Genomic DNA, 60948 nt, shown 5'->3' with positions numbered 1-60948 from the left:
TTCCGTGTTATGAATTTTTATGCTTAAAAAAGGGGGGATTTTCCAATTTTTGGACAATAACTAACACTTTCACAAAATTTTATGCAACTTTGATAAATTGTTTATATCTATTGACCTTAATAGTGCCAATTTTTTTGTGCATATTTATTTATTATTTGGGGGGGGGGGTATTTGACAGGGCTCACCCTATTTCTAGTTGATCATATAGATTCATTTAAAGCATAAAAGACAAGTTAAAAGAGCAACGGGCGTATCATGCACTAAAGCGCAGCCCTTTGTTCAGTTTTGTCCCTCTATAACTATATGATATGCAGGAGGGGGCATCATATGTGTCCAATGGACACATTCACTGTTAAACAACCACCATCAAAGGTGATTCCTTTGAGGAATTATAGTTTATAAACAACCATCACCAAAGGTGATTCCCATTAGGAATTATAGTTCATAAACAATCACTATCAAAGGTGATTCCCATTAGAAATTATGGTACATAAACAACCACCATCAAAGGTGATTCCCTTGATGAACTATAGTTCATAAACAACCACCATCAACGGTGATTCCCTTTAGTGATTATAGTTCATAAACAACCACCATCAAAGGTTATTCCCTTTAGTGATTATAGTTCATAAACAACCATCATCAAAGGCGATTCCCTTGATAAACTATAGTTCATAAACAACCACCATCAAAGGTTATTCCCTTTAGTGATTATAGTTCATAAACAACCATCATCAAAGGCGATTCCCTTGATAAACTATAGTTCATAAACAACCACCATCAAAGGTGATTCCCTTTAGTGATTATAGTTCATAAACAACCACCATCAAAGGGTATTCCCTTTAGTGATTATAGTTCATAAACAACCATCATCAAAGGCGATTCCCTTGATAAACTATAGTTCATAAACAACCACCATCAAAGGTGATTCCCTTTAGTGATTATAGTTCATAAACAACCACCATCAAAGGTTATTCCCTTTAGTGATTATAGTTCATAAACAACCATCATCAAAGGCGATTCCCTTGATAAACTATAGTTCATAAACAACCACCATCAAAGGTGATTCCCTTTAGTGATTATAGTTCATAAACAACCACCATCAAAGGTTATTCCCTTTAGTGATTATAGTTCATAAACAACCATCATCAAAGGCGATTCCCTTGATAAACTATAGTTCATAAACAACCACCATCAAAGGTTATTCCCTTTAGTGATTATAGTTCATAAACAATCACCATCAAAAGTCATTCCATTTACGAATTATAGTTCATAAACAACCACCATCAAAGGTGATTTCCTTTAGGAATTATAGTTTATGAACAACCAGCATCAAAGTTGATTCCCTTCAGGAATTATAGTTTATCAACGATCACCATCAAAGGTGATTTCCTTTAGGAATTATGGTTTATCAACAACCATCATCAATAGTATTTCCCTTTAGGAATTATAGCTTTAAACAACCACCATTAAAGGTGATTTTCCTTAGGAATTAAAGTTTATAAACAACCACTATCAAAGGACCTTCAGGAATTATAGTTTATTAACAACCACCATCTAAGGTGATTTCCTTTAGTGATTATGGTTTGCCAACAACCAACATCAAATGTGATTTCCATTTTAGGAATATGGTTGATCAAAACCACAAACGAAATGTATTCCCTGTGGAAAGTATGGTTTATCACAACAACAAACAAAGGTGATTCCCTTTAGGAATTATAGTTCATCACAACAATAACCATCAAATGTGAATTCCTTTAGGAATTATGGTTCATCAACAACCACCATCAAAGTTGTTTTTATCAAAACCACCATCATCAGTTATTCTCTTTGGGAACTATTGTTTACTACAACAATCAAAATCAAATATGATTTCTTTCAGGAATTATAGTTTATTACAACCACCATTATGTGTGATTCCAATTAATTTAATAACCAATTTAATGACAAATATTGGTAATATTAAACATTCTGTCAAAATGTTGCAGTCTGATCAGTATCCGAGGAAAATCCAGACTTGCAAGTACACCGTTTTTCAAAACTACTAAAAGCAGACCGCTCTTCGAAATTTCAAAAAAATAAAAATGTTAACAAACATGATGTTTTTTGAAATTTTAAAAGCATAAAAAAGTAAATTAAAAAAAGTATTGAAATCCCAGGAAAATTCAAAAAGGAAAATCCCTATTCAAATGACAAAATCAAAAGCCCAAACACATTAAACGAATGGATCACAACCGTCATACTCCTGACTTGGTACAGGCATTTTCTTACGTAGAAAATGGTGGATTGAACCTGGTTTTATAGCTAGCTAAACCTCTCACATGTATGACAGTCACATCAAATTCCATTACATTGACAATGGTGCGTGAACAAAACAAACATAAACTACTTTTCTCTTAGAAATATCGTTCGGTTTTACTGTATAAAATAGTTCTAAAACGTTATTTTGGTTTAGTTTAATCAGAACCTTTGAAAAAAGCGATAACATTTCTGAAAGATCGCATTGTGGTGAGGAACATTGCCTGTTCCAAGTCAGAAGCCTGGAATTCAGAGGTTGTCATTTGTTGTTGTATATTGTATTTGTTTTTCGTTCATCAAGTTATTTTTACACATGAGTGCACACGCTGGAATGTCTCGCCTGCTTTACTGGCAATTGAGGTTAATGTTGAAAGTATTAAATATGATTCTTGCCAGACAGACACATCCACCTTAAAACCATTCCATTCACCAAATAAAGTTAACCTGTTGCTTAAAGTACTTAAAGAACAGAACAAAACACAAAAAATAACATTGACCTATGAACCATTGAAATTATGTCAAGGTCAGATGATACCTACCGCACTGACATGTACCCATAACATTCATTCAATACACCAATTGCAGATGAATTGATGCTTACAGTACTTCAAAACAAATCAAACCAAACATACTAGTAACTTGATATTGACTAATGAATTATGAAAATGAGATCAAGGTCAGATGTTAACTGCCTGTTCACCTTATAATCATTACAAACACCAAATATAGTTGACCTGTATTTAAACTTCCTGAAAAAAACATACAAAAACAAAAAATACTTAGCATTAAAACTAATGAACAATGAACTTGAATGAGGTCAAGGTCTGACGAAATCTGCCAAACTGACATGTACCCATTACAGTCAGTATTCTACTTACAGTTGACCTACTGCTCTTATAGTGTTTGAGAAACGAACCTAATCAAGTAAGTTTAACCTTGGTCTTTGCTCAATGAAATGAGGTTGAGGTCAGGTGAACTCTGTCTGACGGACTGTAAACGTTGCAAGGAAACCCACATACTAAATATGATTATCCTATTACTCATAATAAGTGAGACTTTCTCGTTTTTTTTTCAAGCAGCCGCTGAACAATGAAAATGAGGTCAAGAACATTTGACATATGATAGACGGAAACTTCGTAACACCAGAGACATATATATAATACAAAATGGTATTTTATGGCTCTGGTAACAAAAGGTATCTGCATACAAGATATACAAAAAATGTAGCTTTAAACATATAGTTTACGCCCCCGCCGCCCCAGGATATTAATACCTATGTCTCCTATATTGGATTAAAAGGGGGTCCAACCAATTGGATGAAGGTGAAATCAAACGGTCTGAATAGCCATATTTGTATGTTCTTCTATACCCGAAAACCATTTTGTTATATCGCTCTTGTTAAAATATGTGTTGTTTTTTTTACATGAAATGTACTTTTTTTACGATGCTTTAATGTAATAACAGTTAGTCATTTATTGTGTATACAGTAGTTCAGGTTTACTCCTCGATTTACTGCTATCAAACGTCAACAGTAGTATTTTTATATGACTAATTTTTAATTTTAACAATATAAATAGTTTGAGTTTTTATAGTTATAAAAGTTTTTGTAATAAAAAAAACTTTATTTCATTCAAAAGATTCCAGTACCAATTTAGGTTGCTGACACCAACCATCCAGCAAATGATGATCGTGAGAGGTCAGTACTATAGATAGTTCCAGCTGTTGTGTAGGATGCACTAGTTCTAATAAAACAGGAATCTCCTTTGCTTAATGAGACAATTATTGTAGAGGAAACAGTTGGGTTTGTATCGACTGAACCAGAGGCTGCAAACAAATCTATGGCTCCTAGGATTTCATTGTTTCGAGTAAACTGAAGTGGAATTTGTGATGATGGTGATCCAGAAAGGGTAATCGTTAAAACATAAAGTCCTGTGACCGGAACAGTGAATATCCCGGTGTATTTGTTGTAGGCACTTGCAATATTAGTAACCACGTGGTCGAAGGCCATAGTCTGGTGTTGCCCTGGATTTTGCTCACCAGATGACATATACGCATAAAAAGCAACGGGTTCAGATGGTGCTCTTTTTTGGACTGAAATGACAAAAATGAACATTATAATAGTTAAACTTAGAAATCGAAAATGTTGATAGCACGTTGAAAAGATGACATCATGACGTGCCTCAAACAATGTGCTGTATTATCTACATCCCAAGAGGGAACATAGTTGAAATCTTTGTATCTCTATCCCGAATTCTGTCAAATTTGAAACTTTCGAAATTACTGTATTTCAAGTCTAATTCAGTGCCAAATATTTTTTCCAACTGTTCACATTGTGAGATCTATAACTAAGCATCCAGTTTCATGTTAGAGTCTTTATCTACGGGGCGCCGAATTGGACTCTTGTGGTTTTGTACAAAATTCAATTCTGTCATAACAAAATCATTTTTGTCTTACAAAACTATGTGCTACAGACTTGTTTTGTGAGAACTTCAATTTTGTGATGACAAAATTCATTTGTGTAGACAAAATTCATTTTTGTCATGACAAAATTCATTTTTGTAGACAAAATTCATATTTGTCATGACAAAAGTCAATTTTGTCTTAAAGGTATGCAAATATAAACATATTTGCATACAAAATTGACTTTTGTTACCTGATATGGAAATTAAATCACAAAAGTCAATTGTGTACGGTAAGATTCAATTTTGTGAGACAAAATTGACTTTTGTGAAACAAAATTAACTTTTGTGAGACTAAATTGACTTTTGTGAGACAAAATTGACTTTTGTGAGACAAAATTGACTTTTGTGAGACAAAATTGACTTTTGTGAGACAAAATTCAATTTTGTCATTTTTGTTGAGACAAAATTCAATTTTGTCATTTTTGTTGAGACAAAAGTCAATTTTGTTAATCTGTTGAGACAAAAATCAATTTTGTAAATTTTGTTGAGACAAAAGTCAATTTTGTTAATTTTGTTGAGACAAAAGTCAATTTTGTCAATTTTGTTGAGACAAAAGTAAATTTTGTCAATTTTGTTGAGACAAAAGTCAATTTTGTGACGACAAAATTCATTTTTGTGATGACAAAATTCAATTTTGTAACAACAAAATTGACTTTTATGAGACAAAATTGACTTTCGTGAGACAAAATTGACTTTCGTGAGACAAAAATCAATTTTGTTGAGACAAAACTCAATTTTGTTAATTTTGTTGAGACAAAATTCAATTTTGTTGAGACAAAATTCAATTTTGTTGAGACAAAATTCAATTTTGTTAATTTTGTTGAGACAAAATTCAATTTTGTCAATTTTGTTGAGACAAAATTCAATTTTGTCAATTTTGTTGAGACAAAAGTCAATTTTGTCTCACAACAGTCAATTTTGTGTAACAAAAGTCAATTTTGTGTAACAAAAGTCAATTTTGTGTAACAAAAGTCAATTTTGTGTAACAAAAGTCAATTTTGTGTAACAAAAGTCGATTTTGTATGCAAATTAGTTCACAGAAACCAAACTAAACTAATTTAAATACAAAATTGACTTTTGTCGCTCAATTTTCAAATTAGGTAACAAAAGTCAAGTTTGTGTAACAAAAATGAATTTTGTCATGACAAAAGTGACTTTTGTCCGCTGATAGATAATTTTGTATGACAAAATTTCAAATTTGTAGTATGATACAAATTTTGTTAAACTGAACTAATTTTTGTTGAACAAAAGTCACTTTTGTCCGTACAAAATTGAATTTTGAGTACAAAACCACAAGAGTCCCATTCGGCGCCCCGTATTATCAGGGTGTTTGCTATGTGTTTGTTTGTAATTTTATTTATTTCTTTTGTTTTGGAAGGAGACAGTCTTATGTTAGAGTCTTTATCAGGGTGTTTGCTCTGTGTTTGTTTGTAATTTTATTTATTTCTTTTGTTTTGGAAGGAGATGTCTAGCCTAGTAGTCAACATTTCGGTGTTGACATGAATATCAATAATATTTTGATCATGTTAACAAAACTTTGAATTTTTCAAAAAACTAAGGATTTCTTATCCCAGGCATAGATTACCTTAGCCGTATTTGGCCCAACTTTTTGGAATTTTGAATCATCAATGCTCTTCACCTTCGTCCTTGTTTGGCTTTATAAAAAAATTGATTTGAGCGTCACTGATGAGTCTTTTAATTGTAGACTAAACGCGCGTCTTGCGTACTAAATTATAATCCTGGTACTTTTGATAAATATCTGGTCTAATTATTTATAGCATTTCAATTTTGAAATTTGCCCTCTAAGATGGCTCATTTTATGTTTATGTTGGGGAGTTGCTGTCTCATCGACGTCTTCTTTATTCATATTAATGTAAGGTGGGAGTGTCTGCATGGTCAGAACCAATTAAATTAAACCATCAACTATAGATAACTGATATTCTTTTGTGACCGTGTAAGATGACGGTCTCATATCATTTACGATATATCTTTCAGATGAATTTACAAAGAGAACTTGGATTTTCCTATTGTGAATCTGCCTTTACTTATAAAAATAGTCAGAAGATACCATGGGGGCATTAAAAATCCGATAAACGGACAACGCCATGGCAAAAATCGAAAGACGAAAAATAACTGGAAATTGAAATAGGGAATGTGTCAAGGAGACAACAACCCGACCTTAGAGCAGACAACAACCGAAGGCCACCAATGGATGTTTAACTCTCTCAAGCAGTTCTTAGAAAGGGTGGTCATCTTGAACCATTCCAAACTCAGAGGATTAACTTCACATAGAGGTCCTCATTATAGAAAAGTTTCCAGCATCAGCATTGTCAATATAAAGCCGACAACTAGCGCGAACAGAAAAAGTGGAAGAAAAATAATTATAAGAAGGAAAAAGTGACGTAGAATAACAATATGCCATAATATTTGATATTTGATGTTTAGTTTCTTTTTAAAATCTTAAACGCAAAACATGAATTTTATAAATGATCGAGAAGCAATGTAAAAATTTCGAGTATATTAATCTCCTATACTGCTCGAATCAGTCTTATATAATTTATTACCTGTAACAGACACACTTTGGTTTTCTAAGTCCTTTTCTTTCAAGGCATGTTTATGCTCCAAATTCTGTATCCTTTGTAAGAGATTTCTTTCATTTTCTTTAAGTTGTCGTAACTCCTGCTTCTGAGAGGTAATTATATTTTCGAGTTCACTCAACTTTTCCAAGACCGTTCCTATTGAAACCGTGTCATCTTTTGCATAGGCCTGGTAACAAGATAAAGCAAACAACTCTAAAATAAATAACAACATTACTGTTACCGAATTTTAGAATAACATGATCTAGAATACACAATTGGCGACCTGACACAATAGATAAGACGAAAATCGTTAGAATAAGGTTAAGTAGTTACTATGTTAGACTAGTGTGGAACTCTCTCAAGTTGATATTCTGTATGTGCTCGTCCCACGGGAACTTGTATCAGAAAAAAAATCATAATTTTAATAAGGTATATAGGGGGGGAAATCTGAGACAAGTGCCTGTGGCTCGTCCCCAGTGTGGAACACGTTATTCAGTGGTTGTCGTTGGTTTATGGTTTATGTCTGCATGTTTTATACTTTTTTTCTAACATTGTTTTGATATAGATTGTGCCGTAAAGTTTCTAAATGTTTTTTCTTCATATTTTTCGTATCAGGGCTCTTTAAAACTGACTATAAGGTAGGATTGCCACATGCATTTTTCTAAGAATTATGTCCCCTTATATACCTTATTGTGTTACCTTAAAGTATATTTGGGGGGGGGGGGGGGGGGGGGGGTCGGAGACACTGAAGTACCTGTGCAGATTCCCTATTTTCTCGACGTCGTTTGTCATCACTATGTAACAGTCAGCAGAGTCAAAGCGTAACTTCAAATTGCCCGTAACCATTTCATGCTTACTACAATGATTTCAAAATGCCCATGGGGTTTTTGCATGCAAGATGGCTATCATAGTCCTAAAACACTTCAAGGGGGCCTTCAAATATATTGTTATGTTGTTTTTTACTTCTTCATACTTTTATAAGCCTGAAGTCATTGTACAGTAATTGTTTTGTCTAAAATTGTGGACAACATTGCTTTTTCAAAATTTCAATTTGGGAGCCCCATGGGTAATTCCCCCCGCAAATAGTGACAGTTGGCAGGTATGCATTAGTTGAGCATTTATTGAATTTTTCAACATGTCAAGGTGAAGAATCTCAAATTTAATAAAAATATTTAAGCATATATTCTTCTTTTTGTGGTTTAAAGTTTCTTTAAACTAGTAAGATGCTGAAAAAAATATAATATACAGATATAAACAATACCAAACTTTCAAATCATTTTTCAAAATAGTCACAAAGCCACAAATTTACAATTTCTTTAATGAAAATGCACCCAAAAAAATAAAAATACCTTCAGTTTTGTACATTTTATGAGTAGATAATTATATAATATAGTCAAATACGAACTTATAACCATATAAAAGTATCATACATAAATTTAAAGAAAATCTACAAAAAACTGACCTAAAAAGACTCATTTTTGCAGAGTTATCTCCCCTTTCAATGTTAATTTTCATAGGAAATTAAAAATGCTGAGTTTGAGTTTTCCTCAAGTTAGATTTTATGGGACTTTTTTTCTGTGTATATTAGGGCTTAATGCTAAAGATTAGAACTAAAACATTTTCTGTTGCAATTAGTTTGAGGTTAAAACTTAGTTTGACTGGACTAAAAATAAAGAATTGAATTGAATCTAGAGACCCATACACAAAACACTCTGGACAATAACTTTAGTTTACATGAATGGATCTCTTTAATCAGAAGGTTCAATACCACAAACGGAAGGTTGTTTAGGAAATAGGGGCCCTAATCAAGCATTTTTTTACTATCAGAATAATAAATTGTATATAAGTATTTCAATTGCTCTGAAATTGTTCCAGTCAATGTTAATACCATAAGTAGAAGGTTGATTATGGTGCCAACAGTTTTAAGATGCCAAAAACAAGCATTTTTGTAGTTTCTGGACAATAACTTGTATGCAAGAGTATGAATATATCTGATATTATACCCCCAAGGTTCCATATCACAAAAGGAAGGCTGGGAGTGAGTTTGGGGCTATTGCCCCATTCATGCAGGAATTAGGGGCCAAAAAGGGCTAAAACAAACATATATTTAGTTTCCAGATAATAACTTGTGTTTTTAGTGTATGGATCTCTCTGAAATTGTACTACAAGGTTCGTACTTCAAAGGAAAGGCAGGGATTGAGTGTGGGGTAATTGCTATAATGGGGGATTCAAAAATTCTTGAGGATTCCAATTTTTTAAGGGGTTCAATTTTTTTTCAATAATGTTTCAAGAAGAAATCTTTAATTGCACAGTATTGCGCAATATATTTGTAAGATCTTGTTTTTTAATGTGTGTCAGAAACCTATATAATGTTTACCAAAAATGTGAACGAAATCCAAATTCAGACAGTATCAAACTTGAATATTGTGTCCAAATTTGGACCAACTGTTCAGGGTTCAACATCTGTGGTCGTATCAGGCTGTGCTCAGCAAAGCATTTATTATAGTTCTTTCTTATGTTGTACTGTTACACCATTGTCCAAGGTTAGGGAGGGATTTGATCCCCGGAACATGTTTTATTTACCCTGCCACATTCTGTATTGTTTTATGTGCCTGTCCCAAGTCAGCAGCCTGTAATTCAGTGGTTGTAGTTGATGTGTTACATATTTGTTTTCCCTTCATTTTTTTGTAAATAGATTAGGCTGTTAACTTAATTTTCTCGTTTGAATTGTTTTAAATTTGTCATTCTGGGGCCTTTTATAGCTGTCTATGCGGTATGGGCTTTGCTCGTTATTGAAGGCCGTATGGTGACCTATAGCCCAACTTGGCAAGTCAAAGTGGACAGCAGTTCATAAGCAGTTTATTAGCATTCACAGTTCTTACTTGATAGCTGTTCATTAGCATTCACAGTTTATAAATTCAAGGCAATGATTAATTTTCATATAGGCATTCAAATAGCATTCCATAGCTGTTTTTCTGGCAGTTTATTTAGCCTTCACAGTTGCTATACTTTTCAGAAGCACATAGGGATGGATGGACACGTGCATATTCCCTCTCTAAATACCGCTCTTTATAGCATGGGTATTAAGTATATTTTAACAAAATGCATTTGACTAGCAGGTTGAACAAGCCATGTTCTTAATTCCTGACTGCCATTTACAATTGCCAAATAAACAGCTCACTAGATGTAAAAAAAATGGATCTTAATTATCAATTTAATCAAACAGAAAACAATAAACTAGTGGAAAAGATGGTATACATATCATCAGCACATCTGACGTATTAAATTATAAGTCTGGTACCTTTGATAACTATATATATAACCTTAACTTCTTACCCTCAAATTTATAGGCTGACTATGCGGTATGGGCTTTGCTCTTTGTTGAAGGCCGTACTGTGACCTATAGTTCTTAATTTCTGTGTCATTTTGGTCTCTTGTGGAGAGTTGTCTCATTGGCAATCATACATCTTTTTTATATTAACAAAACTAATGTTTGAATTGGTTTACATTTGTCATTTCATGGCCTTTTATAGCTGACCATTGCTCATTGTTGAAGGCTGTACTGTGACCCATGGTTGTTTATTTTAGTGTCATTTGGTCTCTTGTGGAGATTTAGTCTAAATGGCAATCATACCACCTTATTTTTATCAATAACTCAGACAGCTTGAAGGACATAGGATCTTAAATTAGTTTTCTATACACAAGTACATTTTAACTTTAACTCCTTAAAGAAAAACGCAACACAGACTTATGTTTGTTGACTAGCTCGAGTACAGCATATTGTGAGCTGCCATTTAATAAGACAAATTATCTATATAAACATACATTATACAATATGAATTCAATAACTTGTACCAGTACTAGAGAAATAATCTCATGTCAACCTTTTGCATTTGAATAACTATACGTATACCCTATATGCTCATATCTATTATAAGGCATAAATGAATACAATATATATAGTGTTGCCGATAGCCAAGCAAGCATAGTCATTAGTGGACAACGGAATTTATTAAATAATTAAATACATGTGCCTTAATACATATATATCTATATAAGCATATTAAAAAAGCAATAACCACAATTACTCCTAATAACAAAAACTTTGAAAAATAATATTAGGTACAACTTAGCTAGGAAAAGGAGACCTTGTAGGAACAAGAGATATAACATGGTTGACATGAATGTAAACTGAATAACTGAACAAATGAATAACTCGATCATGAACGACCTCGCCGGCCAGGAACAACCAAACAAACCCAATTATGGGAAACTGGAAACCTGGGTCCAACCCAAGGGTCCGGAAACAGTCATAAATGCTCCGACCCTTTTAATGCGACAAGTCGTCTCACGAGACATACTCGGACGTGTATCGTTTTGAAAAATATATAAATGCATATATCAAAGTATATTCATAATATGAATGGAACTTGAATGTTGCTCTGTCTGCAGTGGGCTAGAAAGTGATAATGGTAGGGAAAAAATTCCGCTATAATGTTAGTCACATGTCTTATACCTACTGACATGAACTTATAAAAATACTACGCTAGTATATATACAATAATTTCTCTCTTCACTACGAAATGTGGGAAATTATACATATTCCAGTATGTTCTGTGGCTGACCAGGAAAACCTATTTTAGAAAACCTGTGTCCTTTTGTCAATGCTTAGTGAAACTCTAGTGTTTGACCTCACTAGGTAAATGAGAAAAAGAAATATAGTTGTGTTTGTAAATATGTAAGTAAAAAAGAAATTTTGTCATTAGGACTACAGCTATAATATATTTGGTACAAAAAGTCGAAATGCCATTAAGTTTGTATATATAAAAATAGCAAACCACTTACATAAGATTGATTTAATATCAAAATACAAAATTATGCTTATCTTTGTTCTTTAAACACCCCAAAAAATACAATGTTCAAAGTTCAAACTAGAACTAAACTACATAAAGATGTCACTTTACAACCCAAATATTTTGGTGCTAAAATTCCTAAGACTACGTGTACATGTACCACATGTATTACACATGCTCAATTCCTGTTGTACTTTTATGCCTAGGGAATTATTATACATTTTGTACATACAATATACATAAATACAACTCATAAGCATAAAAATATACACCTAAAGAAAATCGTTTTAATGATAATTGATGAAATAATTGTTAACTATGTTTAAGGAAATAAAATCAATGTAGTGGAAAAATGTTGGAAAATGGAAAAATGTTGGAAACCTGTTCTGAAACTATTTGCTTGAAAGAACTGTATCAGGAGCTATGCTTTGGACAGTATAAAAAGGAGAACTATTATTAAAAATAAATGGGGTCAATGCCTCCACAGATGATGCCCCCGCCAGCATACAACGTTATAAAGGGACATAACTCAAGAACTGTAAAAGTGAAGCTGCCAAAATTTGAACTTAAACTGAGTTTAGTGGTAATAAGCACTATGTATAAACATTTCATTAGATTGAGTTGAGACAAACTTAAATTAAGAGAACAGAAACGAAAACATTCAGGAACTGTTCCATATGCAAAGGTGCATAACCCTAGAATGGTTATCAAAGTGCTTGTCTTAATAAATGGCAGCACAGTGAATGGTAAAGATTGCTTTAATTTACCTATGTTTTTGGGGGAGGTTTTGCATTTACAAAAATTGTAGACAGACGAACAAAGTGAAAACTGTTCTAGGGCTCCCACATTCTCACCAGGGAGTCCTTATGATGTCTGTTTTGAGATATTGAAATTGTGATGATTTGTTTCTATCAAAGTAAAAGAGTATTTTATATCCAAACAATAACTGAAATAGCAAACTTTTTGAATTGTTTGTAAACACACCACTTTTGGAGAAAAACTAGTGTATCTTTTTGGTTGGGGTTCAATAGTGTGAAGAAAAGAAGTTCTAAGCCTCAAAAGCCAACTTTCTGGAAATCCTTATTTTTAGATGACCTGAAGATTGAAAATAAAAATCCTCTTTTTGTCAAGTAAACAAATACCAATTCCTAGTGTGAAGCTATATACATTGGAAAACTTTGAATTCATTCTAAAATTATTAAACCTTTCACTGCTGGTACACTTTTTTTCTTTTTCTTTTTCAAGATTTTCTAATCTAAAGCTTACTAGGGAACATATAAAAATAATTAATTTATCATGTCAAATCTGCAAGAAATTTTAAGGGTTTCCATTTTCACTTAAACTACTTCATAACAAAATAACATCTAGTAAAACCTATTTGGTGCCACTGCCTACATAATTATTCTATTTCAAGGATTTCATGACTTTTAAAGACCACAAATATTAATTAACAAACTGATATGAATCTGTTCTTATAAATAATCGATGATTCTACCCCATCCTCTGACAATTTAATTTGAAAAAAATAAATAATAGTTGCTACTTTTATAGATGAGTGGTCAAATTTCAGACATTTTATACTTAACATTTTGGTTTCTTGGATGTTTCCATCTACTGAAATGACGCACTTTTTTTTTTGTTATAAAAGACAAACACAAGCAGAATTTTGAAATAAAAAATAATTACTGGAATATCATCTCTACATATTAAAAAGTAAAAACACAAAAATACCGAACTCCGAGGAAAATTCAAAAAGGAAAATCAAAAATCAAAAGGCAAAATCAAAAGTCCAAACACATCAAACGAATGGGTAACAACTGTCATATTCCTGACTTGGTACAGGCATTTTCTAATGTAGAAAATGGTGGATTGAACCTGGTTTTATAGCTAGCTAAACCTCTCACTTATATGACAGTCGCATCAAATTCCATTAAATTGTCAACGATGCATGAACAAAACAAACATACTCAAAGAGTAAAAATGTCAAAATCAGGGGTACAACAGTCAATATGTTAAGTGTGTTTTAAGTCAAATTTGTGTTACAATATTCTTTTGAAATAATTCATTTTCATTATATTTTCACAAATTCATTTTTGGATGCATATTTATCTAATTTAAAATACATCACTGGTGATTTCTTCAAATTAGCACAAATAATCTTTATACATGATTTTATTTAAAAAAACATTATTATTGGCTGTATATTTATCTTATTTAGAACAATTCCATTGGTGATTTCTTCAAATTGGCACAAATAATCTAACATATTCAACTTCAAGCCTTATGTAATTTTTAAAAAGAGGGGTCCATGAATTCATTTTCATGTTAAATCAGTAAAAAATGTTTTTTTTCTTGATATGTAACTATTTTACATGGCTAAAAGTAACACTTGACATTAGCGGTGTTATCACCTCCCCTGTTAATGTATCATAAGCCCTTGATAGCAAACTTATATCAGCCTCTCTATAGATCTTGAGGAACCTTAGCTGTAAAAAAGTTAAAGTAAGTTAAGTTATCGTTTAAAGGTGCATAAACTAAAATTTATAAAATATTTTACCCTTATAACAATACTTGAGCGTCACAATGTTAACAAGGGGAGTAATTATAAATAGAAAATGAGAGTTGGTATGAAAGTAAACTTTAAAAAGAATGTTAAATAAAATAGGTTGAATAATTTTGAATCAAATTTTGCAGAGGTACTGCTTCCAATTGGCTTCCCTCAGAGTTACATGCCTCTAATTGGGACCACTCTGCCAGGGGTACTGCTTCTAATTAGTTTTTGCAGACAGAGGAATATATGTACTGCTTCCAATCAGCTTCGCAACAAGACAGAGGGTGTGCTCCCAATTAGCTTCACTAAGAGGTACATACTTCCAATTGGCTTCGCTCAGACAACCATACTACTTCCTGTGATGTAATGGTATGGATTTGCAAGTCTATACTACTTCTATTGTTGAAATGGTACATAATTGCAATTAATTGTCATCCAAATTTGCAAAAACATATTTTATTTAACATTCTTAATTCAGTTTACTGTCATAACTACTTTCACTCTCTATTTGTAATTTTATTCTCAACAGGCATATATCTGAACCCCTTACTATCTTACAGAAAAAGAAAAAGTTTCATATGAAAGGAAACAGGTACACTTATCTTTGAAAAGTGATTTTTCAACAGACTAAGTTAACTCTTTATTAAGATGGAATAAAACTTTTATGTACATAGCTCCATATCAGGGAATTTGCTGAATCTACAGTTACTGAACTCATCTCTTAGGCCCAAGAACAGTTATTTCAATGTGCATTTCTTTTATTGTAGACAATAAACACAAATAAAATAAATTACACTTGTTTTGACAGTTTTTTAAGGTGTAGTGCACTACTTATGGGACAAATTATATAAAAATTAAAGTCTATCGGCTCTGACTCAAAATATGGACAATTATACTAGTATGTTAAGGTGGTCTGCCATTCAATAATATACGAAATTTTACATTGCATAAAGTTCATATAGTAAGCAAATTATTGTTTTACAGAAACTATATAATTTTACATTCCCTGAAAGTAAGGTGTTTCATCAATATTCCTGTTTTTTGGACTTGTCAAAAATTCAGCCGAAGATGCTTTGCACTACTCAATGCATGAAAAGTTTAATGGGTGCTTTGTAAAACAGTTCCCCTACTCTGGTACCTCTCAAATTACAGAAGAGAATGTCTCTCTGGTACTACTCAAATTACAGAAGAGAATGTCTAAGTTATATTGGTAAACTGTGCACTAAAGAAAGTATGAGGCATTGAACAGGTGCATTACCTCCCCTTGACCCTGTTGATCTTATGATCCATTAAAACTGAGTCTGAGTACCTGTAGCAATAGACTTGATATTTAGTCAAGAAATGGCTGTGAATGGTATTTAATAAGGATTACTCACATATTGCTACATGCAATCTCTTGAATGTATCAATATACCAATGTTGACAATAATATTTTTGATTTCCATATAAACTCATTGCTATACATTTGTACTTAAGTTATTTATAATATTTTTGTTATTTTTAGATTCTCCATTCTTAACCAATGTAAATGTTAACTTAATAAGAAGCATTTTATCTGTTGAGCCACATCAATAAAAATCAATAGCATTTAATGGTAGAGAGAAAAAGAAAGTTGAGTGAAAATTCAAAAAACAATACATTAACCTTAATCAAAACTTCCATTCTTGTTGAAAATGGAGAATCTTTACATTAATTATTTCAAAATTTACCAACTACATTCTTTCTCTTGTTTATGCAAGATTTATATGAACCGTTTATATTGGAAACTGTTCAGTAGAGTTAGAAAGACCCCAAAGGGAAATATGGTCACTCTTGGTCTTCTTCAGACTGGCAGTAAAATCCTTGCAAAAGTAAGGCGTCTGTTTGGTAGTGCAGCATGTACAAATTGGCAGCCATGTCCAGTGTCAGAATGGGGATGTTAAATCTGATGTCTTGTGAAGTGAGAGTCCCCAGCTGTCAACATGTAGAACCTTCACAACATCTCTAAGGAGTATGGAGAATTCATCACATAATTATATCTTTCAACCACAGCAATAGTTATCTGAAAAAGAAATGCACTATTCAATATTCTGTCATATGTTAAGAAACTGAAATAGGCAAAAAATAGCAAACTGGGAATAACAATTAAAGCAGAGAAAGTTTTTCAAAGAAATTTCCCTTCCTAAAACTTGACAGGTCCAGAAAATATTAAATTGTAAAAAGATTGTAAAAATCACATGGGAATTTACATGATCCTAAATAGAATAATTTTATTTATCTATAAAATAGTTCTTTCTTACTTTTAAAAGTCAACTCTAATAGCCATTTCCATCATCAATCTGTAAGTACAAGCTGTAATGCTAACCTGAAAAATAAAACACTTATTCATTCAAAATAGTAAAAAGGAATCACTGTTGGTATACTTATGCACAATATATAGAAATATGTGATATATAACATATCAAGGTAAAAGAAGATGTAGAGCACACATCAATGGGACAACATCCCAACCATGCTAACAAATACAACACTTTCCAACCTCTGAAACCTCAAAGAGTAAGAATGCCTTTCAGCCTTCACAGCTTATGGGGAGATTTTGTGTTAATTATCGTCTCCTCGGAGACAATGTTAAGAATTGAATGATGGACAGTCATTGTGTGAATGCTTCTTTACTACCTGATTGGAAGATATTACGAGACATGAATAATCAAAATTTATTGATTGGTTAGGACAATCCAAACCTAGTAAATGTCCCTATTTGTTCTCGCTATTTTAGCAATTAGATTTTGTCTGGTCATTAATCTTACATATTCATGATATTGGTACACACGTAACTTTTATATATAAATAGCTGAATCTTCTGGAAACAACAATGTCAAACCATATATACTACTTAATAACGTGTGACCTCGGGTGTGTGGTAAAATTTGTTGGTTAATATTCTAAATGAATTAATCTAGACTACAAAACCAGAACACTTTCCATTTTCATCAGCTAAGAGACGACTAGTTTTTTTGAAAGGCTAATACTTGTGACATTTTGAAAGTAAATATATGACCTGTAAACAATGGTAAACTAACTAATCTACAAAACACCAATAAAACCAGACAAAGATCTCTATCTAGTTGGAGTTGACATTTTCAATTACCAGTACTAATAAATTAAACATTAAAACAACTGACCAAAAGTTTTAAAGCCCAGTGATAGCTGATTGTTTGTTTCTTTTTATTGACAGTATGATAAAAAATAAATAAATAGAGGAATTATATACATACTTGTATTTTTAAAGATATCTTATACCACAAGTCTTACTCCCTTTCATGAAAACATTGGCACTGTTCTATAACCTAAAAAGGAATTAAAATTGACACAAATTATATATTTTACAAATTTGTTAAATTGCAAGCCTAAATTTTTATTAATCTATTCTGTATTCTGATTGCATAATAGTGAGTTATCTCCAACTGAAAGAAACATTCTTGCAGTTTATTGTACTAGTCTCCCTTGAAGTAAAATTCTATCAGGATTTACTTTTCATGGCATTACATTTTATTCGTGTACCAGAAAAACATTTATCAAACTGATAAATATCTTTTTTGTGTGTTGTAAATGTGCAAAATAACAAAAATGTGTGTTGCCTTATAAATGATCCTTATAGACTTTCACATTTTTCCTGATAATGTACATAATTAAATGGCTTGAATATACTTGCATTATTTCTTTCATGACAAAGCCTCAGACTTGTTTGAAGATCAATGTAATAATTAATCTTCATTCCAGCTGCTATCCTTGCTGCTTGATTGCTTACATGTCAAAGCCTCGGACTTGGTTGAAGATCTAAGTAAACATCTTCCATGGAGTTGCTACTCATCTGCTATCTGGACTGAAACTTGGGACTGGCAGGCTACTGGAAAAAAATCTAAAATTATAAATTAGGTTATATTTATAAGACTGCTGTTGGTCAATATAATAAATAAATAGTTAGTTTTCTCGTTTGAATTGTATTACATTGTCATATCGGAGCCTTTTATAGGTGACTATGCGATATGGGCTTTGCTCATTGTTGAAGGCAGTATGATGACCTATAGTTGTTAATGTCTGTGTCATTTTGGTCTCTTGTGGACAGTTGTCTCATTGGCAATCATACCACATCTTGTTTTTTATATATATTCCTTCAAGATTCATAACCTGACCTGCATCAATGGAGCCATGTTCAGCATCTTATTTAGTGAACAATTGTAATTTTGTTGGTACTTTATTTCATGGTTTAGCCAAAGCCTGCATACAAGTCTTTACAATGACATCAGTGTGATCAATTCAAAATTTAAGAATCTTAAGTCAACAACAAATCACCATTTGACCTCTTACAACTTTAAGCCTGATGCATGTTTTTTCCCTGTAAACTTATTTTATGATTATCAAATTGTTTTAAATAGAAGAATAATATACATACTTGTATTTAAGATATCTTATACCACAAGTCTTACTCCCCTTCATGAAAACATTGGCACTGTTTTATAAATTACCTAAGAAGGAATTAAAATTTACACAAATTATATATTTTACAAATTTGTTAAATTGCTAACCTAAATTTTTATTAATCTATTCTGTATTCTGATTGCATAATAGCGAGTTATCTCCCACTGAAAGAAACATTCTTGCTGTTTATTGTACTAGTCTCCCTTGAAGTAAAAAAACTATCAAGATTTACTTTTCATGGCATTATATATTATTTGTGTACCAGAAAAACATTTATCAAACTGATAAATATCTTTTTTGTGTGTTGTAAATGTGCAAAATAACAAAAATGTGTGTTGCCTTATAAATAATCCTTATAGACTTTCACATTTTTCCTGATAATGTACAGAATTAAATGGCTTGAATATACTTGCATTATTTCTTTCATGACAAAGCCTCAGCTTTGTTTGAAGATCAATGTAATAATTAATCTTCATTCCAGCTGCTATCCTTGCTGCTTGATTGCTTACATGGCAAAGCCTCGAGCTTGGTTGAAGATCTAAGTAAACATCTTCCATGGAGTTGCTACTCATCTGCTATCTGGACTGAAACTTGGGACTGGGCGACTACTGGAACAAAAACTAAAATTATAAATTAGGTTATATTTATAAGACTGCTGTTGGTCAATATAATAAATAAATAAACAGTTATTTTTCTCGTTTGAATTGTATTACATTGTCATATCAGAGCCTTTTATAGCTGACTATGCGACACGAGCTTTGCTCATTGTTGAAGGCAGTATGGTGACCTATAGTTGTTAATGTCTGTGACATTTTGGTCTCTTGTCTCATTGGCAATCATACCACATCTTGTTTTTTATATATATTCCTTCAAGCTTCATAAACTGACCTGCATAAATGGAGCCATTTTCAGCATCTTATTTGGTGAACAATTGTAATTTTGTTGGTACTTCATTTTGTGGTTTAGCCAAAGCCTGCATACAAGTCTTTACAATGACATTAGTGTGATCAATTCAAAACTTAAGAACCTTAATAGTCAACAACAAAACACCATTTGACCTCTTACAACTTTAAGCCCGATGCATGTTTTTTCCCTGTAAACTTATTTTATGATTATCAAATTGTTTTAAATAGAAGAATAATATACGTACTTGTATTTAAGATATCTTATACCACAAGTCTTACTCCCCTTCATGAAAACATTGGCACTGTTTTATAAATTACCTAAAAAGGAATTAAAATTGACACAAATTATATATTATACAAATTTGTTAAATTGCAGCCTAAACTTTTATTAATCTATTCTGTATTCTGATTGCATAATAGTGAGTTATCTTCAACTGAAAGAAACATTCTTGCAGTTTATTGTACTAGTCTCCCTTGAAGTGAAAATTCTATCAGGATTTACTTTTCATGGCATATTATATATTATTTGTGTACCAGAAAAACATTTATCAAACTGATAAATATCTTTTTTTGTGTGTTGTAAATGTGCAAAATAACAAAAATGTCTGTTGCCTTATAAATAATCCTTATAGACTTTCACATTTTTCCTGATAATGTACAGAATTAAATGGCTTGAATATACTTGCATTATTTCTTTCATGACAAAGCCTCAGCTTTGTTTGAAGATCAATGTAATAATTAATCTTCATTCCAGCTGCTATCCTTGCTGCTTGATTGCTTACATGGCAAAGCCTCGGAATTGGTTGAAGATCTAAGTAAACATCTTCCATGGACTTGCTTCTCATCTGCCATCTGGAATTAAACTTTGGACTTCCTTTAAGCTTCTTTCCAGATCTGTGTCAATGGCCCAATTTTCTGTGTCTATGCTCTTTTTGCCTATACTTCATTAACCATTTTCATTTTAACTTTTAATCCGTATTATGAAGACTGTTTAATGACACCATCATTATTTTTGAAATTAATGTATGCAAATAATTATCAGAATTTGGTGGCTAACCAAAACAATCTGATGTATACATTCTGAACAAACAATCTTAACAAGGTCATATTTTCCCAATTAAAATGTAAATAATTATGTAAATATCCATATTGTCAATCTTAAATCTATTTGTTTAAATGATTAACTCAGAAATTAATGTGATGCATGTTTAAAAATTTCAAATCCTAAAATTATGGACAATTTTGTAATAAAATTCCAAGCAGTCTTTCAAAGGAAAAACTGATTTTTAATTTAGAAAAAAACTGTTTTAAGCACAATTGTTATGACCAAATACTTACATAATCATTATCTGGCAGCTAAAATAAAACAATTTTCTTTCAGGTCTAGGACTGAACTTTCGTCTGGGCTCCTCCATCTGTAATACAAACTTAAATCATCTTAATAAATTTGGTCAAAAAGACATACAAACATGCACAATCTTATCTTAACATACCTTCACTTCCAATCCTTGGACCGCCACCTAGAAGAAACTAGGACAAAAAGACATAAAAACATGCACACAATCTTATCTTAACATACCTTAACTTCCAATCCTTGGACCGTCACCTAGAGGAAACTAGGACAAAAAGACATACAAACATGCACACAATCTTATCTTAACATACCTTCACTTCCTATCCTCTGACAGCCACCTAGAAGAAACTAGGACAAAAATACAAACAAACATGCACACAATCTTATCTTAACATACCTTTACTTCCAATCCTGGACCACCACCTAGAAGAAACTAGGACAAAAAGACATACAAACATGCACACAATCTTATCTTAAACATACCTTAACTTCCAATCCTTGGACCGCCACCTAGAAGAAACTAGGACAAAAAGACATACAAACATGCACACAATCTTATCTTAACATACCTTAACTTCCAATCCTTGGACCGCCACCTAGAAGAAACTATGACAAAAAGACATACAAAAAAGCACATATCTTATCTTAACATACCTTCACTTCCAATCCTTGGACTGCCACCTAGAAGCAACTAGGACAAAAATACATACAAACATCACACAATCTTATCTTAACATACCTTCACTTCCAATCCTTGGACCGCCACCTAGAAGAAACTAGGACAAAAATACATACAGACATGCACACAATCTTATCTTAACATACCTTAACTTCCAATCCTTGGACCGCCAACTAAAGGAAACCAAGACAAAAAGACATACAAACATGCACATAATCTTATCTTAACATACCTTCACTTCCAATCCTTGGACCGCCACCTAGAAGAAACTAGGACAAAAATACATACAGACATGCACACAATCTTATCTTAACATACCTTAACTTCCAATCCTTGGACCGCCAACTAAAGGAAACCAAGACAAAAAGACATACAAACATGCACATAATCTTATCTTAACATACCTTCACTTCCAATCCTTGGACCGCCACCTAGAAGAAACTAGGACAAAAATACATACAGACATGCACACAATCTTATCTTAACATACCTTAACTTCCAATCCTTGGACCGCCAACTAAAGGAAACCAAGACAAAAAGACATACAAACATGCACATAATCTTATCTTAACATACCTTCACTTCCAATCCTTGGACCGCCACCTAGAAGAAACTAGGACAAAAATACATACAGACATGCACACAATCTTATCTTAACATACCTTAACTTCCAATCCTTGGACCGCCAACTAAAGGAAACCAAGACAAAAAGACATACAAACATGCACATAATCTTATCTTAACATACCTTCACTTCCAATCCTTGGACCGCCACCTAGAAGAAACTAGGACAAAAATACATACAGACATGCACACAATCTTATCTTAACATACCTTAACTTCCAATCCTTGGACCGCCAACTAAAGGAAACCAAGACAAAAAGACATACAAACATGCACACAATCTTATCTTAACATACCTTAACTTCCAATCCTTGGACCGCCAACTAAAGGAAACCAAGACAAAAAGACATACAAACATGCACACAATCTTATCTTAACATACCTTCATTTCCAATCCTTGGTCCACCACCTAAAAGAAACTAGGACAAAAAGACATACAAAGACACACACAATCTTATCTTAACATACCTTCACTTCCAATCCTTGGACCGCCACCTAGAAGAAACTATGACAAAAAGACATACAAAAAAGCACACAATCTTATCTTAACATACCTTCACTTTTAATCCTTGGACTACCACCTAAAAGAAACTAGGACAAAAAGACATACAAACACTAACACACACAATCTTATCTTATCATACCTTAACTTTAAATCTTTGGACTACCTCCTAAAAGAAACTAGGACAAAAAGACATACAAACATTGACACAATCTTATCTTAACATACCTTCACTTCCAATCCTTGGACCACCACCTAGAAGAAACTAGGACAAAAAGACATACAAACACACACACACAATCTTATCTTAACATACCTTCACTTCCAATCCTTGGACCGCCACCTAGAAGAAACTATGACAAAAAGACATACAAAAAAGCACACAATCTTACCTTAACATACCTTCACTTCCAATCCTTAAACCGCCACCTAGAAGAAACTATGACAAAAAGACAAACAAACATGCACACAATCTTATCTTAACATACCTTCACTTTCAATCCTTGGACTGCCACCTAGAAGAAACTAGGACAAAAAGACATACAAACATGCACACAATCTCATCTTAACATACCTTTACTTCCAATCATTGGACCGCCACCTAGAAGAAACTAGGACAAAAATACATACAAACATGCACACAATCTTATCTTAACATACCTTAACTTCCAATCCTTGGACCGCCAACTAGAGGAAACTAGGACAAAAATACATACAAACATGCACACAATCTTATCTTAACATACCTTCACTTCCAATCCTTGGTCCACCACCTAAAAGAAACTATGACAAAAAGACATACAAACATGCACACAATCTTATCTTAACATACCTTAACTTCCAATCCTTGGACCGCCAACTAGAGGAAACTAGGACAAAAAGACATACAAACATGCACACAATCTTATCTTAACATACCTTCACTTCCAATCCTTGGTCCACCACCTAAAAGAAACTAGGACAAAAAGACATACAAAGACACACATAATCTTATCTTAACATACCTTCACTTCCAATCCTTGGACCGCCACCTAGAAGAAACTACAACAAAAAGACATACAAACACACACACACAATCTTATCTTAACATACCTTCACTTCCAATCCTTGGACCGCCACCTAGAAGAAACTATGACAAAAAGACATACAAAAAAGCACACAATCTTATCTTAACATACCTTCACTTCCAATCCTTGGTCCACCACCTAAAAGAAACTAGGACAAAAAGACATACAAAGACACACATAATCTTATCTTAACATACCTTCACTTCCAATCCTTGGACCGCCACCTAGAAGAAACTACAACAAAAAGACATACAAACACACACACACAATCTTATCTTAACATACCTTCACTTCCAATCCTTGGACCGCCACCTAGAAGAAACTATGACAAAAAGACATACAAAAAAGCACACAATCTTATCTTAACATACCTTCACTTCCAATCCTTAAACCGCCACCTAGAAGAAACTATGACAAAAAGACAAACAAACATGCATACAATCTTATTTTAACATACCTTCACTTTCAATCCTTGGACTGCCACCTAGAAGAAACTAGGACAAAAAGACATACAAACATGCACACTATCTTATCTTAACATACCTTTACTTCCAATCCTTGGACCGCCACCTAGAAGAAACTAGGACAAAAATACATACAAACATGCACACAATCTTATCTTAACAACCTTAACTTCCAATCCTTGGACCACCAACTAGAGGAAACCAGGACAAAAAGACATACAAACATGCACACAATCTTATCTTAATATACCTTCACTTCCAATCCTTGGACCACCACCTAGAAGAAACTAGGACAAAAATACATACAAACATGCACACAATCTTATCTTAACATACCTTAACTTCCAATCCTTGGACCGCCACCTAAAAGAAACTAGGACAAAAAGACATACAAAGACACACATAATCTTATCTTAACATACCTTCACTTCCAATCCTTGGACCGCCACCTAGAAGAAACTACAACAAAAAGACATACAAACACACACACACAATCTTATCTTAACATACCTTCACTTCCAATCCTTGGACCGCCACCTAGAAGAAACTATGACAAAAAGACAAACAAACATGCACACAATCTTATCTTAACATACCTTCACTTTCAATCCTTGAACTGCCACCTAGAAGAAACTAGGACAAAAAGACATACAAACATGCACACAATCTTATCTTAACATACCTTCACTTTTAATCCTTGGACTACCACCTAAAAGAAACTAGGACAAAAAGACATACAAACACACACACACAATCTTATCTTAACATACCTTCACTTCCAATCCTTGGACCGCCACCTAGAAGAAACTATGACAAAAAGACATACAAAAAAGCACACAATCTTATCTTAACATACCTTCACTTCCAATCCTTAAACCGCCACCTAGAAGAAACTATGACAAAAAGACAAACAAACATGCACACAATCTTATCTTAACATACCTTCACTTTCAATCCTTGAACTGCCACCTAGAAGAAACTAGGACAAAAAGACATACAAACATGCACACAATCTTATCTTAACATACCTTTACTTCCAATCCTTGGACCGCCACCTAGAAGAAACTAGGACAAAAAGACATACAAACATGCACACAATCTTATCTTAAAATACCTTCACTTCCAATCCTTGGACCGCCACCTAGAAGAAACTAGGACAAAAAGACATACAAACATGCACACAATCTTATCTTAATATACCTTCATTTCCAATCCTTGGACCGCCAACTAGAGGAAACTAGGACAAAAAGACATACAAACACACACACAATCTTATCTTAACATACCTTCATTTCCAATCCTTGGATCGCCACCTAGAAGAAACTACAACAAAAAGACATACAAACATGCACACAAACTTATCTTAACATACCTACACTTCCAATCCTTGAACCGCAACCTAGAGAAAACTAGGACAAAAAGACATACAAACATGCACACAATCTTATCTTAACATACCTTCACTTCCGATCCTTGGACCGCCACCTAGAGGAAACAAGGACAAAAAGGCATACAAACATGCACACAAACTTATCTTAACTACACTTCCAATCCTTGAACCGCAACCTAGAGAAAACTAGGACAAAAAGACATACAAACATGCACACAATCTTATCTTAACATACCTTCACTTCCGATCCTTGGACTGCCACCTAGAGGAAACAAGGACAAAAAGGCATACAAACAAGCACACAATCTTATCTTAACATACCTCACTTTCTGATCCTGGACGTCACCTAAAACGTTAAAATGAAATAGATAAATAAAAATAAATAAATAATCTTTATTTTAAGAGGATGATCCCATTAGTTAAAACTAATCTTCCTGAGAGTCCTCAAAATAATAATAACATAGTTATAAATACAAACAGTATAATAAAGTTATATTATACACAATATACAATTGTATTGAAATAATAATGAAAATGCATATTAATTTGCACAATTGATGAAAAATTTGTAACATTTTGTTTTAAAAGATACAAGTGTATCACTCATTTTGATTTCATTTGGTAAACTGTTCCATATTTGAGAACCTGAATATGTAAATGTTTTCTTTAAAAAAATTGTTTTTGGTTTTGGAAGATTTAATAGTTTTTCATCAGCTGAACGTAAGTTATAGTTTTGATTATTGGTAAAATGAAAATTTTCTTCTAAATAGTTAGGAACCATGCCATTAACTGATTTAAATACAAGTATTGCCTTTTGGTATTGAATTCGTTTTTCCACATTTAACCAGTGTAAACTTTTAAACAATAAACTGGATGATGTCATTATGTCAGCTTCTACTATAACCCTAGCAGATTTCTTTAATAATTTATTAAGTTTATTTATTTTACTTTCACAACAACTTCCCCATATATTGCAACAATAATCAAATAATGGCAGAATATAAGCATTAAAATAGATAATACGTATATGCATAGGTAAATATTTTCTTATCTTTTGTAATAAGTTGATTCTATTTGATATAGTAATTGACATTTTATCTATTTGCTGATTCCAATTTAAGTTTTTGTCAATATATAAACCAAGTAGTTTTTCACAATTAACATTTTCTATTTGTTCATTTGAAATATTTATATCTAAACTGTTTCCAGTTAAACAAAGCCTTTGTTTTGAACCAATAATCATTGATTTACACTTTTTGGCATTTAATTTCATACAATTTTGCAAACACCAGTTTTCAATAACATGAATATCATTTTGAAGGTTAGAAGCTATCTGAATTACATCATTACCTCTACAATGTAATGTAGAATCATCTGCATATAAATCTATTAATGAATGTTCTATATTAAGTGGTAAATCATTGATATATAAAATAGATAACAGAGGGCCCAGGATAGAACCTTGTGGTACACCAGTTTTTATGCATTTAGTATTAGACATGACGTTATTGACCTTAACTTGTTGGCTTCGGTCAGACAAGTATGACTTAAACCAGTCTAGTGTACTATTTGAAACATTATAATATTCAAGTTTTTTCAATAAAATTATATGATTAACCAGATCAAAAGCTTTCTTTAAATCTAAAAATATAACTCCGTTTATCTCTCCATTATCTATATTTGCTAACCATTCATCTACTAATTTAGTAAGTGCAGTAGTACACGAATGCTTAGGTCTGAAACCTGACTGTGTAGTATTAAGAAGGTCATTGCTATTCAAAAATATATACAAACTATTAGCTATATGTCGTTCTATGATTTTAGAGAGACAAGGCAAAACTGCTATTGGTCTATAATTATCAGGATTACAGGCATCGCCACTTTTAAAAATTGGGCATACTCTTGCAGTTTTAAAAATACTTGGAAATTTACCACATTTGATACTTAGATTAAATATATATGTCAAAGCTGGTGCTATGACATCGCTGCACATACTCAAAATATTTGGTCCGACATCATCTAAACCAGTTGCTTTCGACTTGTCAAGTTTTTTTAAATACATATTTACATCTAAAATACTCATTTCTGGTATAATGAATTTTTCACTACCCCTTTGTAACTTTGATTTTACAAATTTATTGAGTGCATCAAAATTGGCACTATCATCACTATTACATAATTTGTTATCAACTAAATCTTCAGCAATATTTGTGAAATGCAAATTAAATGTATTTGCTATATCAACATCATTTTGAATTACATTATTTTTATATATATTATATAGATGACCATACCTCACTTTCAATTCTTTGAAGTAACTTATAGAAAATGAAAGTGAATAAAAAAAAGAAGAAAGAAATACTCCTATAGAAAATAGAAATAAAAAACAGCATACATATGAAAACATATAAAATGAAACAGATATAAAACATGAAAACATATAAAATGAAATAGATAAACATAAACAACTTTCAAGTCTTTGAAGTAACCTATACTATATATTTCCTACAGGCTCAAAAAAATATAAAGAAAATTAAAAACCAAATTGCACGTCTTTCCAAAAGTGAGGATAATTTTAATAGTATTCTTAAAATTTTAATTGGAATTGGATTACCTCCCTTATACTGTTTTTAAATTGTCTAAATTGTCCTTTAACCAGAAACCCTTGTCCCCCCTTTTTTTGCCCCTAATTGCTTAATGATTTGTTCTATTTATGCCACATATAACCATCCTTTGTAGTATGGAAACTTGTGGTATCATTTCAGAGCGATTTATACACTTTTAAAAAGACAAGGCTGAAAACTACAAAAATGCTTATTTAGTTGGGCCCCTTTTTTTGGACCCTCACTTATTGAAATTCTTGGAGCAAGAACCCCAAAACTCAATTCCAGCCTTTCCTTTGTAGTAAGAAACCTTGTAGTATAATTTCAGAGATATCCTGATACACTTGTCTGTAAACTAGAAAAATGATTCTTTTTGGCCCTTTTTTGGTCTCTTATTCTTAAATGTTCAGGGATATTAACCCGAGACTGACACCAAACCTTTCCTTTATCATATAGAACCTTAAGGTACAACGTCAGAGAGACCCATACAATTAAACAAAAGTTATTGCCACAAAACTTAATTCCTCAACTGTTTGCTCCAGAACCCTTAAATAAATCCCAATCTTCTATTTAAATGATATGAACATTATGGTACAGTTTCAGAGTAATTGAAATACTTATACACAACTTCTTGTCCTGACACAAGATAAATGTATGTTTTGGACCCTGGAAATCAATCCCAACCTTCTTTTTGTGGTTATAAATTATTGATTTTTATTTATTTATACTAAAGTTATTATCCAAAAACCATCCGTCTTTGGTCAACGTTGACAATGACGACGTGATACCAGTATACAACCCCAACAATTTTTGCATTCGTATAAAATCTTTTAACAAGAGTGAATGTAATGTTTCCTGGCAGTCAATTTATAAGTAAAATGTGGAAAAACAGGATATTTTTAACAAAAAATTTACTTCTGGATACTATCTTATGATCACAAACAAGCATCTGTCCAAGTTTTGTAGAAATCCAGGATAGTTTAAGAAAGTTATTAAAATTTCAACAAGAGTGCACAGTGTCTCGCCTTCTTTACTAATCATTGATATTATGTTGACAGTCCTAAGTATAAAGCTTTATTACAACTGTCACATAAACTTAAATTTAAACAGGACAAGAGTGCATATGCTGAAATGTCTCGCCTTCTATACTAATCATTGATTATTGTGTTAAGTATAAAGCTTTATTACAACTGTCACAAAAACTTAACCAAAACATTGAGCAACGAACCATGAAAATAAGGTCATGGTCAGATAAACCATGCCAGGCAGGCATGTATACAGCTAATAATTCTTCCATACAACAAATATAGTTGACCTATTACTTATGGTTTAAGAAAAACAGACCAAAACACAAAACTTAACACTGAGCAATGAACTGTGAAAATGAGGTCAGGGTCAAATAAAGCCTGTGTGACCGAAATAAAAATCATACAATATTTCCATACACCAAATATAGTTGACCTATTGCATAGTATAATTTCAAGTAATAATAAAAAAACAACAACTCAAAAACGTAACTGTGACCAATGAACCATGAAAGTTTGAGGTCAAGGTGAGATGACACCTGCCAGTTACATGTACACCTTACAATAATTCTACGCACCAAATATAGTAGACCTTTTGCATACAGTATAAGAAAAACAGACCAAAACACAAAAACTTAACTATAACCACTGAACTATGAAAATGAGGTCAAGGTCAGATGACACCTGCCAGTTAGACATGTACACCTTACAGTCCTTCCATAAACTGAATATACTAGACCTTTAATTGTTTATAGTATCTGAAATATGGACTTGACCAGCAGAGCTTAGCCTTGTTCACTGATCCACTAAATGAGGTCAAGGTCAAGTAAAAACTGTCTGACCACAAACCAAATATAGTTATCTCATTACTTATAATAAGGGAAAATTCAACATTACAAAAATGCAGTCACTGAACTGTGTAAATGAGGTCAAGCACTTTAGACATGTGACTGACAGAAACTTCGTAACATGAGGAATCCATATACAAAGTATGAAGCATCCAGGTCTTCCCCCTTCTAAAATATAAAACTTTTAAGAAGTTAGCTAATGCCGCAGCCTCCCCAGCCACCTGATCACTATCCCAGGTGAGTATGTTGCAGACTGACTTGTATAAACCCTAAAACCAAATTTTAGCAATTCTTGTATTGTAGTTCCTGAGAAAAAAGTGGTGAAAATTTTCAACTTGGCCATCAGGTGTAAAATGATACATGTGTTCGGTAAACAGGAAGTTGTTTAGTGATGAATCTGAAAATGTATCATTTGGTATAGCTGATATAAATATTAACCCGAAACCAAATTTCAGAAATCCTTGTCTTGTAGTTCCTGAGAAAAAGGAGACGAAAAATATTCATTGGGACGGACTGACTGGTAAACTGATGGCTGGATCGACAAGACAGAGGTAAAAGAGTATCAGTATTACCTACCCCACCTCCTTTTTCAAAGCGGGGGTAAAATGAATAGTAAAATGTTAATATTTTTTAACTATGAGATTATAAGTTATTAGAACATATATATTATAGACATTAAGTAACTATATATAATTGTACTACTGTATATATAAATTATAAAATATATTTCATTCGAGTATAAATTTGAAAAGGAAATTTTGGACTATTATTTGTAATGATTTTCAAGCTGTTTCTCCAACCAATTTGAAAACTAATTTTCAAGCTGTTTCTCCAACTAATTTGGAAACTAATTTTCAAGATGTTTCTCCAACTAATTTGAAAACTAATTTTTATTATCTCACAAATTTTAACATAGTTTCAAATACAATTGTAATGAGCAAATACTTACGGGTACATCATTATCTGACAACTAAAATGAAACTGTCTTCCTTCAGGTGTAGGACTGAACTTTCATCTGGGCTCATCCATCTGTAATACAAAATAAAATTATTCTTAAATTTATGAGACAACAGTTTAGTAAAATAAAATAAAAATATACTTATATCAAAGTAATTTGAAGATATCCAAATTGACAATCAGAAACTTTTCTTTCATTCAGTTAGACTAAATTAGAGAAAAGATTTCCAAAATGAGTGTCAATTGTTAGATAATTATTAATTACCTGACAACTGTCACTATAATCCCCGCAAATACTATTTGCAGGGTATTTGCAGGGATTTCCCCCATGGAGGCTCCCAAATTGAAATTTTGAAAGAGCAATTTTGTCCACAATTTTAAACAAAACAATTAATTTTACAATGATTCAAGTTTATAATTGTATGAAGAAGCACAGGCATTTGTCTCAGAATTTTTTTTCCTACATACCTTATACCTTAATATAACACAGGTATGTAGGATTTTTTTTTCTGTGACAAGTGCCTATGTGGAGAAGCCAAAAAGTAACATTAAAATGTTTTTGAAGGCTCCTTGAAGGTTTTTTAGACAATGACAGTCATCTTGCATGCAAAACCCCCATGGGCATTTTGAAAAGTTGGCAGATATGAATTAAGATCTGACTGCCACGAACGCATGATACAATGGACGCTTTTTAAAGTTCCAGGTCATAAACGTTATAAATTTATAAAAGACAAGAGTGCACACACTGAAATGTCTGGCCTTTTTACTAATCACTGATAATTGTTTATAGTCCTGACTCCTAAATATAAAGCTACATGTATATAAAAACTGTCACATAAACTTTTAACCACGAAAACTAAACATTGACCAATGAACCATGAAAATGAGGTCAAGGTCAGATGAATCATGCCAGACAGACATGTACAGCTAACAATTCTTCCATACAACAAATATAGTTGACCTATTTGCTTATAGTTCAAGAAAAACAGACCCAAACACAAAAATTAACAATGAGCAATGAACCATGAAAATGAGATCAAGGGCAGATTTTTGTTTATTGTTTATTGCAATTGTGTGATAAAAACATCTCAATGTACTGATTTTACCCGTAATGGGTCCACTATAGAAAATAAAATAGATCTTTAAAATCGTATCTTATCTTATATAGTTGTCAGTACAACAAAGATGATAGACTCAACTATACAATCATGTAAAGCATTGGATATGTTTATACTACATAATACTTAATAGACCTGTTTGGGTTTTTTAAATTTTTATTTACATTTTATTTCTATCATCTATGAATGTTATTTCAAATCGATTTAATAAAAAAGAAAAACATGCATGCGGCGTGCGGGTCGAGTAGACCCGCCAGGGAAAATATAGTAGTGTAACATATTCAAAGCAGATTACAGCTAATTTCCTAATGCAAAACTTTGATTAGCTTGCTTGCTTTGTTTGTATATTGTAAAATCATTAGGATAACACCCAATTAAATTCAAATATGATATATACTGGTTAAACTATTATATGCCTATATGAATTGGTTAAAGATGTCAATCTTGTTTACAAAGCTTGTATAAACAATTAAACAAACAAAGCAAGCAAGCCAACCAAAGTTTTACTTTGCAAGCATTAGGAAATCAGCTGTAATAAATTATGAAATTTGAATGTTAAATCTTTCTAAATTGTCTTTTTACAAACTCGTTTTCGACAGCCACCGAAATAAATTTGACATTCATTTTGTGCAACACTTAATTTTCCATTAATTTGTTAACATGTTATCATTAAAGAAAGAATAAAATCTACCTTATGCAAGAGACTTGCAACCAAAGTGATATTAATCCTAAGTGAACAGCCTGTTTCGTGTAACTAGGAATTCAAAATGAATTCCATGATAAAGTGTTCACAAATTAGAACAAAAGAACTAACCCGCCAAATCATAGTGCCCAATAAATAGCTGTGAGGTATTTTGTCTAATGAACCATGAAGCCTAAATACAGTATTGTGAAATCTGTTCAAGTTAAAAACACAAGTTTAACCTTTCTAAAGCCGTATCAAAAAGATACGCAAACTTCTGTTAGTTAGTTTTTTAATGATTTTTAGGTGCAAAGACAATAGAAAAGATTTTTTTTTTCATCGGTCATGAATCAATTAGTTTTTTTAGTTTTCCAGAACAACAGCATTTTGAACCATTCCAAGACTGTATTATACGGCTCTTAAATTGAGAAAAACTGTTTTCAGTCCGCTGAAATGGTCAGGTAGGCTGTTCCCTGTTCCACAGAGTAGCAGTTGCAAATTTAAAACTTTTCTTACCAAACTGTGTAGTTTTTACATGTGTTATATCCAGTATATTATAATATCTGAAAGAATTATTTAAATTACAATATTTTATATTTAATAGATCATGTAAACAGACAGATACTAATTCATTAACTATATTAATAGTTTCCATTACCACAGATATTTGTCTGTTAATATGCAGTGAAGGTTTCTTAACCTTTTCAAGCAACTGTTGATATGAGCTAGATGATCTTCGTACACAAACCTAAGTGCTGTTTCTTGCACTTTTTATTTTTGGAATTTTGATTGTTACAGGATTGCCATGTCGAAGGATGGAACCCTGGGAAACCACTTTATGGAAGTCTAACTGCTAAGAATACTATTATTTTTATTTGTTGTCTCCTGTTTGTGAAATAAGATTTAAGATGTGAAATAGAATGAAAAAAGACACCATGTATATGGTGATGATTTATCAAGCAGAATTTCACGTGGTATACAATCAAAGATCTTCGAAAGGTCCCTTAGAACAGTATATACTGGTTGTTATCTAACGCTATACGCTTACCTTCTAACAGTCGTAACATTGTGGTCTGACATCAAAGACCTTGGAAAGGTCCACTAGAATAGCAGCTATATACTGGTTGTTCTCTAATGCTGCACGCTTACCTTCTAACAGTCGTAACAGTGTGGTCCGACATCAAAGACCTTGGAAAGGTCCACTAGAATAGCAGCTATATACTGGTTGTTATATAACGATGCACGCTTAACTTCTAACAGTCGTAACAGTGTAGTCTGACATCAATGGCCAGGTCTAAAAGCACACGGATAAGCGAGATGAAAAATATTTTCCCAAAAATTACCAAGTTGAATTTCAAACACCTTTTCATAAATTTTAGAAAAAAAAATGGAAGAATCGGCTGACAGGCTTTTTTATTTGCTTTGTCAAGTTGGTTGTTGTGTTGTGTTTTTTTTTTTTTTTTTTTTTTTTTTTTTTCTTGCAGTGCTGTTACTTGAGCCTGCTTGAGTCTATTATAAAATACACCAGTTTCTACAAATAGCTTTATCAATGTTGTTAACTGCGGCACGGTTAAAGGTTTACAATATTTCACTACGTTCTTTTGCCATGTCACTGTCTGTTTGTTTTCGACTTATGAGATTGTGGTATGATACTTATCCCTTACTGGACGGAATGTGCTAAATTGACATACGATGAAGACATAATCTATCAATTCTTAAAATGTGCATTCAAACCACTACCAACGTATAGGTGTTCCGATTCATAGAAGTTCCACTGGAAACTTTGTTATAAACAGTGCCATTATACCTATTCCTGTTGGAACAAATATTCCATACCATTTATTCCGTTAGGAAAATATACTGTAACATATATTCCTGTGGAAATAATATTCAAGAAAATTTATTCCTTTTGGAACGTATATTATGAAGGAACTTATATTCCGTGACACCACCAATGCTATATATATTATACAATACACTGAATGTGAGTAGCATAAGGTAATCATCAAACATGGCGGCATTTTTTTTTACATTAAAAAAAACCCGTTTAGGTCGAATTCAACTACCAAACTTTCATGACTCACTTTCAAAACTTGATAGATTTAGATTAGATTTTCTCTAACGTCTCATGTTTAATCATGTTAGACACAATATAGACCATTTAACACAGCTTTTCTAGTGTATGTCCCTGGTACACGGCTTGTTTTCTATCGATAACCAGAAATGTAAATTTTACTTTATGCCTAACGTGGGGCAAATTTTAAAATTCAATAATGCTTTCTTCTTAGCAAGCTAGTGTTTTAAAGGCAATGAAAATGGTGGATAGATGTTTGAAATCAGACAATTTTGCCTTGTCATTTTGTATTTTCCGCATTTCACTTACAATAATTGTTTGTTTGTTGTATGTACGCATTTTTTACAAAAGAAACTTTATATTGTACTTAAAGGAAGGTACAGATATGGGGACAAGTTTGACGAAAAAATAATGTCGATTTTTAGCAGAGAATTCTCTCCAGCGAAGCAAAGTGTTGCCGAATTCAAGTTTACTCTTAATGAGTTTGAATGCATCGCAAGGGAAATAAAGGAATTGGAAGAAAAAGATAGAAGAGAAATACTTGAAGAAGAATTAAAGAAAGAAACCGAGAGACATTCTACTGACACAACTGAAACATACAGTGATATTGCAAGAACAAACTCAGATAAAATTGACACAGAAGCAGCCGAGATGATAGATTATAGAGCATCAGTAGACCAGGACAGTACTTGCATTATATCACCAGGTATTGACAACTACACGAAGCCAAACAAATTTGCACTATACGTATAACTATTTCATTTTATAAGTGTCGATCGATCGTAAAGAAACTAGTGACACAATCAATTAAGTCAGAAAAACTGATATTCAATTTAATAATTGACAACATAACCTTAGACTGGTTCCTGTATCTTTTTACGGATTCACGATCTGTTGTATATTTTCGATAAGTAAAGTAATACAGCCGATTTATTGAGTGTGTAGCTATAAAGGTATTATCTTTGGTTAGCTTGCTTACTATATAGCCTAGTCTTACAGACAGATACATTGGTTATGTGTCGGAACTAGTATATTGTAAAGGAAGGTAGGTTGTCTAACCTAATAATGACTTCACGGTTCAGCAATCAAGCAAGCTAACCAAAGATATTACCTTTAGCTACACACTCAATGAAATCGACTGTACTAGTAATCGACATTTAAATATGACAGTTCTGTTGCAGCTTCAGTAGTAGTTGTAGTAGCAGTATTATTATAATAGTAACAGTATTTTTTGAGTCTTTTTCCGAACATTTATTTTAATTAACCCTTTAGACTACATTTAATAAACATATTTTTTTTTTGTTTTGTTTTTAGAATTATCAAAAATTACCTTAAAAGGTTCGGTGATTCCAAAAAGGAGTGGGAAAATAATTGCAGTGAATCCCTTCATTACGAAGAATTTCATCAATTTCAAATATCGGGTACGTAACACTCAACCGTAGTACACCCTTATCAACAATAACACTGAACAAGAATTTACAGCAAAATGCCTTGAGTGTGTAGGTAAAGGTTTTATCTTTGGTTCGCTTGTTTGCTAGCTGAACTGGGATTAGGTATACTACTCTCCGTTAAGAGTAGACTAGTTCAACAAATAACAAATTTATCTGTCTGACCACAATTATCGGATACCTAACACTGATCGAGACCTAGGATTCTAGAACACACTTTTTGTGAAACTCTCATAGTGTACACCTATACTGACACAGACAAATAAAGAGCAGATTAAAAATGTTAGAGATGTTCAGAAATTAAGTTGGTGACAACACCTGCGAAACTTTAAATTGCAATTGTTCAAACAATACACAAGAAACTTGGGTCTATTTTCCCCATATAATCTAACTTTTTGATAATTCTAGTAAATGAAATCAAAATAGTTAAGACAAACAAATCTGACATTTAAATTGCCACATGTGGAGCAGGATCTGCTGACCCTTCCAGAGCCCCTGAGATCACTTCTTGTTTCTGGTGGGGTTCGTGTTGATTATTTTTTAGTTTTCTATGTTGTGTCATGTGTACTATTGTCTGTCTGTTTGTCTTTTTAATTTTTAGACATGGCGTTGTCATTTTTTTTTTCAATTTATGAGTTTGACTGTCCCTCTGGTATCTTTCGTCCCTCTTTAAAGACGTAGGAAGACAGAGACAACTAAACACATTTATTCAAAAACCAGTTGTTGGCATAACACGGGTTTTGTTCTTCTCATATATGTTATGATGGTATGATACTAAACCCCTAACGGGAAGGATTGTGTCTGATGTTCATATGATGAAATCATAATCTTTCAGTCAGTTTAATTGAAGTCTGGAGCTGGCATGTCAGTTAGCTGCTAGAAGTCTATCGTTATTTATGTATTATTGTCATTTTGTTTATTTTCTTTGGTTACATCTTCTGACATCAGACTCAGACTTCTCTTGAACTGAATTTTAATGTGCGTATTGTTATGCGTTTACTTTTCTACATTGGCTAGAGGTATAGGGGGAGGGTTGAGATCTCACAAACATGTTTAACCCCGCCGCATTTTTTGCGCCTGTCCAAATTCAGGAGCCTCTGGCCTTTGTTAGTCTTGAATTTTTTTTATTTTAGTTTCTTATGTACTATTTATTTGGAAATTAGTATGGTGTTCATTATCACTGAACAAGTATATATTTGTTTAGGGGCCAGCTGAAGAACGCCTCCTGCGTTGAAGACCTGTTGGTGACCTTCCGCTGTTGTTTTTTTCTACGGTCGGGTTGTTGTCTCTATGACATATACCCCATTTCCATTCTCAATTTTGAATATAGGTACATTGCACAATACAACGTGTAACTTTTAACATTCCTTCATTTCAGGAAACAATTCAGCAGAGTTTATCACTAAAACAAAACGAACATATCCTTAACACCAGAACGGTAACTAAATTGGAGAAGAAAGGATAAAGGAAGAAGAAATTTTATTTAAGAAGTACCTAAAGGTAGCCAATAGGAGGATGAAAAAATACAAAAAGGAAAGCAGGAAACAGCTGAAGAAAGAAGAGGAGGGAAACAAAAAGAAACTTTAAAAGGAACAAAAGGAACGAGCAAGACTCGAAAAGAAAGAAATGAATATGCTTCACTGAGTTATTTTTGTTTTATTGTAACACTTTAAAGTTATCCATTATATTTCTAAAATAATCAGCAGCTATAGGTTCTGTTTTCTAATGATTAAACGGTTCATTGTAAATATTACAACGTATATGTAGATAGCCTTTCGCTAATGATGGTATTTTTGTTAATTGAATTTCACAACAACTGGATAGTTTAAAACTGTTATTTTTTTTTACTTTGTTCTGGATTTAATACTGACTAATACCACCGGTTTTAGCAATGAGAACATTTTGCACCATACATATAGAACACAACTACAATATGAGTAAGAAGTCTGTAAAACAGGGCTTGTAATTTTTTGGTGTATATCTTGATTTACCGTTTGTACATTGATGTGGTCATTAGTTTTCTTGTTTATATTGTTTAACATTTGTCATTTCATGGCTATTTCTAACTGATTTAAGTATAGTTTTTTTCTGATTGTAAAAATGTTGTATGGTAAGCTTTATTTCTTTTTCACCATTTTGTCTAGAGCTGGTGTCTGATTATCAATCATACCCCCTTTTCGTTTCTTTTTTTAAGAATAATGACAACAGTTTGGTTTTAATTTTCATTTATGTATGTGCATGTAACAATATAAAACAGTACTTATATAAATGTAGAGCCCAGGTGGTCGTGTGGTCTAGCGGGACGGCTGCAGTGCAGGCGATTTGGTGCTACGATATCACAGTAGCATGGGTTCGAATCCCAATTTGCAAAAGCAAATTTACAGATCTAACATTGTTGGGTTGATGTTTAGACGAGTTGTAATCTCATTCTATCATTACTATTGGTCATTATTGGTATATATTTATCTTTAAGCTTAACAGATTCTTAGTATTGTGGTTATTGTGAAACCACTGATTCAAAGGACAAGGTTCACTTAATGCCCAAAATGGCATAAAAATATAAACTTTACCATAAAACTTCAAAAAGTTCACAATTTGCTTTGCAAATGGATCTATTTCAAAAGTCAAGCAGGCAGATGTCATCTGACCTTGGCCTCATTTTCATGGTTCAGTGGTCAAAGTTAGGTTTTAAGTTTTGGTCTTTTTATCTAATATTTACTTTGACATTTATTATATGCCAAAAGTGAACTATATTTGGTGTATGAAAATATATTATGATCTATATGTCAGTCCCGCTGGTTTTATTTAAGCATAACCTCAATTTTACGGTTCATTGCACAGTGTTAAGTTTTTGTGTTTTGGTCTATTTTTCTTAAACTATAAGTAATAGGTCAACTATATTTGATGTATGGAAGCATTGTTTAGCTGTACATGTCTGCATGGCATGGTTCATCGGACCTTGAACTCATTTTCATGGTTCGTTGGTCTTCTTTTTTTTTTAGCTATCTTGGTTAATGTTAAGTTTATGTGACATATGTTAAAGCTTTATACTAAAGGACTATCAACTTAATATCAATGATTAGTAAATAAGGCGAGACATTTCAGGGTGTGTTGTTTTCTTTTGTATGAGTTTTGATAATATATTGCAAATTCTTGTGAATAATGGAAAGTTATTATAATTGCCTAAAGTTTTGACATTGATCTTTATATAAAAAAAATTATATGTTACAGGCATTTTCTAAATTTAGGCATTTTGTAAAATGACTGAAATTTTTAGGCATTCCTGCACGATTTAGGCATTTTACAAATTGACTATTTTTTCAGGCATTTTATAAAATGCCTAAAACAAATGTAAGGCATTTTACAAAATGCCTAAAAGATTAGAAACTGAATGGAATGCACTCAATATTTAACAACTTGAAATATCAAATAGATAATTTTATTCTATCATTAAATATAGCATGCAATTTAAACAGTTCCAGTTTTATAATTGTAATTAAATCATTTACATAAACACTGAAGATGACTTTTATTTATTGCTACATGTAATGTTTGGGTGATAGCGACTGTTACATATTTGTCCTGACTTTTTGCAAAGACAACTCTTAGTGGTACATCTAGTCTTACCACTAGCACTACAGCCACATTTTGTGTAACCCTGACCATCACGCACAGAAACTTTACTGAAATCTTTTCTAAAGGATATCTCAATATCATAATTGCACATTGAATAGCGACAATCAGACAGTTAAAACTGATTCCTAGTGTAAAGTTTACGTTATCTTCAATATTTAATTTACAGTTCAATGAATTGCATGGTGCATGCTAAATTTCCAGTGACAAATATTTCCTGCATATTCCATAGGTCTATGAGACAACTTAATGGTAAAAGAAGTTGTCAACTCATTTTTTATATGAATATATCCTTGTTTTTACTTGACCAATTGTTAAAATATTACTTGAGTGCATGAACAATCCAGTATACTTACGACCAATCTTATTAATAAGTTTTTTTTGTAAAACCGACTCCTGGCTCCTAGGAGTCTACAGAATTGACATTTGTTTTGATAATTTTTAAATAAGTTATAGCTCATCAGAAGATATGCTCCTAGTTTTGCATATGATAATAATCCGAGGACTGTCATTTTATTCCAATCTTAAATTTGTTCAAAATAGTTTCATAGTTTTCTTTGTTCCATATAACACTTTTCTGATAAGAATTAACATTTTCAATTAGTTGGTTTGTAAATCCTTGTTCAGGTGTAAGAACAAAATGCCCTTCTTCCATTATGAAAGAAGATCATTAATGAACAACAGAGTTAGTACAAACTAATAGTTCTGGCTCTATGGAGTTTCTAATTATAGACATTAAAACTAGTAAAACATGAAAACTTAACCTGCAGGTTACATTTTTAAAGAATAATCTTAACTTTATTTTAATCAACACTTTTTTGTAGCTTTACAATATATTTCTATCATCTATTTCATGTATTTCATATTTACACAATTTGCCTGAAACAGACCAGGCAATTTGTGAAATTTTCATTAAAAATTTCAGGCATTTTACAAAATGACTAGGTTTTTTTAGGCATTTTGTAAAATGCCTGTCAACTTTAGGCATTTTAGAAAATGCCTGAAAATTCAGCCATTTTACAAAATGCCTAAATTTAGAAAATGCCTGTAACATAATATAAATTAGGAAAATACCCAAATGCTATAAAGAAGAATAAATTAATTGATTGTTATATAATTAGAAATGGAAGATGTGGTATATTGCTAATTTGACAACTCTCCATCAGAGACCAAAGAATGTAGGCGGTTAGCAACAGATGACCATGATGACACTGGACTACCTTTAACAATTAGTGAAATCCAGACCGCATTGCTTTTTTTTTAAATCATAGTATTGCTACATGTATGCAAACAATTTTGTAAAATAAATAACTTCAGATTTTATTGGTTCTTTTTCAGAAGGATTGAAATTCATCACCTGGAATAAATGGTAAAAACATAGAAACAAGACCAGAATAAATTCAAAGACAAAAGTTGGATCCGTTATTATTTTCATCACTCAGTCAATGATTTGGAGTTCTTTTAAATACCAAAAGATATTGAAACCACAATAATATCAATGTTATCTGATGAATGACCAAAGAGTGAACTATACAATCACACAGTGCTTGATGACAAGAAACTATTAATGTTTTGTGTGGAAGGATATTGTGAAAAAAAATACATTTACTTAAAAAGCTACCAGTATGTTAAGCCTAAAAATAGAATTTTTCACTGATTTCAAATGTTAAATAATTGTGTTTCGAGAAAGTATTCTATAATTCATAAATAAACATATTGAATTTTAAATGTACGTATTGTTATGCGTTTACTTTTCTACATTGACTAGAGGTATAGGGGAGGGTTGAGATCTCATAAACATGTTTAACCCCGCCGCATTTTTGCGCCTGTCCCAAGTCAGGAGCCTCTGGTCTTTGTTAGTCTTGCATTATTTTAATTTTAGTTTCTTATGTACAATTTGGAAATTAGTATGGCGTTCATTATCACTGAACTAGTATATATTTGTTTAGGGGCCAGCTAAAGAACACCTCCGGTGCGGGAATTTCTCGTTACATTGAAGACCTGTTGGTGACCTTCCGCTGTTGTTTTTTCTATGGCCGGGTTGTTGTCTCTTTAAAATTCCCCATTTCCATTCTCAATTTTATATATTGATACTTACATTATCTGCTTTGTTGTTTAAAACTTAAGTTTCGAACAGTTAATATAGAACAATATGTTGAATTAACATTTCCAAAGAAAAAAAGATATCCAATTAAAAAGATTCATCTTTATATAACAATTTACTACCAAATAGAATACATTGTAACATACACATTCCTGTATATTTATACCTATATATTTAAAATTTGAGTCCCATAGGATTTTAATTTGTCCCATGGGATTTTTTTGGTCCCATAGGACAACAAATATCCAATGGGACTACAATTATCCCTTGGGACCAAAAAAAATCCCATGGAATTTTGCCCTGTCCCATGGGATATTGAAAATCCCATGTTTTTTATAAATCAAATAGCAAAATAAAGATAATAGAACAGTAGAAAACAAATGAAATTATTGAATCCCATGTAATTCCGCACATTTTGGTTATATTCATGAAATTGTAGCTCTTATTTGAGGTTGCGGATTTGAAAATGAGTGTTTGGCAAATAAAAAGTGCCCAGTGTTTCTTAATACTTAATAATAAATTAGTTCTTTCATAAAAATACATTCCAAATTAGGACCATTTTGAACATTTTGTCAAAATGTGATGATTTGGGGCAATATTCAGACCTGAAAGCTTTAGGAATAAAGATTTGGCCGACACCTACGATCCAAAATGTTTTGTAACCAAAAGAAATTAGAATCCAAATCCGATATATAATTCATCAATGTAAAAACTTTTTGAATCTTGGATGGCAGCCAAGGTTGATTATGCCAAAACGATTAAAGTTTTTGACAAAATTGACCTAAAATACAAATAAGTTATAGATATTTCATATCTTTTGGATAGTTTTTTGGTGTTTCGTAAATTATACCATAGTTTTTGTTGAAACCCCCGGCAATAACCTCACGAGACGAAGTGGGGAGGAGGGAGCTGAAGGCACGCCCTTTTCAAGGAGCTTCATGTATGGTAAATGCATAGTCCTCTTTAAAGTTTTTGTATAGTGTTACCCCAAGTGTTGACTTGCTAGACCCCATCCCCTTTATAACTAAAAATCCTGCATTCTCATCCGATTTGATATAAATCTAAACTGTTAACGAGGTTGCTTGAGTAATAACAATTATGTTGGAGAATTAAAAATAGATAGGTTCCTTTTAATGTAGCTGAACATTTTGTTTAAATTATCTAAAATTGAGAAAGGAAATTGTGAATGTGTCAAAGCAGCAACAACCCGCCCATAGAGCAGACAACAGCCGAAGGCCACCAATGGGTCTTCAATGTAGCGAGAAACTCCCGAACTCGTAGGCGTCCTTCAGCTGGCCCCTTAAAATATGTATAATAGTACAGTGATAATGGACGTTATACTAAACTCCGAATTATACGCAAGAAACTAAATTAAAAATCATACAAGACTAACAATGGCCAGAGGCTCCTGACTTCGGACAGGCGCAAAAATGAGGCGGGGTTATGAGATCTCAACCCTCCCCATATACCTCTAGCCAATGTAGAAAAGTAATCGCATAACAATACGCACATTAGAATTTGGTTCAAGAGAAGTCCGAGTCCGATGTCAGAAGATGTAACAAAAGAAAATAAATAAAATGGCAAATTAGTCTGTTTAAAGGGGCACTAGCTACCAGATACAATGTATATACAAATCTAAAGTTTGATTTTTTTTCTGTTCAATCAATAATAAAAGTGAAATAATGATATAACAATTCGCTTTTTGCAGCCAAAAAGGTTTAATTTTGTCAAATTACGCTAAGAAACCATGATAATTAGTAATTCGCTTGCAAGTGAATGAGTCGACTTCTTTAAATCTGTATCTTATACGGTTAAAAACAATGAGAAGCATCTATTTTTAATCTATAAAATAAAATCAAATAGACCTATAAAAATCCAAGTGCACGTGTTGGTTTACTCTATTCATATCTTTATTTATGTCATCTGGTCATCTGAGCTACTATGGTCATCTGAGGTCAAATCGATATATATATTGATGGCGATCCGATGGATACATCTGTTGTAGGGTTGTCACTGACTCAGACGTACTTATGAATATAATTATTTTCTGTGACTGTATCTTACATTAATTTGAAGGATCCTTTACTATAGATAATTTAGCTGATCTGTAACAATAACATCTTCATGCCTTATATATCATGTACTGTAGTACGCCGCTAGATTAAAACTGACGTGGAAAGGTAACACATGCCCACCGTAGGCTCTTTTTTTGAGAGCCCATGTGGTCGTGTGGTCTAGCGGGACGGCTGCAGTGCAGGCGATTTGGTGTCACGATATCACAGTAGCATGGGTTCAAATTTTTGGTTCTTCCCTCGCCGGGATTCGAACCCATGCTTCTGTGATATCGTGACACCAAATCGCCTGCACTGCAGCCGTCCCGCTAGACCACACGACCACCTGGGCTCTCAAAAAAAAGAGCTTTCGGTGGCCATATGTTACCTTTCCACGTCAGTTTTAATCTAGCGGCGTACTACAGTACATGATATATAAGGCATGAAGATGTTATTGTTACAGATCAGCTAAATTATCTATAGTAAAGGATCCTACAAATTAATGTAAGATACAGTCACAGAAAATAATTATATTCATAAGTACGTCTGAGTCAGTGACAACCCTACAACAGATGTATCCATCGGATCGCCATCAATGTTGGTGATACATGGCTGTGTACATAATGTATACAGCCATGTATCACCATTTCCGCAGGCCCAAAAGCCTTAAAGACTTGCTGGTGAGAGCTGAGTCATGCTCTCAAGCAGGCTCTTCGTCAGTGGGCTCTTGCAAGGGTTGTGGAAACAAACGATGTCTGACTTGCAAACAAATACTGGATACCCAGACTTTTAACAGTCACTCCACTGGTACAGAATACACCATATTTTGCAATGTTAATTGCAAGACTACAAATGTTGTGTATCTCCTACAGTGTAAATGTGGTAAACAGTATGTTGGCGAGTCAGAACAGCCGTTTCACAAACGAATGAACGGTCATCGTAGCGACTACCAATGCAAGCCAGACCTCCCTCTTAGTCGTCATTTGAGATCCCCTGGCCACACTAAGGCAGATCTCAATCGACTGACCATTACTATCATTGACCACAACTCTGCTTGGTCTAGGGAGGATAGACTTACTCGGGAAAGATTTTGGATAAGAAAATTAACAACTTTGGCACCAAATGGGATAAATGAAAAGATGTAATTCGACACCATGCAGTGCTTCACATCTGGGTTATATTACTTATTATTACAGTCCCCGTTTTTATTTCTATCCTTACTCATTTCTAAAATATATCTGTTGAATATAACAATCTAAATTGCTTAATTTTTTGAGGGATGCATAAGTACCAAGCCACGTCCAACTATTTTACTTTAGTCAAAATTTGTTATTTTTTTAAACGGCCGTTTGTTTTAAACATCGCAGACTCTAATGTTACTACACTACAGTTGTTAAATCTGAAATATTTAGAAATTTAGACCGTTCAGTGCTGTTTATTTAGAAATAAGACCGTTCAATGCTGTTTATTTGGAATTCTTATTGACGCAATCTTTCTTGTAACATCATAATTATCGACACTGTTAAAGCTTTAGAATTGTGCTAGTTCATATCGCACATTATTATTTTTATTTAAAACATTTATTTGAACTCTCTGATGTAATTAGTCATATAACCTATTTCATATTCAACATATTTTTGCAATGATGCAAGCGTCTTAACTGATGTTCGGTTTGCCTTTTTTATTGTATAAATTTCAAGATTTAGTAAAAGTTTATAATCTAAGAAGACTTAAAGATGATTCATTTAACATCAGAATCTGACTGACGAAGGATATCTGTTATCCGAAATATTTATAAATAATTACATTTATAGTTCCTTTTTGTGTTATTGGTGTTGTTATGTACACTTTTTAGGCGTTTATATAATTTATTGTATTGTGTACATGTATCGTTACTTGTAACGATCCAGCGCCCTCGTGGGAAAAATCGTTGACTATTATTCAGACGTTTTATATATATATATATATATATATATATATATAATTAATTAGATGGCGTCTGGACTAAAATACACACGAAACGAACATACAGACTTGTATATATTATCTACTCCATGCTCTGTAAACTGTTTATTTTAGACTTTTGATAGTTTTGATAAATGTTTTACATTGTTATAAATCAAATATGAGAATTTGAGTCAAATCGGCGACCATGAATTTGACAGCTAGTGCCCTTTTAAGGAATTAAATAAAGGTATTACATAAATACTGTTTCATCAAAAAAAAAAATTATGTATATTAGTCCCAGATAAAAAAAATAGTTTAATATGATCGAACAAATTAAAATATTGGAAGCAATGTCACTCGGAACACCTCTTTAATAGTTTATTAGGGTTTCTAACTATCTATGACAGAATCCGTAAAAGAAATTGCTCTCAATTAATTCTCCAATATCTACTTAAAAACTTGAAATATGCATTATAAAAAAATAAACTTAATCATATAAACTTTGTTATAAACCTTTTTATATGCATACTAATTATGGAATATGCATACATATGTCAGTAGTTTTTAAGCTACATATTTTGAAATAGGCCGGAAATTGCTATAGTAGACAGACGAAAGTCAAGAAAGCTCATTGTGTTATAGTTTTTACATAATATAAAAAAGAAGATGTGGTATGATTGCCAATGAGACAACTATCCACAAAAGACCAAATGACACAGACATCAACAACTATAGGTCACCGTACGGCCTTCAACAATGAGCAAAAGCCCATACCGCATATAAAAGCTATAAAAGGCCCCGATAAGACAATGTAAAACAATTCAAAAGAGAAAACAAACGGCCTAATTTATGTAAAAAATGAAAGATAAACAAATATGTAACACATAACAAACGACAACCACTGTATTACAGGCTCCTGACTTGGGACAGGCACATACCTAAGTAATGTGGCGGGGTTTAACATGTTAGCGGGATCCCAACCCTCCCCCTATCCTGGGACAGTGGTATAACAGTACAACATAAGAACGAACTATAAAAATTAGTTGAAAAAGGGTTAACTCATCAGATGGACAAAAATACAAGTGGACTTCCCTTGATTATCTCTGCTATTGTTAAAATGCTCCCAATTATTGGTCAAATTCAAATTATGATTTGCGAATTAGTAACAACTATGTAGAACCCCGCATCATAGACTATATATTTAACATATTTTCCCCCATCTTCTTCTATTGAATGGAATTTGAAACCCCGACATATGGACTTACTGAAATATACAGACACCCTTCTTCTTTAGTTGTGGTGTTAGACAACTTTATAGTATTCATGGTTCAGAAGTATGCATATATGTGTTAATTTAAACATGAATATTAAATCTCGCATGCAGCTATGCTGTTGAGGATTGCATTTACAATTTTTTCGAGTGCCCATTTCACAACGAAGCAAGAGAAATATTGTTTTTGATTTTACAGTAGACATGTTATACCAACTGAGCTAATATTGGCTGTTCTGAACTTCTCGGTGACCTTTTACATTTCAACAAAGTAAAGCAACTTTTGAATCTGTGCAATCTTATATCAGAATTACACATATATGTAGAACTTCCAATACAATTAAAATTCTGAATGCTTACTTTTCACGCCAGTCCATATTACAAAAATATTATACTAGTATTGCATTTTCGTTTTTGTTTATAGTTTGTATTACATGTATTTCTATTTTGTTTTTCGTTATTATCTTATGTATTTTGTGTTTAATCCCATATGCTACTTTTCCAAATAAAAGTAGTTTAAACAAGAAGAAAAAAAAGAAAAAAACGAAGACAAGTCACACAAAAAAATACTCAAAGTAACAAACTTGTACATTTGGTACATGTATATGTCATAGAAATCACTAATCTTTTAAAACAAAGAAAGAATACGAATCATGGTTTTATATTAAAATCATAGATTTTCATTATAGCTTGACGGACAGAACAACTAAATCCAAACGTGTGTATTGCACTTTCTGAGATTGACAGCATGTGGAATGTTGTACGGATTAGCAGGGCGCAAGTGAACGTCACAATTGAAGACCCGGTCAATGGAAGAGACGTTGTCAATGTAACGGCACCTCCCCCTCACTACAGAGTTTCGTCTGTACCATGACCGTTTGATGATATCTTAGAAGAAGCCAACATAATCGAATTATTTCAGTCAGTGTATAAAAGAATTACAGAAGAAAAAAATGAAGAAGAATCGGTATGCATATTTAGCTTAATTTAAGTTAATATTCATTTTATATAACGTGAAATAGTATTAATTGTGTTTATTATTGACGGACGACAACACAGAATGTTCAAAATGCGCATTCAAGTTACATTCGCATAAACTATCTTTAGTACAGAACTTGTTATATATTATGAGATACAATTGTCAGTTAAGAGTGTGAAAAAATATAAAAATACGCCAAAACATTTCCTTTATGGTATTCGTCAGATGTTGTCAGAACAAAAAAGTTAGAAATAGAAGGTGAAACATAAATGTTAGCTTATAATTAGCTAAAAAGTAACCAATTTATCGGATGCATTATGGCCGTAGTTTTATTCAAAGAATAATAATAAATGTAATGCATGTTCCGCATAACGCTATTACCCAGGCAACATATTAAAATATTATTGCTGTTTCTCAAAAAAGTTCTCCATCTACGAATGAAAAGATCGTGTTCGAAATCTGGTTTTATTTAAATTATTCTTGCAATACTTCGATATTTTTATTCTAACATATATTTTAATCCATTGTTTTTAAAAAATACACGTGATATGTTACATTCTTAAGATAAACCACTCTATTACTGACTGACGGCACTGCAGATTGCAACACGAATTAAATATGTTGTACACAATTGTCTAAATCCATTGTATTGTAATGGCAGTCGGAAATGTGGACAAAATCAGCTAGATTAAAAGAGGATTAGTGTGCCTTCAAAATAAGAATGAAGTTTAACACCACTACAAAATGAATTTAGTTTAACCTTGCCACATTATGTATGTGCCTGTCCAAGTCAGGAGCCCGTATTTCAGTGGTTGTCGTTTATTGCTGTATATAATAATTGTTTTTCGTTCATTAATTTTTACATAATTCAGGCCATTAGTTTTCTCGTTCAAATTGTTTTGTACAGTTGTCATTTCGGGGCAATTAGTATAGGTAACTATGCGGTATGTATTTTACTCATTGTTGAAGGCCGTACGGTGACGTATAGTTGAAAATTCTCTTGTGGAGAGTTTTCTTACTGCCAATCAAACCACACCTTCTGATTAGTTTTATGTATCCGTACATGAAATATACATCCATGTTTATATGACTGTAACAAACCATTAGTTTAGGCAGTATAATCTGACTAAACCTGAAGTATTTCAGTCAATTTTGAAAATACTGACTGTTTTTCTTTTTTAGTGATCCGATAGAGAATACTACTCCTAAAGTTCAACTTTGGATAAACACGACACCAGAAAGAAGTAAGTTGAAAACGAGCTTCATGTTTATTCTTAGCTATCTTTTAAATAAAAATGACTTAAAAAAAAGAACATTAGAACAGTCCGATATATTTAAAACTGTTGTTTAAAAAAGCTATTACAGTGTATGAAGGAATGATTTCTCCGCAAGCAGGTGAAGAACTTCCGACTTGCTGAGATTTTTTTTAAAGGTCTTATGTACTATCACTTTACTTGTTCATGTATCTTAAAGTTGGCTGTCTGTAATATCGGAAATTAAATGCTTTTTCAACTGCTTTTTATCGTATATTCTATACTTTTTTTATTGATGCATTGTTCATACTGCATTCTTTTCTGAAACAAATATATGTATTTTTGTAGGCACGCCAAGGAGCAAGAACCCCCTGATAGATGGCGATACATTTGATGGGATATTGGAGACAGGAAAAGAGTAAGTTTTATGTAGTGTATAAAAGATAGACGATGAGACAATCATCAAAATATTTAAAGATCAAATAAAAACTTAATTAATATATAGTACTGCAAAATACAGCTTCGTATCTAATGTTAACATTATATCTAGTACTCGTGTTAGGGTCGTGAATTGATATTCTTATGGATTTGTTTTATAGCCACCGAATGCTGATTTTGTCATAATATTTTATCAACACGTTTCAATATATACATGTAATCCATTAGAAGTCCACATTTTATGTCAAGAATTATTCATTGAATTATAATTACGATAAATAACAAAATATTGTTTCAGGTTGCTTGTCAACTGGAAGTTCTTAGTTGAAGAAAATGGGCACGCCATCGAAACAGCCATTAACAAACTACAGAATATGCAACCAAGCGAACTATCGGACAACAGAACTAGGAAAGAAATCGAGCAACATATAGATTTCCATCATGCTGACAGACATGTTATGCAGAGATGTATGAACCATTTACAGTGGGCAATGCAAGACAGACTGAATTTCCTGAGAGATCAGCAAAAATTTCTTCTGGATTATCAGAATACCCTGCAAAATATTTTTAACTCATTCGAAAAATGTAAACAATCAAGAGCTCAAGATCCATTTTCAAAATTCGTTAATGATGTCAAACTCAATCACTTTCACATGTTCAACGAAGAACTACTTATTTCTTCAAAAGAACGCGATAAAAAGAATGCCAGACATCTGATAGAGCCCAATACTATCAGCTTTGGAAATACCAATTTATACATGGGAAGAAATGGTAGGGCAAATATCATGACACCAATTTATGAAAATATATTTGAATTGGATGATTGCTGTACCGGGAAGTGTTACGACCATCATTGTACTTGCTATAGGTCTGACTCCGTTCTTAGTTTTGAAAACCATGAACTAAATATAGAATGTCAGCTGTATGAATTTGAAGAAAATAACAAACGAAATGAAAATGATTTCAGAAAAGAGGGGCTTAGAAACGATTTACATAAAAAATCTCAGAGGTCTAAGATTCCGATTCCAGTGAAACAGTTAGCTTACAAAAAAATAAAACACATGGAAGAATCCACCACCACACAACTGAAACTTCCGCCACTTTTAGCAAACAAACCAATAAAACACACAGATGAACCCTCCTCCAGTCAACCGAAACTTCCGCCACTGCTACCAACCAAAACAAAATACATGAACGATTCCATTTCGACTCAGCTGAAACCAACACCACTGTTACCAAACATAAACAACGTGGACGAATCATATACTGCTTCAATTAAATCACCAAAGAAGATCAAATCCTGCTGGGAGCCTGTAAAACTTCCACCGTTGTTGCCGGGTCAAAAGCAGAACTGCATGGCGTCTAATTGCCCTGTTATTCCACCAAAAATGTTCCAACCGTTAAAGATGCTACCCCAAAACATAAAAAGGACATTGAACATAAATAAGGACAGGAATGAAAAGAAAGAGAAAACCAAAGTCATGTCAATGAGACCAAGGCCTAAGACAGCTTTGCGACCGATTGCAGGGACATCAGCTTCCAATGACATACCAAACGTTAATTCAGAATTAGCCATGGATATGATGAGCTGGACTACTGCACCCCGTGAGAGAAATTACAGATATTCAAAGCTTCAAAAAGATTCAACTAAAGATTGCTTTATACCTACGGGCCCCGGTGACAAAGTTAGTAAAGCTATCTATGAAAGGTACTTAACATTAAGAAAGCAAGTAAGCAATACCGGGAAACAAACAGAAACGGAAAAATCGGATAGCTGCCCAGAATTCAACCAACATCGTACAAAACTGGATATAAAAGTCGCAAATAAATATGCTGCAGAAGAAAATTTTGACAAGGTATTCGACCAAGATACTAAAATTTTACAAAGCGAAGATGGTGCCGGGAATAATTGTCAAGATGCGACAAAGCAGTCTCCTTTTTCTGATTGGCAGTTTACAAACATCGGTTCGGAAAGCGAAATTGAAACAAAATATGTTCCTATGCCACCTAAAACTCCAAAACCGAAAACACTAAACACCAGAATTAATCAGTACTGCAGGAAACGTTCATGATTAATGTCATTGATTATAATAATACATATAATAGTATTAAAGATCATTTTACTAAAACCTTTATAAAACAATGATAAACTGATTCTGAAATGCACTCTTCGAGTATTAGATGCGCACTCGTAATCAGTTGTTATACGGATTCGTATTCAATTATAAATGTCCTGTGATAAGCAACTTCCCCAATCTGCTCGAAGCAGCAATCAAAGAAAAAAAAGAGCTGAAACAAATAGAATGGGCCAAAAATATGAGTGGATAGCAGATATATTTAGTGTAGAAATGGCATATACAACAACCTATCGACCATGCATAGATGAAATATCTAAAATAACATCTAAGATAGAATCAGATTGCTTATGTGAACATAGAACTTAAACTAACGTAGATTTGTTCTCAAACTGCAACAGTCGTATTCAATATTGTGTTTTGTTTCATTTTGTTTCAATGTATATATTAATAAATAAATATGTGAATAAAGTATGAAATGTTTTTCTATTTTGTTTTTATAGAGCAAGACCATATTTCATGTCAATGACAGACGATCTGATCAGTTATCGGCACTGAAACTTATGACAGATATATATATATACATTTTTAAGGCTAACATCCTAACTTATCATTTTATCGCTTATTACAACGATGCACGACCCTTAAAGACGGCTTGAACACTAAAATCATTCTATTTATCATCGGCAAGTGCCAACGGCATCTGAACCTCAGTAAAGAAGTTAACCCTCTCGCTGGGTTGCATTTCATGTGCCACACTGAATACGACAGATCGACGTATGTGACGTCACATGCTCCAAACAATGACGTCATTCAATATATCTATAATACTAAAAAGACGAAGTCCAATTTGTCAGCCGTCATCACGTAAAATCGACGAATCAAAGAATTCAACTTTATATACAACTAATATAGTACAAAGGTGTAGATTAAAAATTACATCATTCCAGGTCCTTTTGTTTTCCACGTAATTAATATTGCCAATAATTAAGAAGTTCCGGGTCGAATCCCGATACCGATACCAATATTCACCTGTTACCTATTACATTATCTGTACGTTCCGCATCTGACAGGCGCACCACCAAACGGTGTATTCAGGATTAATATGCTATATACACGGGTCATAATCACAGGGTTGAAACTACTAAATTGTCAAATTGTTACCTATTGTAGTAATTTAATCAGTAAGACTTTCTAAGAGGTTAACAATACGAATACTAAAAATCTGGACTAAAAATAAGGCGTATAGGTACAGTTACAATTTGTCAGCGGGTATGACGTTAAACAGCGAATCAGAGAATTCAAGTTTATTTATAACTAATATAGGACAAATCTGTTGATTAAAAAATACCCCATTCCAGGACCTTTTGTCACGTTTCCAAATAATTAATATTACCAATAATTGAAAAGTTCCAGTTCGACGGGTTCAAACAGAAAGATTTGAAAGCAGAGAAAACTGTGTATCTTCAAATCGGCATGACTTTATCAGATGACAATACTAATACTAAAATAAGGCTTGCGCATAGTTATATACTTTAATTCAGTCACGGACCCGCGATATCACGGGTGTGCTCTAGTATAATATATATATATAAGTACGTCTGAGTCAGTGACAACCCTACAACAGATGTATCCATCGGATCGCCATCAATGATGGTGATACATGGCTGTGTACATAATGTATATACAACTCGTCTAAACATCAACCCAACAATGTTAGATCTGTAAATTTGCTTTCGCAAATTTTTGGTTCTTCCCTCGCCGGGATTCGAACCCATGCTTCTGTGATATCGTGACACCAAATCGCCTGCACTGCAGCCGTCCCGCTAGACCACACGAGCCCTAGCTCTTTTTTTTGAGAGCCCAGGTGGTCGTGTGGTCTAGCGGGACGGCTGCAGTGCAGGCGATTTGGTGTCACGATATCACAGAAGCATGGGTTCGAATCCCGGCGAGGGAAGAACCAAAAATTTGCGAAAGCAAATTTACAGATCTAACATTGTTGGGTTGATGTTTAGACGAGTTGTAATATATATATATATATATATATGCCATATAATAAATGCCCGTTAAATTTTGGGACCTCCATGTCTGTAACTAAGGAAGCCTACATTTTGAAATGAGGAATGTATAATTGACGTGTAATTTTTACAAAGCAAAAAAACTCGCATGCTACACCTAAATAATATATCTTCTTTATATCAAATCCTTATTCCATTCAAGAGCGGTCAAGAAGACGAACGCTGTTTTACGTTTGACGCCGGCAGCATGCTTATGACGTCACCTAGTTTAGGGATAATAATATAATAACTAACATTCAAATAGAGAAAAATATTCAACGAGTGACCGCATGAGTTAATTATCAGTGTTGTTTGGTCACGAGTTTAATTTTTTTCGATATTTGAATTCTTTGAGTAGTTATTCTTTTCATTACATTTGCAAATAACTTTCTTTTATGAAATTTATTTCGAAAATGTAAGAAACTTCAATTTATTTTTGTTCCTCCGCATTCACAATTTGATTTGATCCGACATCTTGACAACGCCTATTGTTGTATGACGTCAGAGAGTTAAATAACCACGCTTATTTCACATGTGATATTATCGATTGTTGTCCAACTGGGAAATCAATGTAATTCATTGCAAGCAATGAGGGGGGATATGACCTTTATCGGGACTCCGGGATCGGGTGTTTTTAAGTTCGGGATTTCGGGATTGATCCTTTCGGGACCCGGGAATTCTTTTTTCGAATTTCGGAACCTCGGGATTACGTTTTTTAAGCCCGGGATTTCGGGATTTCGGGATCAGGAACCCTCATACCCTCCCTCACCAATGTAATACAAGAAGATAACATCTGAGAAAGGCAAACGAAATTCAAACGTAACGTAATAATAAGTAAAATCACCAAAATACCGGGTAAACTTCGAGGAAAATTCAATCGTAAAGTCCTTAATCAAATGGCAAAGTTAAATGACAAAACATCAAACGAATGGACAACACCTGTCATATTTCTGACTTGGTACAGGCATTTTCAAATGATACTATGGCGTTCCCTCAAGATGATATGTCGTTTCCACGAGATAGTTATCTCGTTCCCTCAAGATGCTATGTCGTTCCCACAAGGTGCTATGTCGTTTCAACAAGATAGATACTCAAAATAGACATACGGCGCATGTATCCAAAATAATGAACTAACAACCACAACACATGTTGAGAATTTAACTTATCTTGAGAATAGAGAGCCACTTTCATGTCATTTTTAAAAACTATTGCAATGAAGTTACCTGGTATCCTGGTATAATATATTGGATTTCAAAAGCTTCACTTAAAATACATTCGACTCTAAATCCCGCTTATGACATTGAGAATTGTATGTGCGGAACCCAGACTAAGCCCCCTTCTTATACGATCAATACTTTTTAAAGGGGACATATGGTCGGAACCCGCTTTAAAAATGGCTATATATATCCGCCCATGTATTCCACAAAAATAATTTTATCTAAAAAAGATAGATGTAGTGTAGATGAAGTATGATTGCAAATGAAACAACTATCCACCACAGTTCAAATGATTCATTTTTCATAATTGTAAATTTGTCCACTACAAAACTGCTTCTAAACGCACATATTGTGGCATTTTAATGTTCCCAATTGACATTCTGGTTTGCTTCATTCTATATACTGGTTCTATTTTTTTCTAAATTGGAGAACAATTTTGTATCGATAAAGATAATTAGACAGTACTTCACAATGAAGGTACAAATCAGTAGACTTTTTGATGAGTTTCGTAGTGGACAAAAGTTACGTAGTTGACATCAACCCTATTCAATGTTGATAGAAATACATTGAAAATGACATGAAACTTAGTTTAACCCTTGTTATTCCTTTTGTACGAATATAATTTAAAAAGAGTAAAAAACGACTGCATGGTAATGGTAGTGTCCAATACGAAACGTGTATCTCCCTGACCGCATTTATACATGTAGAAGAATTTGCCAGTTGAGTTCTTATATTGCCCCTAAATGACGATTATTACACTTTTTGTGTTTTTGGCAAACACTAGAGAAGAAAGAGAGAAACTGAAAATAAAATAAATTCAGGGCTTGAACTAGGCTTCAAATTCAGGGAAGGCACGGCCGGGTTTGGGGGTCGCCGATTGAGACCCCTTAGAGATGGGGTTTTGGGCGAAGCCCCCGCCGATTTTTTTTCTCTCATTAAAATGGCTAAAATGAAACGTTTTCCTTCGATTTCCTTACTTTAAGAAACATCAGTATTGCTTGAACCTGGAAGCAATTTTTATGCAAAAAGAAGTTGAGATTGCTGTTCGGGTGTGCCAAGGTTCTGTCATGAAGACCGTGCTTTAATCTATAATTATTAACATTAAATACATTGTGACCGCGGATTTTTTTTTCTCAATATGGCTAAAATGACACGTTTTCCTTCGATTTTCTTACTTTAAGAAACATCAGTAATCATTATGCTGAATCCTGGAAGCAATTTTTATGCAAACAATTATTATATGTATATTTAAGGATATTTTTGTTAGAAATCAAACTATTAAGATAAAAAAAATATATAAAGCAAGATCATAGAAAGTAAGATATTTTTTTTAATTGAGGACCTTGAATTTCAATAGGTGCCATTTCAATATTGTGGAAAGCTGAACAGACATGTATATAACTACAAGCAGGGACTTGCTATACAAGTATGATTAAGTATAGAAAGTCCCTGCTACAAGAATGGAAGTGTTTAACTACTGAGGCATTGACCATTATGTTCTCGTACGATCGGGAGACGTTAAAAAATGACCCAACAGCTGATTCAGCCGGTAACGAATTTCCGATATCATAAAAGATTCACAATACAAAGGGAGCTTCCTCTGCTTAATTGAGCCCCTTGAATGAATGTGAAAAGTAAAGTTTCATTAAAAATTGTCGAAAGCAAAGTTTCAAATGTTTTCTCGTACGAATACTGAATAACAGTCACGAAAAAAATTAAAAATACTGAAACGGTTCACATGGTTGACTTTCGATCAAAAATTCGGAAAATGACAGATTTATCACGTATCATCACAGGCACTTGTCTCAGAAAAAAAATTTCCTTTATATCTTATTATAACGTGTTATAATAAGGTATATAGGAATTTTTTTTTCTGAGACAAGTGCCTGTGCGTATCATGATAACACTGTTAAAACTGTAAACTTGTGTTGTTTATAATATAAATTCACGTTCTTCGTTTATATATTGTCAATATTTTATTTTATTACTTAAAAAAAAAAAAATTTGGTGTATAAAATTTAGGTGCCTCATAGGTAGTTACGGCCCTCAGTGTGTGCTGTCGGAGTAATGCGGGCTATCGGAATATAGTGGGCTGTCGGAGTAATGGGCTGTTGGAATAGTGCTGTTGGAATAGTGGGCTGTCGGAGTAATTGGCTGTCGGAATAATGGTTGTCGGACTAATGGGATGTCACCGTCCATGTAGTATATAGGTTTATATAATGACCAGTGTAAAACAATCAAAAGAGAAAGACTACGACTTGATGTATAAATGAAACAAACAAAAATGTAATGGGAACTCAGCAATAAAAGAAAACCATTGCCTGAATCATATCCGCGTTACGCCATCGGAAGTTAGCGTATCATATCATCGGACTTACAAAGCAAACAACCATCACACTTTCAGTGGCGGATCCAATCATTTTAAAAAGGGGGGATCCTAACACATGATAAAGGGGAGGGGTGTTCCAACCACATGTCCTCATTCAAATGCATTGATCGTCCAAAAAAGGGGGGTTCCAACCTCCGGAAAACCCCCTCCTGGATCCGCCGTAGACCATCTTACTAAGCAAAACCATCGCACTTAAGAGTACTTTCGCACTTTTTTTTAGAAAAGGATGAAAATGTCTCATCTGTTCTAAAGACCCCCGTATTTAATATGGTTCTAAAGATTTGTATATTGTATATAATGATGTATATTAGATTATGACACTATAATAAACTATCAATTTACTAACTTACCTTTCTGTAAATATATATAATATGGCGCAACACATCCAACGACTGAATATAAATATACAGGTATGAAAATATATTACAGGTAAGCAGGGATTTTTTGGCGGTAGCTAGAAAGCATGCAGGTAAAAAGGTGTGCTTGATTTTGAATAAGTCATGCGTCTGGTTTCAGTGTGATAAAAATCATATGATGATGAAAAATAATATAACATACGAAAAATACGTGCATGTTAAGCATATATAGAGAAAAACATGAATTACATATATGACCAATTTACTATTTTCTTAATAACGTCCATAGAGACGTTGTTCTTCAGAAGTGATTTTTTTTGCACGGCGGGCTTTGAGCAGAATTGGCTTCCTTTTTTAAAGTTAGTCTGGTATTTTAAAAGCTCTTCAAATCATAAATTGGTTATCGAAATTTTTTTTAATTAAATTTCAGGTTTCGAGCTTCACTTAAGATACACAGTAACACACAGAAGACATAAAATCCAGTGCTAAATATTTCACGCATTATTTGAATTAAGAATGAATACTGTAGATAGGTTACTAGTATCGTACCGGGAATGATGGATTGGACCTAATAATTTACGTTTATTAACGGGACTAACACTAGTTAGAGTTTTAATCTAAAAAAAATTAAGAGCGGGTAAAGACCGATTTTTTTTATGTTACTCCAGTAAGAACTTCTTCAATCTCCATTATTATTTTTTTATGTAATAGGGCCATTTTTAATAAAAGTTGTTGAAATTTTAAAAACATATTGCTTTCCGAAATACAATGGCGCCATGAAAGAGTGAAATTCTACAAAGGTTTTAATGTGCAGAGAATAGCACATTCGCCCTACACGAGGTATCTGGTTTACCATCTACAATTCTAATAGCTGAGCTTGACTGCTTACACTAACACCCAGCATAGCCGGACGGACGCCCCAACTTTTGATAAGCGCCTGTATTATGGAAGGGAATATCCGCCATAATTGTTCAATTCTTGATTTGTGAAATGCAAATTCTTAATGTTTAAACACAATTCCTTAAGTTGTTCAAGTATATTCTTCATTCGTTATATGAATTTCTAAAATTTTTGATTTGTTAAATGTAGCTAATTTGTTTGAGTCACGTATGGTGAGATCGCGTCTGTCACATAATTGTTATCGCTACCAGTCAATGAGAAGTTCCGTTTCTATAGAAAAAACTACAAGTTAGAACACACTCTTTTTTAGTAAAGACTGACTGACTGGCTAGACATCATGTGGCAAAATTAACAGCTGTTTTACTATCAAGCTGCCCCCCCCCAAATGAAATAAAATAAATAATAGCCTTGCATGACACCATAAGTAATCACCTCTCACCGTCCTGACTTTTCAGTAAAAAAAATCAAATCCTGCCCTCTATTCAGATGTTCAAAATGCATAACCAATGTCCTTCAGTTAACACATTCAGATCTTATTCTAACAACTTTTAGGGAAACATAGTGTCCCAGATCAAAAAAATAAGGGTGAAGTTGAGCACTCACATGTTAAAACCAACCGGCCACACTAGTTTTTATTTGCCTATCCCAAGTCAAGAGCCTATCTTAGTATTTGATACTATAGTATTAACCTGATCTTGTCCTGAATATACATATTAGAATTTGTCGCAGGACGTAATAAAGTAGCCATCCATCATCATCATCCCTTGTAAAAAAAAGAAAGAATTGACGCGGTCTCAACTTATAACAATAGGCTATTACTTAACAACAATGGGATAATTTAAGTCAGACTCACTCAAGATCATAATATCAGAACCTGGCAGAAACACATACCCTTTTCAGCTTGCGGCATGCAATTATCCGCTCGACATCATACGTTTCAGGCAAGACTTCTCTCCTTTCGACTGCCTCTGTCGCTGTTGGTTGAAGGAATCGCATTATAAACGTATGATGTCGAGCGGATAATTGCATGCCGAAACACAAGGGCAAACTCACGTAAGGTATTTTACATCAAAATGACAGCAAAGAAACAGTAAATATAAAAAAGAAGATGCGGTATGATTGCCAATGAGACAACTATCCACCAAAGACCAAAATGACACAAACATTAACAACTATAGGTCACCGTACGGCCTTCAACAATGAGCAAAGCCCATACCGCATATTCAGCTATAAAAGGCCCCGATAAGACAATTTAAAACACTTCAAACGAGAAAACTGACGGCCTTATTTATGTAATAAAATGAACGAAAAACAAATATGTAACACATAAACAAACGA

At 33.0% G+C, this 60948-nt stretch overlaps 2 protein-coding genes and 2 long non-coding RNA genes across 4 annotated transcripts; 1 reads left to right on the top strand and 3 right to left on the bottom strand.

The window, feature by feature from the left end:
• Window positions 1-3862: 3862 nt before the first annotated feature.
• LOC134714125 (complement C1q-like protein 4) lies at window positions 3863-7602 on the bottom strand. Its single transcript, XM_063575371.1, has 2 exons — window positions 7325-7602; window positions 3863-4389 (listed from the first exon to the last, which is right to left on the bottom strand). The coding sequence occupies exons 1-2, from the start codon at window positions 7569-7571 to the stop codon at window positions 3950-3952; spliced, it is 687 nt and encodes a 228-aa protein (XP_063431441.1). The 5' UTR covers window positions 7572-7602; the 3' UTR covers window positions 3863-3949.
• A 10834-nt stretch (window positions 7603-18436) lies between these two features.
• On the bottom strand, window positions 18437-20424 carry LOC134715799 (uncharacterized). The gene is made up of 4 exons (XR_010106804.1): window positions 20352-20424; window positions 19711-19821; window positions 19176-19248; window positions 18437-18641 (listed from the first exon to the last, which is right to left on the bottom strand). It is a non-coding gene; the product is annotated as an uncharacterized LOC134715799 (long non-coding RNA).
• A 383-nt stretch (window positions 20425-20807) lies between these two features.
• LOC134715800 (uncharacterized) lies at window positions 20808-33604 on the bottom strand. The gene is made up of 5 exons (XR_010106805.1): window positions 33429-33604; window positions 31612-31691; window positions 26508-26532; window positions 21445-21521; window positions 20808-21042 (listed from the first exon to the last, which is right to left on the bottom strand). It is a non-coding gene; the product is annotated as an uncharacterized LOC134715800 (long non-coding RNA).
• A 16697-nt stretch (window positions 33605-50301) lies between these two features.
• On the top strand, window positions 50302-52688 carry LOC134716760 (uncharacterized). Its single transcript, XM_063579767.1, has 3 exons — window positions 50302-50320; window positions 50527-50596; window positions 50915-52688. Exons 1-3 carry the CDS (start codon window positions 50302-50304, stop codon window positions 52686-52688), a joined length of 1863 nt encoding a protein of 620 aa, XP_063435837.1.
• Window positions 52689-60948: the final 8260 nt, after the last annotated feature.

Source organism: Mytilus trossulus, chromosome 4 (genome assembly GCF_036588685.1).
Source record: "Mytilus trossulus isolate FHL-02 chromosome 4, PNRI_Mtr1.1.1.hap1, whole genome shotgun sequence".
NCBI classification, from domain to species: domain Eukaryota; kingdom Metazoa; phylum Mollusca; class Bivalvia; order Mytilida; family Mytilidae; genus Mytilus; species Mytilus trossulus.
The sequence above is the reverse complement of the archived record's forward strand: the minus strand, read 5'-3'. Positions and strand labels throughout refer to the sequence as shown.

What these genes read in the sequence shown, in the direction of transcription:
- LOC134716760 (XM_063579767.1), top strand. An exon ending in ATATTGGAGACAGGAAAAGA is followed by an intron (nt 50,597 to 50,914) that starts GTAAGTTTTATG and finishes ATATTGTTTCAG; the next exon opens with GTTGCTTGTCAACTGGAAGT.
- LOC134714125 (XM_063575371.1), bottom strand. Translation starts at nt 7,571, where the DNA reads ATGTTGTTATTTATTTTAGAGTTGTTTGCTTTATCTTGTTACCAGGCC. An exon ending in CCAAAGTGTGTCTGTTACAG is followed by an intron (nt 4,390 to 7,324) that starts GTAATAAATTAT and finishes TTGTCATTTCAG; the next exon opens with TCCAAAAAAGAGCACCATCT.